A 72,089-nucleotide genomic window follows, 5' to 3' on the forward strand; every position below is an offset into this window, starting at 1 on the left:
ATCCTTCTGCATCTGCCTAGTGTATTCATCTCTTTGACTCTGTCTATTATTTTTATCATCCACACTTCCCTCCAGTACTAAATTGGTGATCCCTTGATGCCTCTGAACATGTCCTACCAACTGATCCCTTCTTCTTGTCAAATGTGCCACCAATTCCTCTTCTTCGTAATTCTATTTTGTACCTCCTCATTAGTTATGTGATCTACCCATCTAACCTTAAGCATTCTTCTGTAGCACAACATTTCAAAAGCTTCTTTTCTCTTCTTGTCTAAACTTTTTATTGTCCATGTTTCACTTTCATACATGGCTACACTCCATACAAATACTTTCAGAAAAATCTTTCTGGCACTTAAATCTGTACTCAATATTAATAAAGTCCTCTTTGTCAGAAATGCTTTTCTTGCCATAGCCAGTCTACATTTTATATCCTCTCTACTCTGAACATCGTCAGTCACTTTGCTCCCCAAATAATAAAACTCATTTACTACATTAAGTGTCATTTCATAATCTAATACCCTCAGCATCATCTGATTTAATTTGACTACATTCCATTATCCTTGTTTTGCTTTCTGTTGATGTTCATCTCATATGCTTCATCTTGATCTTATATCCTCCTGTGCACTATAAAATACACTACTGGCCATTAAAATTGCTACACCAAGAAGAAATGCAGATGATAAATGGATATTCAATGGACAAATATATTATGCTAGAACTGACATGTGATTACATTTTCATGCAATTTGGGTGCATAGACCCTGAGAAATCAGTGCCAAGAACAACCAACTATGGCCGTAATAACGACCTCGATACGCCTGGGCATTGAGTCAAACAGAGCTTGGATGGCACGTACAGGCACAGCTGCCCATGCAGCTTCAACATGATACCACAGTTCATCAAGAGTAGTGACTGGTGTATTGTGACGAGCCAGTTGCTTGGCCACCATTGACCATACATTTTCAGTTGGTGAGAGATCTGGAGAATGTGCTGGCCAAGACAGCAGTCGAACAGATAGGTCCGTACAGGACCTGCAACATGTGGTCATGCATTATCCTGCTGAAATGTAATGTTTCACAAGCATTGAATGAAGGGTAGAGCCACAGGTCATCTGAAATGTAACGTCCACTGTTCAAAGTGATACACCAGTACGGCGATGATGAATTCACACTTCCAATGTGCATTCAGTGCGATGTCACCAAACATGGATGCAACCATCATGATGCTATAAACAGAACCTGGATTCATCTGAAAAAATGACGTTTTGCCATTCGTGCACCCAGGTTTGTCGTTGGGTACACCATCACAGGCGCTCCTGTCTGTGATGCAGCATCAAGGCTAACCGCAGCAATGGCCTCCAACTGATAGTCCATGCTGCTGCATACGTCATCAAACTGTTTGTGCAGATGGTTGTTGTCTTACAAACGTCCCCATCTGTTGACTCACGGATCGAGACATGGCTGCACTATCCATTACAGCCATGTGGATAAGATGCCTGTCTTCTCGACTGCTAGTGATATGAGGCCACTGGAATCCAGCAGGGCATTCCGTATTACCCTCCTGAACCCACCAATTCTATATTCTGCTAACAGTCATTGGATCTTGACCAACGTGAGCAGCAATGTCTCGATACGATAAATCACAATCGCGATAGGCTACAATCCGACCTTTATCAAAGTTGGAAACATGATGGTATGCATTTCTCCTCCATACATGAGGCATCACAACAATTTCACCAGGCAACGCCAGTCAACTGCTGTTTGTGTATGAGAAATTGGTTGGAAACTTACCTCATGTCCGCACATTGTATGTGTCACCACTGGTGCCAACCTTGTGTGAATGCTCTGAAAAGCTAATTATTTGCATATCACAGCATCTTCTTCCAGTTGATTGAATTTCATGTCTGTTGCATGTGATCTTCATGATGTAGCAGTTTTAATGGCCAGTAGTGTACCTGTTGCAGAAACACATCTTCTTAAGTACATCCATTTCATTTCATTAAAAATATGCATTCAAACACAACAATGCTAATGCTTGCTTCATCTGTGGTCCTCAATTTACTGATAAGCTTGTCACAATGTTTATGGTGGATGAAATTTTGACTACCAGTATCTGATAAAGAGGGGAGAGATGGTTGAGGAAACAGGTTTATGGTCTCCAGCTTTGCCAGTTTCCTATCTGCAGGTACACATATTGTGCCTCCAAATAATTGTAACTTTGGTGAGTGTGCTGCAGACAAACAAGATTAAAAAATTAACATAAATCTTACAGATTTGCAGAACTTATTCTTCAGTTGTCTTATGAAATATAGGTTACAGAAACATGTTTTCTTAAATTGTTCCACTTTATATTAACCCTCCGGCAGGCACACCTACTGTTGTCACATGAGCAGGTGCATGTTGTAAAATTTATAACATGGTCATTTGTCAGTAAAAACAAACTTGTCTTAAGCAAAGTATAATATTTATTGAAGAAAGCAGTTTATATTCACTATCTTTGACATTTATAACAAAATCTTTTACTCTTAGTTCTTTAAATAACAAGTAAGCTAGTTTTTCTGACTTATGTTGATTTTCGTAACACCTTTCACAGACAATTTGTTTGTGAAGTAATTATGGCAATGTTGAGAAAAATGAAAAAGTATTCAATGGCCATCTCCTTGTAATTCTTGAAATGAAGTATCAGACACACATTTTAGCTACAATGTCAACTCCACCTTTTGTCATGTTGTACTCAATTAAGTTTTCAGGTCTGTGTCTTTCTTCATCCACTGTCATGTCATGCACAGCAGACAAATGTGTGATATCACAGTTTTTACAAGCAAAATATGAAACTAAGGTCTTACCCTACTGAAATCCAAACATTACACTTCCAATTTCTTTTGTTTTGTTTGGGAGAATTTCTGGAAGAATTTCACATCTGTTCTTCATCAGTGTACCAATGCAAGTGATAGTCTTCTGCAGCAGATATTCAGAAAGGAGATTGTACCAATTGTCAGTTGTAAGGTTCCTGTTAGAATTTTCTATAGACACCACATATCTTTTCACTACATCCTCAGGAGCATTAGATACCCAATATTGTTCTTTGGTTGCATGCCAGGATAAACCTGCACATTACTCCAATTAAAATGTTTTTCCAGGGAAAACATTTTTGTCCCATACTTAACTAGTTTGCTGGGTATGTACTGAATTCCTCTACAGCAGTCTCTGTAGGGGTGAAGCATTTCGTCTATTGTGGTGAACTCACTAGCCTGTAAGAACATTGACAGTTAGCAGCAAAAGGATCCAGTACTGTACGAATTGCAGCCAACTTCTCAGTATTCCTCATGTCATTCCTCATTCCCATATCAACAAACGACATACAGCTTAGAAAAAACAGAAACCTATTGTAACTCACTGCAGTCCTAAGCAGTAGCATTCCTGTTCCATCTGCTGTCCAGAGTTCCAGTACATTAGCATGATGGCATTTTCTTCTTCTTTTTCAAAAAAATCCTAAACACAACCATTATTTCATCACTTAATTACCTCTTTTGCGCTAAAATTGATGTCTGCCTTGTTGTTTATCTATGTAGGTATTTGTATAGTTTATGATTTCATTGATAATGTGAAGATCAATTACTTTCAAGAAAGCACTAACTTCATCGTTTATACCCATCACATTTCTCTTCGGATCTGGTTGAATTTGCACAATGTCTTTCCTGTTGCTTTCTGATGTATTAGCACACTCACTTTTACACCAACGTTAAACTTTGTCTTTTCAATAAACAGCCCTCATACATCTGCTGTCTCTTCAGGATCACAACCATCCTCACTTTTAACTTCAGATTCACTGCCATGGTCATATTCAGTATTTTGATCACTCAAATCTACTTTTCTTTCCTTCAAGCCTGAAAAGTCTGGGTAGACTTTATCATCACTTCCTTCGAACAGTTTGCAAATTTCTTCTTCTGATGTTGTTGTTGTTGTTGTGGTCTTCAGTCCTGAGACTGGTTTGATGCAGCTCTCCATGCTACTCTATCCTGTGCAAGCCTCTTCATCTCTCAGTACCTACTGCCACCTACATCCTTCTGAATCTGCTTAGTGTATTCATCTCTTGGTCTCCCTCTACGATTTTTACCCTCCACGCTGCCCTCCAATACTTAATTGGTGATCCCTTGATGCCTCAGAACATGTCCTACCAACCGATCCCTTCTTCTGGTCAAGTTGTGCCACAAACTTCTCTTCTCCCCAATCCTATTCAATACTTCCTCATTCGTTATGTGGTCTACCCATCTAATCCTCAGCATTCTTCTGTAGCACCACATTTCGAAAGCTTCTATTCTCTTCTTGTCCAAACTATTTATCGTCCATGTTTCACTTCCATACATGGCTACACTCCATACAAATACTTTCAGAAACGACTTCCCGACACTTAAATCTATACTCGATGTTAACAAATTTCTCTCCTTCAGAAACGATTTCCTTGCCATTGCCAGTCTACATTTTATATCCTCCCTACTTCGACCATCATCAGTTATTTTACTCCCCAAATAGCAAAACTCCTTTACTACTTTAAGTGCCTCATTTCCTAATCTAATTCCCTCAGCATCACCTGACTTAATTCGACTACATTCCATTATCCTCGTTTTGCTTTTGTTGATGTTTATCTTATATCATCCTTTCAAGAAACTGTCTGTTTCATTCAACTGCTCTTCCAAGTCCTTTGCTGTCTGACAGAATTACAATGTCATCGGTGAACCTCAAAGTTTTTATTTCTTCTCCATGGATTTTAATACCTACTCCGAATTTTTCTTTTCTTTCCTTCACTGCTTGCTCAATATACAGATTGAGTAACATCGCGGAGAGACTACAAACCTGTCTTACTCCCTTCCCAACCACAGCTTCCCTTTCATGTCCCTCGACTCTTGTAACTGCCATCTGGTTTCTGTACAAATTGTAAATAGCCTGCCGCTCCCTGTATTTTGCCCCTGCCACCTTTAGAGTTTGAAAGAGAGTATTCCAGTCAACATTGTCAAAAGCTTTCTCTAAGTCTACAAATGCTAGGAATGTAGGTTTGCCTTTCCTTAATCTTTCTTCTAAGATAAGTCGTAAGGTCAGTATTGCCTCACGTGTTCCAGTGTTTCTATGGAATCCAAACTGATCTTCCCCGAGGTCGGCTTCTACTAGTTTTTCCATTCGTCTGTAAAGAATTCGTGTTTGTATTTTGGAGCTGTGGCTTATTAAACTGATTGTTCGGTAATTTTCACATCTGTCAACACCTGCTTTCTTTGGAATTGGAATTATTATATTCTTCTTGAAGTCTGAGGGTATTTCGCCTGTTTCATACATCTTGCTCTCCAGATGGTAGAGTTTTGTCAGGACTGGCTCTCCCAAGGCCGTCAGTAGTTCCAATGGAATGTTGTCTACTCCCGGGGCCTTGTTTCGATTCATGTCTTTCAGAGCTCTGTCAAACTCATCACGCAGTATCGTATCTCCCATTTCATCTTCATCTACATCCTCTTCCATTTCCATAATATTGTCCTCAAGTACATTGCCCTTGTATAGACCCTCTATATACTCCTTCCACCTTTCTGCTTTCCCTTCTTTGCTTAGAACTGGGTTTCCATCTGAGCTCTTGATATTCATACAAGTCGTTCTCTTATCTCCAAAGGTCACTTTAATTTTCCTGTAGGCGGTATCTATCTTACCCCTAGTGAGATAAGTCTCTACGTCCTTACATTTGTCCACTAGCCATCCCTGCTTAGCCATTTTGCACTTCCTGTCGATCTCATTTTTGAGACGTTTGTATTCCTTTTTGCCAGCTTCATTTACTGCATTTTTATATTTTCTCCTTTCATCAATTAAATTCAATATTTCTTCTGTTACCCAAGGATTTCTACTAGTCCTCGTCTTTTTACCTACTTGATCCTCTGCTGCCTTCACTACTTCATCCCTCAGAGCTGCCCATTCTTCTTCTACTGTATTTCTTTCCCCCATTCCTGTCAATTGTTCCCATATGCTCTCCCTGCAACTCTCTACAACCTCTGGTTCTTTCAGTTTATCCAGGTCCCATCTCCTTAAATTCCCACCTTTTTGCAGTTTCTTCAGTTTTTATCTACAGTTCATAACCAATAGATTGTGGTCAGAGTCCACATCTGCCCCTGGAAATGTCTTACAATTTAAAACCTGGTTCCTAAATCTCTGTCTTACCATTATATAGTCTATCTGATACCTTTTAGTATCTCCAGGGTTCTTCTATGTATACAACCTTCTTTCATGGTTCTTAAACCAAGTGTTAGCTATGATTATGTTGTGCTCTGTGCAAAATTCTACCAGGCGGCTTCCTCTTTCATTTCTTAGCCCCAATCCATATTCACCTATTACGTTTCCTTCTCTCCCTTTTCCTACACTCGAATTCCAGTCACCCATGACTATTAAATTTTCATCTCCCTTCACTATCTGAATAATTTCTATTATTTCATCATACATTTCTTCAATTTCTTCGTCATCTGCAGAGGTAGTTGGCATATAAACTTGTACTACTGTAGTAGGTGTGGGCTTCGTATCTATCTTGTCCACAATAATGCGTTCACTATGCTGTTTGTAGTGGCTTACCCGCATTCCTATTTTCCTATTCATTATTAAACCTAGTCCTGCATTACCCCTATTTGATTTTGTGTTTATAACTCTGTAGTCACCTGACCCGAAGTTTTGTTCCTCCTGCAACCGAACTTCACTGATTCCCACTATATCTAACTTTAACCTATCCATTTCCCTTTTTAAATTTTCTAACCTACCTGCCCGATTAAGTGATCTGACATTCCACGCTCCGATCCGTAGAACGCCAGTTTTCTTTCTCCTGATAACGACATCATCTTGAGTAGTCCCCGCCCGAAGATCCGAATGGGGGACTATTTTACCTCCGGAATATTTTACCCAAGAGGACGCCATCATCATGTAATCATACAGTAAAGCTGCATGCCCTCGAAAAAAATTACGGCTGTAGTTTCCCCTTGCTTTCAGCCGTTCGCAGTACCAGCACAGCAAGGCCATGTTGGTTATTGTTACAAGGCCAGATCAGTCAATCACCCAGACTGTTGCCCTTGCAACTACTGAAAAGGCTGCTGCCCCTCTTCAGGAACCACACATTTGTCTGGCCTCTCAACAGATACCCCTCCGTTGTGGTTGCACCTATGGTACGGCTATCTGTACTGCTGAGGCACGCAAGCCTCCCCACCAACGGCAAGGTCCATGGTTCATGGGGGAAATACATTTAGATGTAGGTGTATCCAAAGTAACTTTTAACGTGTATCTATATATATAAAAAGAAAGAGCAAATATAGTTAACATTTTATTACACTTTCCTCTGGACATTGACAGCTGGAACAAAGTTAACAAAGTTTCCAACTGTCACACTAGCAGGCACACATTGTAGTTTTTACAACATTCAACATGGCATTGCACACAGTTCAGAAAATAAACTAAGGAAGATAACCAAATGAACTGAAGCCACTTTAACATTTTCGAGAAAACTGACAATGGAATACATGGCAGCAATGACACAATAGCTGAAGTTTAAAGCATTGATCAGGCATAAAAACTGCTGCTGTTGTATTTTTACAACAGTGGGCCCACTCATGGATTAAAGGAACCACGTTCAAAGCCAATACCACAAACCAATTTCTGTGGCACTTGACTTGATGGTAAAATTGTCGCAGTGCTGATGGTGGATGAAATTTTCATGGCCTATATCAGATCAGCAATGAGGAGGTAGGTTGTATGAAAACGTTCCATGCTTGGAAGTTGACTATCTTCAAGTATTTGTAATCTGTCACTATACATTTGGAACATGTATTAGTGTGATGCAAGTAACAAAAATAAACAAACAGCCATCTTAAAAAATGTGTGAACTAATTCTCCAGTAAACTAAAAAATAAATCTTACAGAAACTTGTTTTCTTAAGTAGCAAGTTTTCTTTGCTACTTAAGAAAACATGTTTCTAAAAGATAAAACATTGCCTTTTGATCACTGTAACCCATGTGATGAAAACTTTGAGAAATTCCTAAATAGTTTCCTTGGTGTCTTTAATGAAACATTTCCACCTAGACTCTGCAGCAATAAAATAACAAATAAAGTAAAGTGGATTACCCATGGCATAAAAATTTCCAGTGTAAAGAAAAGGCAACTGCACAGAGAACTAAAATATAAGAAAGATATCGATTTCATTAAATATGTTAGACACTATGAAACCACATTTAAAGGAGTTTTCGGGTCAGCAAAACAACTGCCAAATAACAGGCTAATTTTAAATCATAAAAATAAGACAAGGCTGTGTGGTCAGTCATTAAATCTGAGTTAGGTGTTAAAGCCTGTAACCAGGAAATTTCAAAAATTGACATTGAAGGAAATACTGCTCTAAATCCAACTCATATATCATAGTACTTTAATGAATTCTTTATAAATGTAACAAAGTCTGGTGTACATGTAAGAAATTACCACAACCAAGTAAGTCTCTTTGACCTAGGTGAAAACTCTGAAAACTTAACAAAATTCTTAGACGTTTCTGTGGAGGACGTAGAAAATGCTATTCCACCATTAATAAACAAAAAATATACAGGTTGGGATGGAATACCCACCAAAGTGGCACACAATAGAATTGCAAACCCACTAGCTCAAATAATAAATCAATTTTTTGAAGAGGGTTGTTTACCACAGGTACTGAAATATGCTGATGTCAAACCACTCTTCAAGAAGGGATCAAGAGAGGTCATGGGAAATTACTCTCCTACCGCGATTCTCTCAGTCCTATCTAAAATGTTTGAAAAACTTGCTGTTGCACATATTCAAAACTTCATTGCAAAATTTTCTGTTAATCTAAACAATCAATTTGGTTTTCAGCAGGGAAAATACCATAGATGTAGTAAACAGTTTGACTGAGAAAATAAGTATATCATTAGATGAGAGAAATAAGGTGGCAAGAATTTTCTGTGACCTCACAAAGGTGTTTCATTCCGTAAACCATGCACTGCTTGTTTACAAACTTGAAAAGTATGGCATTAGAAGCAATGCCCTACAGTTGCTTAAATTCTACCTATCTCACAGAAAGCAAAGAGTTAGCACTTCTTCAAATAGCACATATTATTTTTTTGACTGAAAAAACGTATCTCACAGTTTTCCACAAGGCTCCATATTACACCCAGTTCTATTTCTCTTATATATTAATGAAATACCATTAAACATCAGTTCCCCATCAGTCCTGTTTGCAGATGATACTTCCGTCTTAGTTGAAGATCAGGATTCGGAAAAAATACGCAAATCTGTGATCAGTACCTTCACTACCTTAGAAAGTTCGATTCAACTACATGGGTTGAATCTAAACATATCTATGACTCATATGATGCAGTTATAAACCAGTCTAAATGTGAGCAGATTGAGAATGTACACAACACCCAATGTTTAGAAGAAGTTGACTCAGTAAAATTCTTAGGTTTAAATGTAGATAAAAATTTGAGCTGGCAGGCACACATTGAATGCCAGGCAAACAAACTGAGCAGTTTTGCATTTGCAATGCAAATATTATCAACTGCAGCTGATATGAACACGCAAAAAATAGCATATACAAGCTACTTAGAATCAATTATTAGGTATGGTATTGGTTTTTGGGATAACTTGACAACCATGTGCCCAGCAAATCACAAAGAACCATGCTGGCCATTATTTAGAAACCTTAAAATATTAACTCTGCCATCCTTATAGACATATGAGATTATTGTATTTTTGTACACCAGACATGAATTATTTGAGGGAATCCAAATCCTCCATTCATATGATAGTAGAAACAAAGAAAATTTTATGCTCCCCACCCATCGCCTCAGACTGTATGCCCAGGGACCTCAATACATGGGAATGAAAACTTTGAAATAAAGTAAAAGGGAACAAGTTGATGCAGATGCATTTATGTTCGCTAAAAAGAAAGCTATATGAGGTAATGACACTGAAGTGTTATTACTCAGTGGACGAATTCATGCGGGACAGACTGGAAATCTGAGTTGGATACAATTTGTTACACATTCCAAGAAATGTCCTTATAATGTTGTTATTTATTATAGTGCTATTATTTATTAATGTAAAAATCATTGTACTTGTTTCATAAATTTTTGACATGACTCCTGTACATAAACCAAATGAATTGCAAACGTATGTCATGAGATGAATAAAACACAATTCAGTTCCAATTTTATTATAAAATTGCTTTTGTAGCCAACAACATTAGTGCATAATTCATCTCTATCCATCTCCTTGGTAGTGAGCTTGTCACAATGCTGATGGTGTACACAATTTTCACTGCCAGTATCTGACCAACAAGTGATGGGGAATTTCTGGAAACAGGTTCCTGATCTCTGGTCTTGCCAGTGTACTGTATGCAAGTACTGATATTTTGTCACTAAACATTTGAAACACATGTTGATGAGCTGCAAGCAAACAACAACATAAATCAGTAATCAGAAATCTTAAAATCTTTGAAATAATTTTCCAGAAAACTATGACATCTGTATTACAGAATTATATGTTTTGTTCAGTAATTCCACTTTATTAAGGAAACACCTTTGTAACCAATACTGTTGATGCACACTTCAGCAGTGGCACTTGAGCCACTAGTAAACTCATACAATACTAAGGTGAATGACAGTTTCACTGCTTGGATATGAACAGGAAGTGGAGGGAAGGTTGTGGAAACAAGCTGCTGATCTCCAGCTTTGCCAGTTTATTATCTGCAAGTAATCATAATCCATCACTGAATATTTGGTTCATCTGTTAATTTGCTGCATGAGAACAACAAAAATCAGTTGACAGAAACCATAAAAACTTTCATAAACTAATTCTTCATGTTTCCTTACATAGATCCATTTAATTAAAAATCTGCCTTCAAAGTCAACACCACTAATGTATGCTTCATCTGTGGCACTCAACTCAAGTGGTAAACTCATCACAGTGATAATGGTGCATTATATTTACATTGTTGATATCTGATTGCCAAGGGGAGGCAAAGTAGTTGAAACAAGCTGCTGAACACAAGTCTTGTCAGTTTACTATCTGCATGTATTTATTTTTTCTGTCCCTAAATGTTTGCTATTCCTGTTAGTGTGCTGCAAGCAAACAAAAAAATTAATGAATACAAACTTCAAAAACTTTTATCAACTAATTCTCCAGTAAGCTACAAAATATGTGTTAAAGAAATATCTGCTTTAGCAAGTAGTCACAAAGCCACCTCCATAATAGCCAACACAGCTAATATATGTTTCATCTGTGCCACTTGACTCAGTTATAAACTCATCACAATACTGATGGGTGATGAAATTTTCACTGCCAGTATCTGACAGACAAAGGGAAGGAAAGTTGTAGAAACAAATTGCTGATCTCCAATCTTGCCAGCTTAGGATCTGCAAGTATTGATATTCTATCACTAAAATTTGGAACACTTGTTACGTGATGCAAGCAACCAACAACAAAAATAATTTATCACGAACCAAATCTCCAGTCAACTATGGTAGGAAATATAAATGTCTTCGTAGCAAACACCACTAATGCATTTTCCAGCTATGATAGTTGACAAATTGTTAAACTCTTCAGAATACTGAAGGTGGATAAAAATTTGCTGCTTGTATCTGACGCTAGTGGAGAGGAGTTTGTGGGAATGATTGCTGATCTTCAGTCTTGCCAGTTTACTATCTACAGGTATTTCTATTCTAGCATTAAACATTTTGAACACCTATTAGCATGCTGAAATCAAACAATAAAGATCAATTAATAGTTACAGTAACCCTTACACAGTTGCACTTTGTACTGAATTGTATTTTTTATTGGTCCTGTTGTCTACATAGCAGCTTATGCATAAGACATTGGAAAAGTCAAGTTATAAATATATAGGCTGAAAGTCATTTCAAGGCATACATATTTCAGGTTACAATAATACACTTTACGCGTATTTATATAATACGTTTCATAAATTTAAATATTCTTCAATGGAGTAAAAGCAGTGATGCTGTAAATATGACTTTAAAGATTTTCCAAATGTACTGACCTCAGCAATAGCTTTCATGTTTTCAGGAAGTTTGTTATAAAGCTTAACTCCCATGTGAAAAGTACCTTTCTGGCACAGTGCTGTGCTGATTTGAGTCATATGTAAGTTTCTGTTTGTCTGGGAAAGTGATCATGTATATCACAGTTTTTTTGCAGTCTCCAGTGCTTGCCTATTACATTTCATTTCAAGAACAAAAGGGTTTCCATAATGTATACACATGGTAATGGAGGAATACCAGATTTCTTGAACAGGGGGTTTACAAGAGTCTCTAGGCTTGCACCCAAACAAGACTCTAATGGCCATTTTTGTAGTTTAAAAGTGCTATTAGCTGTTTTAGAGTTTCCCCAGAAGGTGACTCCATATCTAAGATGAGAATGAAAGTAGGAATTCAATATTGTTTTCTCACTATGGTATGATTTCAATGAACAAAGAAGGTAACATGTATTGCTCAGTTCTGCATTGAGATATTCAATATGTTTATTCCATCTGATGTTGCTCTGCTGCCAAAGTCCTGAGAATTTGGTTTCAGTATCGTTACCAACTGGTTCGTCATTGATAGAGACTGATGGGATGAACATGTACTTGTTAGGAACATTGTGGAATTTTAGAGCAATGGTTTTCTTACTGTTAATTACAAGCTGATTACTCTGTGCCCAGCTGCTAAGTTGTTTCATGACCGTGTTTACTGTCTGCTGTAACTGTTCATTGTCATCTCCTTTTAGTAGAATCATGGTGTCATCTGCAAATATGACTGTTTTGTGCATCAACATTTAAGCATAGATCATTTATGTACAGAAGTAACAGAAGGGGGTCCCATTACTGATCCTTGGGGTACACCACATTTAATTTGTTTATAGTCAGTTCAATATTTGTGTGCTTGATGCACACTGCCTGCTTACAATTAGTCAGGAAGGAACTGATCCACTTGTTGGACAGACCTCGAATACTGTATCGTTCAAGCTTTGATAGCATAATTTTATCGTCCACCATGTCAAAAGCTTTTGACAAGTCAATAAATACTCCTATTGTTTCCTGTTTTTTGTCCATCAGGTTTAGGATGGAATTGATGCACTCATAGACAGCAGTTGTCATTGACTTCTTATTTCTGAATCTATGTTATTCATTACATAGGATGCAGTTTTTATTTACAAATTTTGTAAGTTTCTCATACATAACTTTTTCCAGTATTTTAGAGATGCAGGAGGAAATTGTGATAGGTCTGTAGTTATTTACATTGTCTTTATCCCATTTTTATATAGAGGAATAACTTTTGATGTTTTCAACACATCGGGGAAAGTGCCTGCCTGAAGTGAGCAGTCACATAAGTGTGTGAGTACTTCAGTTAGGTTTGATGCACTCTTCTTTAACATACTTGCAGGTATACCATCAATACCTGCCGATTTGAAATTTTTTAGTCCTTTTATTGCTTTAGCAACGTCATCTTGTGAAACAGAACTGGTGTACATTGATCCTCTACATGCACTTATTTTATATTCATTTGCCTGGGTGCTCTTAAAGTCTGATTGTAACATATTATCAGCAACACCTGTGAAAAAGTTGTTAAATGTGTTGGCTACTTGTAAGGGGTTTGTTACTTTTTTTATTTTTATGTGATAGTGTTATATTTTTTCAAAATGTTGCTAGCTATGAGGGTTTTTTTTTTAACACACACTAAACAAAAGTAGCTGTAATGACATAGATGTGCAGCATATATATAATGTAGGTGTATTTACTGAATAAATCGCTCTTCACAAAGTTACATTACCATATCTGAGTGTATATTTTTGGATCAACAAAGTATTAGATTACTGTCTTTAAACACACACAATGTTTTGCATGACTTTCTGTGAAATTATTTATTTCTGGTATTCTTAGTTCTGTACCACAGATTTAAGTCATTACATATATTGCTAAACATTTCTTCTCTGAACACATGCAAAAGATATATGACTTTAGTCACTAACACTGGCTACAACAGGTGTGTTATTATAACTCTTTTCACATACATTACTCATGTGGTTTAAACAAACAGCTTTCAGATGTTGGGCACAATGTGATTTAACTTTCATTTCTGTACGCTGAGGACAAACTACACAGTGTGTGGACTTATAATTTCCTTTGTTTAGGAGGTGCGATGTTCTTGCCATCTTAAGAGTCCCACCACTTCAGCAGGTTTCTGTCTAACATATTAAACCATGAAGTGAGTGGCAACTCTCTTGCACACTATCAGGTTTACTAACACTTTTCTCACTTCACATAAAAACACTCTTCAGAAAATCCTCTCATTGGTGTTAACTGCACCTATGATGGAGGCATTAATGCCAGCAATGTCAATCATTTGAAAAACAAAGACAGTGGCCAGTGTCTGCATCTCCCTGGGGCTGATTAAGTAGAACACATTTGATTTATTGCGTATATTCCTGTTTTTGCCTCACTGTACATCATTAAAATTTCTAGTTTCTTTTCATCCACATCATCAGAATCAATGACATCATCATGATGCATTAGTGATAGAAGGATAAAGTTCTTTCCATTTTTTGGAACATAGGAAAATGTGGTACAATCCTTTCTGAATCCTAAAAGCTGCTCTTTAGATCACAACATCTTGTGCAAACCAATTCTTGAGGTAGCTCCCTCTTATTCTTTCTAAGATTTCCTACTACTGTCAGTTTCCTCTTCAGGAGTTCTTCCACTAGTGGGATGGAACAAAACCAGTTGTCAAGTGTCACATTTCTCCCTGTTCCTTCCCAACTTAGATCTCCATGCCCAAAGGATACCACATGTTTGCATCCTGCAAAATGAAACTCTTCAATCCATATTTTGCTGGCTTTCTTGGTACATGCAGTGTTTACCTCTAAATGCAATCTGTTTCTCATCCACTGTCATATACTCAGACACAGCATAATTGTTGTCACAGTTGGACAGAAATAATTAAAACAATTCTGTGAATGCAGTTAGGCATCCAAGCTCTCTATGCTGTGGCCTGTTTTGAATAAAAATTAACAGAAACCATAAAATTGTTATGAATTAATTCTTCAGTAAAATAACAACTATACAGGGTGAATCACTAAAAACTTGCACCACAGCTATTGCAGAAACTGAAAGTGCTATTGATGTGTGGTTTTCTTAGAATGGATTCATAGACAGGGGCTTATATGGTTAACCAATAAACAGATTGTAATAATACTTAGTGATTTTTTTGCAAACATACACTTTTAAAAAGGAACAATATGCATTGATATTAACTAACTAAAAGTATGTAAATTAGAGTATCAGTGGTGGTTGTTGCACAATTCTAGTGCGAGACATTTATGGGACATAATGTTTTATAAAGTTCCTACACTGACACTTGTACAATACCTGTTGGTAGCACATAATAAAGAACAACAGAAGTGCATACACTAGGTATGTGGATTCTGAGCAATAGTGAGAGAACTGGCCATGACAGGTTATGTTCAAAATGACCGTCAGCAGCAGCAACACACACTACCAGTCTGGTATGGAACAACTGCTGCACACTTGTTAGCATTTCAGAGGAGATGTCCAGATAGGTTGCAGTAATATGTGTTGTCATGATGGTGTATCATTGGGTCTAGTTGGTACATCCTTGGGAACAGTGTTTTTCACCTTACCCTTCACAAAATTGTCTACAGGCATCAAATCCAGGGAAAGGACTGTCCAAGATACAGGTCTTCTATGCCCAGTCAAATGATTTGGAAACAATTCATGAAGATATGCTCTAGTACTTTGTGCACTACAGGCAACATAGCCATTATTTTGCTGCCACAGGTTCTTCGTGGTCTGTTGAGGAACGTCATCTAACATCTATGGAATATGGTCTTGTTACAAGGCTGTGATACTTATCCACATTCAATGATCTGTCTATGAAACATGGGCCTATTCCACACCACACATTTACGCTCCACGAAGACTGATGTTCCACTTGATGAAGCCAACAGAGATTGGCAACAGACCAATAGTGCATGTTCCAATGGTTTACTTGGCCACAACTGGTAGATGTGGCTTCATCACTAAACAAGATACATGACACATCTGGCGTATCCTGTCTTAGTGATCATATACAGAAGTGAACATGATTATGTAAACCATTTCGATGCAGCACTTGGTGGAGAGGGAGGTGATAGGGCTGCAACCTATGTCAGAAGAGAATGTAAAGGACACTTGCCTGACACACACCACTTGCAGTTGCATGGGAGGTAGCATGCAGATGAAATTCAACAGCAGCGAGAGCATTAATTTCCCCCTCTTCTGTCGTCTTGCTTTCTTCTGTTGCATTGTGTAGGTGTTACACTACCTTTTATGTCTGCCTGGAGTGGCAAACATGAGTTGGAATTGATAGGAGGACATGACTGGGGTGTGATGCAAGATCTGATGACCAAGAAAAGATTAGTCTCAAAGTAAGGTGCCAGCGATCAGGAAGATTACTTATCTTTATTCTCCACACTGAAGCAGGCACGGTCTATTGCTCTCATAGCAAGTAGCTACGTAATTAAAGTTCACAATACAATTCACAAATCCACAGTGCAATCCAAATCGTAACTAAGTTCTAAGCCCAAGGCTGTCATATAAGATCCACACAATAACACTTCGACATTAACACAGCTAGTGAGCAAGAACGAGTGGCCCTGGCATCAGGTCTGTGCTCCCATTAATCTTGTGGCCATAGAGGCAGCTGCAGGCATGAACTACTGAATGGCGTGACGTCTTCAGCTGGAGATAACGCCATGAACCTCCAGTGGCCGTGAAACTAAGGCTGACCAATGTACTTGTGTGGCCAGGCTGAGCGATGGCTGAGCTCGCATGATTTGGTTAGGTCTGTGGACATAGCACTACCACTTTCATATAACTGGTTGAAGAGGTTGATAAATAATTTCTGAGGTGATTGATGTCTATTAGGATGTCTTGTCCCACACATTGTACAAGAACAAACTACGGTACATTCTTCCTGCACTGGTAAATCTCATCATCCACTTGCAACCTGCCTAGACTGTCACACACTATGTGACTAGCACCTTCTAATGCACTCAAGGAACATACAAGCACACTGTAAGCAAACATTACGCCATTGTACTTACCAAGTACAAAGGTGGCATGACACAAACAAGTGTTACTGTGGACACTTTAAAAAATAATTCATTAATGACTGACACTAGACACTAGAATCCTGCAACAAACACCACTGATATTATAATTTATCTTACTTTTAGTTTGTTAATGTCCATAGGCAATGTTCCACTTCAAAAAGTATATGTTTGCACAAAAAGTACACTTCCTAAGTGGTATTACAACATTTTTATTGGCTTCCAATATGAGGCCCAGACAACTCATCCATTTTGTGAAATCTGCACATCAATAGTACTTCTCACTTCCACAGCATATGCAATGCACATTTTAGTGATTTACCATGCATAATATAGAAACATGTTTCTTTCAGTAATTTCACTTTATTAAAAAACTGCCTTCAAAACCAGTGCCACTAAAGCATGCTGCTTCTGTGGCACTTGACTCGATGATAAGAATAAGGCACTTGGTGCTAGATAATGGTAAGCCAAATTAAGTATATTTCATGGGATAGACATTTTAAAGTTCAAAAAATTCCATAAATCAGGTGATGGACATAAGACACAAGTTTATTGTATTATAAGATACTACATACATTAAGGTATTCTCCTTATATGAAACAGAACATTTTTAACTATTGCACTTAACAAAAAACAGTGTTAAGCAGAGGTAATACAGGTAATGTTTTTGGCTTGTCATTGTATACTACTGAAGTTTCAGTGTCAACATTTGGCTTCACTGATCACAATTCCTGTCACTCTCAGCATAATTTAACACACTGCGATCAGTTAATTCTGGTTCATTAACCTGCTCTGTGGCTTGGTAGTGAGTCATGATAAATAATATCCATGATGGACTGCAAGTGTTTAGGGAAGCAGATACATGATGTCAGACTGTTTCTTATGCTGTATGGGAATAGGACTACAATATTTTGACGTTAAGGTCATAATCCAAGATGTTTGTGTTGGATGGCCATGCTTCTTGACATTAATTTCACAGAAGTCTCCATGAACAGTGTGCTTCAGGAATACTGAATCAGGATTTGTGGTCTAAAATTTGAATGGTATAGCTTCTCGCAAGTTTGTATGATGTCCATCTGTTGATTTATTTCTTTTTGTCATGTGCTGAGAAGGCACCTTGCTGAACTCTAGGAAATCATCTTGTTTCATAACTGTCACAACAAATTTAATTTCTACTCTGCTTTTCTTGACAATATCAACCCACTCAGTGGGCAAGAAATGTGGCTCACATGGTGCTTTTGGTATTTCTCCATGGATGCAAAATCCCTAATGGGAGTCATGTATGACCAAGTATCAAAAAACCGCCTGGAGAAATTTAAATATACAGCTACATATCTCATCACTGTTACATAATGTGACATCCTTAGCTCACATGTACGTGTTTCTGATGCCTCTACCCCAATCGCAATACCCATGATGTACATTCATAGTTTTCACTTGTAGAAAGCTGGACAAGCAGTAAGTTTTGGAACAGGTAGGGCTTGCTGCAAGTCAACCGAGATGACCACAATACTGGAATTGGTTTTGGCAAGGTGATATCTAATGGCATAGTAGCCTGCATTGCCTCTGCTTTCTGGCGATGCAGTTCTCTTTTCTTCTGCAGGTCATTGACTTTTTGTTGCTCATTGGGTAGGTTGCAAGATTTAATCTCACTATCAAGCTTATGACATACTTTACAAGTGTCATAAAGTGGCATCCTGAAGCCTATGTTGTATTCTGCGTATAGAATGTGCCTGTATTTACCTTCGGCGTAACAATGCAAATTTTGTTTTCCTCACAGTATAAATAACTGATTGCTTTCTTGCAGTCATAATAAACTCCTGGGATTCTTGTGCCTGATGTGGTGACTTTGGTAAGTGTGTATTCCATGTATATGTTCATAAACATCTTCTATCTCTTCAGGTCGATATGTCTGTTGATTTTTATGGTACCCCTTTGATATTTCTTTACAAACTCTTTACCACTACCAGCTTGCTGTATTTTGTTTTGCACTCATCCTCTTAATTTACGCTGTCCATGAACTGAGAGGAATGCCTTCTTCCAGATGTTGATCACTTTGCCTTGAACCTTAATAGAATACATAGTACTGATCTTTTGAGAGGACTGATCCTTTTTCCTTTTTTTTGGGTAAGAGTGTTTTGAAGGTGCTGTTGAGATACATGGAAAATTTATTAGTTTTGTGCATCAAAATTCCCTGAATCCCAGAAGACAAGGAATATTATGGAAGCTGCTTCTCCTATCTTCATCATGCATTTCTGGCAGCAGTCACATGGAGGTTCCATTTCTCTGGCAGTTATTTTTCTGTTGGTTGCATCACTTTGTATGCTCTTTACCCTTAAAAATAAAAATGATGTCAATGTTACAACTTCCTTGTGAAGAAATTGTGTTACTTGCAGTAACATCAATATAATATTATTCTCTGCTGGCTCTAAAAATGATGATGTTAATTACTGGTATTATCTAAGTAAAATTATATCATTTTCCTTATATTCCTTGATTCTGTTTAACAGCTATGTTGTAGTAGAAATTAGACTATACTGGCATTTACATTTAGCACTTTTACTTTACTCTGGTGGCTGGTGCTGCTATTGATGCCTTCCATCCTTAGCAGGGGAGATGGGTAACTAACTATAGGTGCGATGTGTCCCTCCTTATGGAAGACAAAAATAATGCAAAAATTACTAATAGCATGAACCTCTATATCTACACTGAACAATACTGCAAGTTAACAACTGTATAGTGGCAAGCGAGAATAACCTCTATAATAATAAAGAAATTTAACACCTATGTAATGACAACCACCAATAACCTCCATAGCAGGTACCTGGTGATGCGCATCACAAGTATGACAAGAATTTATGGTTATGGCCTCCATATGCATATCTTAGGAAGTATCCCATAATTCATGGTTTCAGTAATAATTTGTATTAAGAATGTTTTGCACTGTCACGATAAGCCACTTTGCCACATGATATAATGTGGCATGCAACTTAATTACAATTTGTGATGCTCACATCTGATGATGATGAATATCACATTTATCTGGATGATAATCCACGTCTGAAGCATTGTCAGAGCATGAAGATTTACTCTCAAAACCATCTGTTTCCCTATACGTTCCACAATCCCTTTTTTCATCTGATCAAGTCACACTGTCTTCCTCTCCAAGTTGCTATCTTGGTAGAGAGCGGTGGGAGGAGATGGACATCGAAAATTGAAAGGCGGAAATTGGCAGAGAAAGGGAGCAGGAGGAGATAAAGAGGGAAGATGAGTAGAGGATGAGGCAAGAAGGTGATTGAGAGAGGGAGAGACAATGGGGTCAGGAGGATATGCAGAGAGAGGGTAGCGGCAGTGGTGGGCACAGACAGGGTGGCGGCGGTGGCGGTGGTGGGTACAGAGAGGGTGGCGGCGGTGGCGGTGGTGGGTACAGAGAGGGTGGCGGCAGTGGCGGTGGTGGGCACAGAGAGGGTGGCGGCATTGGCGGTGGTAGGCACAGAGAGGGTGGCGGCAGTGGCGGTGGTGGGCACAGAGAGGGTGGCGGCTGTGGCGGTGGTGGGCACAGAGAGGGTGGCGGCGGTGGTGGGCACAGAGAGGGTGGCGGCGGTGGTGGGCACAGAGAGGGTGGCGGCGGTGGTGGGCAGAGAGACGGAGGCGGTGGATGGTGGTGGGCAGAGAGAGGGCGGCGGCGGATGGTGGTGGGCAGAGAGAGGGAGGCGGCGGATGGTGGTGGGCAGAGAGAGGGAGGCGGCGGATGGTGGTGGGCAGAGAGAGGGAGGCGGCGGATGGTGGTGGGCAGAGAGAGGGAGGCGGCGGATGTTGGTGGGCAGAGAGAGGGAGGCGGCGGATGGTGGTGGGCAGAGAGAGGGAGGCGGCGGATGGTGGTGGGCAGAGAGAGGGCGGCGGCGGATGGTGGTGGGCAGAGAGAGGGAGGCGGCGGATGGTGGTGGGCAGAGAGAGGGAGGCGGCGGATGGTGGTGGGCAGAGAGAGGGAGGCGGCGGATGGTGGTGGGCAGAGAGAGGGAGGCGGCGGATGGTGGTGGGCAGAGAGAGGGAGGCGGCGGATGGTGGTGGGCAGAGAGAGGGAGGCGGCGGATGGTGGTGGGCAGAGAGAGGGAGGCGGCGGATGGTGGTGGGCAGAGAGAGGGAGGCGGCGGATGGCGGTGGGCAGAGAGAGGGGGGCGGCGGATGGTGGTGGGCAGAGAGAGGGGGGCGGCGGATGGTGGTGGGCAGAGAGAGGGGGGCGGCGGATGGTGGTGGGCAGAGAGAGGGAGGCGGCGGATGGTGGTGGGCAGAGAGAGGGGGACGGCGGCGGCGGCGGCGGTGGGCAGAGAGAGGGGGACGGCGGCGGCGGCGGCGGTGGGCAGAGAGAGGGGGACGGCGGCGGCGGCGGCGGTGGGCAGAGAGAGGGGGACGGCGGCGGCGGCGGGGGTGGGCAGAGAGAGAGGGTGGCGGCGGGGGTGGGCAGAGAGGGAGGGTGGCGGCGGGGGTGGGCAGAGAGGGAGGGTGGCGGCGGCGGTGGGCAGAGAGGGAGGGTGGCGGCGGCGGTGGGCAGAGAGGGAGGGTGGCGGCGGCGGTGGGCAGAGAGGGAGGGTGGCGGCGGCGGTGGGCAGAGAGGGTGGGTGGCGGCGGCGGTGGGCTGAGAGGGAGGGTGGCGGCGGCGGTGGGCAGAGAGGGAGGGTGGTGGCGGCGGTGGGCAGAGACGGAGGGTGGCGGCGGCGGTGGGCAGAGAGGGAGGGTGGCGGCGGCGGTGGGCAGAGAGGGAGGGTGGCGGCGGCGGTGGGCAGAGAGGGAGGGTGGCGACGGGGGTGGGCAGAGAGAGGGTGGCGACGGGGGTGGGCAGAGAGAGGGTGGCGAAGGGGGTGGGCAGAGAGAGGGTGGCGACGGGGGTGGGCAGAGAGAGGGTGGCGACGGGGGTGGGCAGAGAGAGGGTGGCGACGGGGGTGGGCCTAGAGAGGTGTGGGAGGAGATGGACATAGAAAATTGAAAGGCGGAAATTGGCAGAGAAAGGGAGCAGGAGGAGATAAAGAGGGAAGATGAGTAGAGGATGAGGCAAGAAGGTGATTGAGAGAGGGAGAGACAATGGGGTCAGGAGGATATGCAGAGAGAGGGTAGCGGCAGTGGTGGGCACAGACAGGGTGGCGGCGGTGGCGGTGGTGGGTACAGAGAGGGTGGCGGCGGTGGCGGTGGTGGGTACAGAGAGGGTGGCGGCAGTGGCGGTGGTGGGCACAGAGAGGGTGGCGGCATTGGCGGTGGTAGGCACAGAGAGGGTGGCGGCAGTGGCGGTGGTGGGCACAGAGAGGGTGGCGGCTGTGGCGGTGGTGGGCACAGAGAGGGTGGCGGCGGTGGTGGGCACAGAGAGGGTGGCGGCGGTGGTGGGCACAGAGAGGGTGGCGGCGGTGGTGGGCAGAGAGACGGAGGCGGTGGATGGTGGTGGGCAGAGAGAGGGCGGCGGCGGATGGTGGTGGGCAGAGAGAGGGAGGCGGCGGATGGTGGTGGGCAGAGAGAGGGAGGCGGCGGATGGTGGTGGGCAGAGAGAGGGAGGCGGCGGATGGTGGTGGGCAGAGAGAGGGAGGCGGCGGATGTTGGTGGGCAGAGAGAGGGAGGCGGCGGATGGTGGTGGGCAGAGAGAGGGAGGCGGCGGATGGTGGTGGGCAGAGAGAGGGAGGCGGCGGATGGTGGTGGGCAGAGAGAGGGAGGTGGCGGATGGTGGTGGGCAGAGAGAGGGAGGCGGCGGATGGTGGTGGGCAGAGAGAGGGAGGCGGCGGATGGTGGTGGGCAGAGAGAGGGAGGCGGCGGATGGTGGTGGGCAGAGAGAGGGAGGCGGCGGATGGTGGTGGGCAGAGAGAGGGAGGCGGCGGATGGTGGTGGGCAGAGAGAGGGGGACGGCGGCGGCGGCGGCGGTGGGCAGAGAGAGGGGGACGGCGGCGGCGGCGGCGGTGGGCAGAGAGAGGGGGACGGCGGCGGCGGCGGCGGTGGGCAGAGAGAGGGGGACGGCGGCGGCGGCGGGGGTGGGCAGAGAGAGAGGGTGGCGGCGGGGGTGGGCAGAGAGAGAGGGTGGCGGCGGGGGTGGGCAGAGAGGGAGGGTGGCGGCGGCGGTGGGCAGAGAGGGTGGGTGTCGGCGGGGGTGGGCAGAGAGGGAGGGTGGTGGTGGGGGCGGGCAGAGAGGGAGGGTGGCGGCGGGGGTGGGCAGAGAGGGAGGGTGGCGGCGGGGGTGGGCAGAGAGGGAGGGTGGCGGCGGCGGTGGGCAGAGAGGGAGGGTGGCGGCGGCGGTGGGCAGAGAGGGAGGGTGGCGGCGGCGGTGGGCAGAGAGGGAGGGTGGCGGCGGCGGTGGGCAGAGAGGGTGGGTGGCGGCGGCGGTGGGCTGAGAGGGAGGGTGGCGGCGGCGGTGGGCAGAGAGGGAGGGTGGTGGCGGCGGTGGGCAGAGAGGGAGGGTGGCGGCGGCGGTGGGCAGAGAGGGAGGGTGGCGGCGGCGGTGGGCAGAGAGGGAGGGTGGCGGCGGCGGTGGGCAGAGAGGGAGGGTGGCGACGGGGGTGGGCAGAGAGAGGGTGGCGACGGGGGTGGGCAGAGAGAGGGTGGTGAAGGGGGTGGGCAGAGAGAGGGTGGCGACGGGGGTGGGCAGAGAGAGGGTGGCGACGGGGGTGGGCAGAGAGAGGGTGGCGACGGGGGTGGGCCTAGAGAGGGTGGCGACGGGGGTGGGCCTAGAGAGGGTGGCGACGGGGGTGGGCAGAGAGAGGGTGGCGACGGGGGTGGGCAGAGAGAGGGTGGCGACGGGGGTGGGCAGAGAGAGGGTGGCGACGGGGGTGGGCAGAGAGAGGGTGGCAACGGGGGTGGGCAGAGAGAGGGTGGCGACGGGGGTGGGCAGAGAGAGGGTGGCGACGGGGGTGGGCAGAGAGAGGGTGGCGACGGGGGTGGGCAGAGAGAGGGTGGCGACGGGGGTGGGCAGAGAGAGGGTGGCGACGGGGGTGGGCAGAGATAGGGTGGCGACGGGGGTGGGCAGAGATAGGGTGGCGACGGGGGTGGGCAGAGAGAGGGTGGCGACGGGGGTGGGCAGAGAGAGGGTGGCGACGGGGGTGGGCAGAGAGAGGGTGGCGACGGGGGTGGGCAGAGAGAGGGTGGCGATGGGGGTGGGCAGAGAGAGGGTGGCGACGGGGGTGGGCAGAGAGAGGGTGGCGACGGGGGTGGGCAGAGAGAGGGTGGCGACGGGGGTGGGCAGAGAGAGGGTGGCGACGGGGGTGGGCAGAGATAGGGTGGCGACGGGGGTGGGCAGAAATAGGGTGGCGACGGGGGTGGGCAGAGATAGGGTGGCGACGGGGGTGGGCAGAGATAGGGTGGCGACGGGGGTGGGCAGTGAGAGGGTGGCGACGGGGGTGGGCAGAGAGAGGGTGGCGACGGGGGTGGGCAGAGAGAGGGTGGCGACGGGGGTGGGCAGAGAGAGGGTGGCGACGGGGGTGGGCAGAGAGAGGGTGGTGACGGGGGTGGGCAGAGAGAGGGTGGCGACGGGGGTGGTCAGAGAGAGGGTGGCGACGGGGGTGGTTAGAGAGAGGGTGGCGACGGGGGTGGGCAGAGAGAGGGTGGCGATGGGGGTGGGCAGAGAGAGGGTGGCGGTGGGGGTGGGCGGAGAGAAGGTGGCGATGGTGGTGGGAAGAGAGAAGGGGAGGAGGATGTGATGAACAGAGAGACGGGGGGAAGGGTGGAAACTGGACAGTGACACTGGGAGGGGGAGATGGACAGGGACAGGGGAGAGAAGGCAATCAGAATGTATCCCATGCCCATGCTTTCCCTTTACTTTTTTTCCATTGAAGCAGTCTGAGCCACAGCAAAGTGTGGCTGGGTCCAGCTAGTACATCAGTAGCAATCTTAAATATATAAAGGACTAATTCTCTGGTAAACTTACTTAATATACAGTACAGAAGCATTTGTTTTCTTAAACAGTTACATTTTATCAAAAATACACCTCCCTAGTCAGCACCACTAATGCGTGCTATTTCTGTGGCACTTGACTCAGATCTAAGCTTGTCACAATCTTTATGGTGGATGAAACTATAACTGTCATTACATCATTATGTTATTGGCAACAGGGTAGGGGGAGGGGGCTGTGGAACACATCTCATCAGTTTACTATCTGCAAGTGCATGTATTCTGACACTAAAAATTTGAAAAACATGTTAGTGTGCTGAAAAAAAATCAAAGTCGAAAATAAATAAATAGAAATCTTAAATATTTAATTGACTAACTCTCCAGTAAACGTACCAGTTGGAATTATTGTTATCTGTATGTGTTTTTCAGGAATTATGAACAGCTCCTGTTGAAGGAGTAAAAATTAATCGAGAACCAGATAATATTTTGCTCCAGCAATGGGAGAGACATCCTGCCATTGTTCAAGAATATGCTTGTCCAGTTGTGCCTGATTTTGAAGCTGTTATGATATGTTGAGAGTTGCCCAGAAATAATTGGCTGAACTGTATACAACTATGGTATTTCAGATGCTACCTGCATCCCAACAGTTATGACTCATTCGCCCATGATAGTGTTGAGTCCCTGTTAATGTCATAATTCCAGATCGGTTAGTACTTAGAACTTCAGCTGCTGAATAATTAGGAATGATAGTGTCTGTTAATTTAATATCAAGTGCAGTCACAGACTTCTATCTCCCTTCTTGCTACTGAGCATGTTCGTTTGTTACAAACTGCATATCTCTGCAATTTAATTTGCACTCTTGTGAACTGCCTTAGAATTCCACACCCAGGTAGATCCGGCTTTGAAATCTGATAGTCCAAGCAGTCTAGCTTTTGTGCATGCCTTCCAACTTTTATCAACATCATACACAGCAATGGAATCAACCTTCGGCTTCTGAAAGGTGGATCTGGCGTACTCCAATATGATCTTGAGTTTAACATGTTCTCTTCCATGTTGTTCATAATATCTCAGATAATGAGGTAAACAGTTCCTGTCCTTGACCCTTTGGAAGTGATGCATAACTGTTTTCAATGACCAGCCTTTTAGTTTTTGTTACAATTATCTTCTTGACAAAACTGAAAAGAACACAGTTTTAAACTCCATCATTTGTAAAATGCTCATAAATTAGTTTGACATTAGTAATATTCATGGAAGGCATTTACACCAGTTCTTCATTCTCCAGGACTTCAGTTACAATGGCATCTTCACAGTTCATGAAGAAACTGAAGACATTCAGTCTGGTGTAAAACCTCTAACACCTTCTCTGTATCAGTTGTCATTGTGAATGATACAAAAACAAATACAAAATGTCCACTTACAGTTTACTACATCACTTACACAAAAATACTAGTGTGTCAGGATGTACTTCTCTTGCACTGTTGCTGAATGCATGGATTATCTACATCCCAAGTAAATTGAATACTATGGTGATGGAGTATGGAAATTTCAATGCCAATATTTCATCCTCAAGGGGAGGACAAGTTTGGGAGACAAGTTTCTGATCTCCAGTCCTAACAATTTACCATCTGAAATTAGTTGTGTTCTGTCCCTATAGTTTTGAAACACAATGTACAAGTTCTGCATGGGGAATGAGATTAAAAATAAATGAATAGCAATCTAAAAACCCTTACAAGAACTAATCCTCTAGTAAATTTACAAAATATATGTTACAGAAAAATGTGTTTTCTTAAGTAGTCCCACTATACTTAAAAATATGCCTTTTTGCCAACACCATCAATGCATGATTTTTCAGTAGCACTGTACTAGGAAGTAAGCTTGTTACAAATCTAATAGTGGATGAAATTTTCACTGCCAGTACTTGAATGGCAAGGGGAGGAGAGGTGGTGGGGAATATCTGCCAATCTCTTTTTATCAGTTTAATATCTGAAAGTACTAATACTCTGTCCCTGAAATTTTGGAACTTGCTGCACATGTCGTGAGGCAACAAGATGAAAAATAAATATAGTAGTAGTAGTACTAGTAGTAGTAGTAGGCTTCAATGAGACTTCAAGCTCCCATGCTGATCTCACATGATTCCTCCAAGATGCTCCTGTCTTCTGCTGCCTCTTGACAGTAAAAAAAATGGTAATTGTAATATCTTTGAATGTTGTTCAGTTTCAGGTGCAGCAGACTCAGTGTCTTCAGCTTAATGTTCAACAGATAACCATGTTACTGGCACATCAAGCACCTCCACAATTGGTTGCTGCTCCCAAGTTTTGAGGCATATGACATTAAAGGCATATTTTAAAAAAAATCAATTTTCGTCTTTTGAAAATTGAATGTAACTGGGTAAATAAAAAGTCTATTCATCACATAGTAGCAACAGAACACTCAAATATGAAGGGTAAGGAAGCTGCTTCTTCAGACAGAAGGCTTGAAGAGGAATGATTGGAGATGAAAAAAATACTGGTGAAGTTTAGGAAATGGTAGAGTTTGGAAAATTTGCCCAAAACACCCAGTCAGGGAAGACTTACCAGATAGTGTGAGAAGGAAAGACTGATTGCTGGATACTGCACTAGATGATATTTGAAAACCTGAGAGCGTAGCAGCAGAAGATAGTGTAGTATGCAAGATAGAGAAGAAAGCTAAGTGTACTGTAGGAAAAAGCGGTGGGTAGGAAAATTAAATACCTTAGAAAATAAAAGACATAGTGGAGTAAAACAGAGTGAAGAAAGAAACAGTTAATGAGAAGGAAAGATGAGATTAAAGAAATTAATGCAAATTAAGATCAGATAGGTGGCAAGAATCAAGGGCATATTGTGATGCCAGTTCCCATCTTTCGAGTTCTGAGAAGCTAGTGTCTTGATGTGGAACACAGATGGCACATTTGGTGAAACAGGCATCAAGGTCATGACTGTCCGGTTGTAGAGCATGCTGCATAACAGAATACTGTGTATTGCCAGAACACCCTCCAAACATGAATATTGATGGTAGTCATGCCAAGGCAGGGAGGCAGAATAGTGTTTATGTAACAGGTCATTTCACAGGTGGTGTTGTAATGCCAAGTCTCACACGTGGAGTTCTGAGAAGCTATTGTGGGGGGGGGGGGGGGGAAGTATTCAGATGGTACAGGTGGTGAAACAGGCTCTGAGATCACAACTGTCTTCTTCTAGAGCATGCTCTGTGGCAGGATATTGTTCGTTGCAAGTGCACACCCTTTGTCAGAACCATAGTGTGTGTGTGTGTGTGTGTGTGTGTGTGTGTGTGTGTGTGTGTAAGTATACTCTAACTTCTGCACCATTTCAGTGCAGTAATGTGTTCATTGTAAATAAGTATTACAGTAGTTGTATTACATGTTTCTTACCTTATAAATAAATAAAAAACTTTTTTATTTTAAATTCAGTGTAATAGTATTTGTAAAATGACTCTTAGTGTTCATTAAAAAATGACGATCATTCCACTTGGGACCTGTGGAATGGTACATTAGCTTATTTGTTTTAGTTTAAATATTTGTCATGTATTGTTGTTTTTCTGACATGTTCCACATCCTGGAGGACCTCCTCACTACGGATCAATTGGAATGAAAGTAAATCTAATCTAATCTAAACATAGGATCTGACCAAGATACCTGTCTCGAGCTGGTTTTGGCAGATTTACAGAAGAGTGATAGTGATGATGAATCAATTGTAGGAAATGAGGATGACAGTGATGCTGATGGAGGTATGATAGAGGAAGATATACAGGTTGGAATGAAGTGGATATGAGTGACTGCGAAGATGATAATAATAGTATTCAGGTAACAAGTGCATCTACTTTTGTGTCTAGAAGTGGACAGATAACATATAACACAGTACCACCTGATGTGTACAAGCAGATTTCAAGGAATGTAATACACAAAACTGTGCATATTCCACGTCACCTTAGACCACAATTACAGACAAGGGCAGATTGTTTCAGACTTTACCACAAATCACATGCAGAGTGTAATAGTAATGTATACCAATAATCATACAAGAGATGATAAAATTCTGTAACCAACTCTTAAATGCTGGATTGAACTTGATTCTGCAAAGCTGTAGGCATTTTTTGGTCTACTAATAATGCTGGCTTGCATAAGGCTCATGGGAAGCATTTAAGTGAATTTTGGTCAGAAGACTATGGCTTACCTATTCTTCGAGCCACGATGAGCTTTTCAAGATTCTGTGATATTTTAACATGGATCTGGTTTGATGATAAACTCATAGGGGAAGAAAGAAAATCTGCTTCTGGGTCAAAAGCTCAACCTATAAGGGCTATGTTTGCAATGTTCGTTGATACACGCATTTTCTCTTATGTCCCTGGACCTTGTATTACAGTTGATGAGCATCTGTAAACTTTCAAGGGATGTTATCCATTCATGGTGTACATTCCTTCAAAACCTGGAAAGGGTGGGATGAAAGTGTGGGCTGCTGTAGATTGTGAGACCAATTATGCCATAAATGTACAAGTGTGTGTGGGGAAATCTGCTGAAGGAAGGGAAATAAATCAAAGGAAATGAGTGGTACATGATTTACTTGATCAACTGAAAGGAAGTGGTAGTTATATTAGCACTGATAACTTTTCTGCAAGTCTTGATTTGACAGTAAAACTTCTTGCTAATAAATTGATGCTTCAGGCCAACTGAAAAGAGATACCAAAGGAGATGCTGCCATCAAAACAGAGGCATCCATTATTGACCACTGTTGAGTATGCAGAGAATACCGTTTTAGTTTTGTATGTTCCTACAGTTCCTACACAAAATAAATCAGTCATTTTGCTGTCTACTCTACACCAAAAACTTAATGTAAGTGAGCATGAGCACAAAAAACCTGAAATAATAATGTTTTACAACTCAACAAAGTCAGGAGTTGATACAGTAGATAAGATGGCTAGATGCTACATTTTTTGATATATTAGATTTAGCTTCTCTCAATGTTTATGTTCTGTATTGTAAATTTTTACATGATATGAGAAGTAAAAATGTAAGAAGAGAATTCCTCTCAGAACTAGGAAAAGAACTAGTCCAACCTCACACAGAATGATGATTCCTGTCACCCCAGTGCAGAACACAATGCATTTGTTCAGCAATAATATCTTCAGGCTTCAAGGATCTTCTAAAGGAAAACCAACATGATAACCAGGAAGCCAATGTTCCAAATCTGAAAAGAAAATGGTGTGATTCCTGCCCCAGGTCAAAGGACAAGAAAGTGAATCAACAATGTTTTGATGGGTGTCACAAGGTTGTCTGTAAATGACATGCTTCATAAGTGTGATGTGTAATGATTGATTGTCGTATGACATGGAGAATGAGTAGCAGTGTATTTCTAACAAATATCCATGTAAGTGCTATTACACAGAATATTAATAAATTACTGTATTTTTACTCAGTGTGTGAGTTATGAATATTTTGTGTTAAAATTATTTTTTTTGGGAACTACACAAACTAAACAAAATATGTTTTCATGATTCAAACAAATGTAGTAAATAATTACAACTTATATGCAACTTCCCCCCATGAACCATGGACCTTGCCTTTGGTGGGGAGGCTTGCGTGCCTCAGTGATACAGATAGCCGTACCGTAGGTGCAACCACAAAAGAGGGGTATCTGTTGAGAGGCCAGACAAACGTGTGGTTCCTGAAGAAGGGCAGCAGCCTTTTCAGTAGTTACAAGGGCAACAGTCTGGATGATTGACTGATCTGGCCTTGTAAAAATAACCAAAACGGTCTTGCTGTGCTGGTACTGCAAACGGCAGAAAGCAAGGGGAAACTACGGCTGTAATTTTTCCCAAGGGCATACAGTTTTACTGTATGATTAAATGATGATGGCGTCCTTTTGGGTAAAATATTCCAGAGGTAAAATAGTCCCCCATTCGGATCTCCGGGCGGGGACTACTCAAGAGGATGTCGTTATCAGGAGAAAGAAAACTGGCGTTCTACGGATTGGAGCGTGGAATGTCAGATCACTTAATCGGGCAGGTAGGTTAGAAAATTTAAAAAGGGAAATGGATAGGTTAAAGTTAGATATAGTGGGAATTAGTGAAATTTGGTGGCAGGAGGAACAAGACTTCTGGTCAGGTGACTACAGGGTTATAAACACAAAATCAAATAGGGGTAGTGCAGGAGTAGGTTTAATAATGAATAGGAAAATAGGAATGCGGGTAAGCTACTACAAACAGCATAGTGAACGCTTTATTGTGGCCAAGATAGATACGAAGCCCACACCTACTACAGTAGTACAAGTTTATATGCCAACTAGCTCTGGAGATGATGAAGAAATTGAAAAAATGTATGATGAAATAAAAGAAATTATTCAGATACTGAAGGGTGACGAAAATTTAATAGACATGGGTGACTGGAACTCGGTAGTAGGAAAAGGAAGAGAAGGAAACGTAGTAGGTGAAGGCTAAGTAATGAAAGAGGAAGCCGCCGGTAGAATTTTGCACAGAGCACAACTTAATCATAGCTAACACTTGGTTTAAGAACCATGAAAGAAGGTTGTATACATGGAAGAACCCTGGAGATACTAAAAGGTATCAGATAGATTATATAATGGTTAAGACAGAGATTTAGAGACCAGGTTTTAAATTGTAAGACATTTCCAGGGGCAGATGTGGACGCTATTGGTTATTGGTTATTGGTTATGAACTGTAGATAAAAACTGAAGAAACTGCAAAAAGGTGGGAATTTAAGGAGATGGGACCTGGATAAAATGAGAGAACCAGAGGTTGTACAGAGTTTCAGGGAGAGCATAAGGGAACAATTGACAGGAATGGGGGAAAGAAATACAGTACAAGAAGAATGGGTAGCTTAGACGGATGAAGTAGTGAAGGCAGCAGAGGATCAAGTAGGTAAAAAGATGGGGGCTAGTAGAAATCCTTGGGTAACAGAAGAAATATTTAATTTAATTGATGAAAGGAGAAAATATAAAAATGCAGTAAATGAAGCAGGCAAAAAGGAATACAAACGTCTCAAAGATGAGATCGACAGGAAGTGCAAAATGGCTAAGCAGGGATGGCTAGTGGACAAATGTAAGGATGTAGAGACTTATCTCACTAGGGGTAAGATAGATACCGCCTACAGGAAAATTAAAGTGACCTTTGGAGATAAGAGAACGACTTGTATGAATATCAAGAGCTCAGATGGAAACCCAGTTCTAAGCAAAGAAGGGAAAGCAGAAAGGTGGAAGGAGTATATAGAGGGTCTATATAAGGGCGATGTACTTGAGGACATTATTATGGAAATGGAGGAGGATGTAGATGAAGATGAAATGGGAGATACGATACTGCGTGAAGAGTTTGACAGAGCACTAAAAGACCTGAGTCAAAACAAGGCCCCCGGAGTAGACAACATTCCATTGGAACTACTGACGGCCTTGGGAGAGCCAGTCCTGACAAAACTCTACCATCTGGAGAGCAAGATGTATGAAACAGGCGAAATACCCTCAGACTTCAAGAAGAATATAATAATTCCAATCCCAATGAAAGCAGGTTTTGACAGATGTGAAAATTACCGAACAATCAGTTTAATAAGCCACAGCTGCAAAATATTAACACAAATTCTTTATAGACGAATGGAAAAACTAGTAGAAGCCGACCTCGGGGAATATCAGTTTGGATTCCGTAGAAATACTGGAACACATGAGGCAATACTGACCTTACGACGTATGTTAGAAGAAAGATTAAGGAAAGGCAAACCTACATTTCTAGCATTTGTAGACTTGGAGAAAGCTTTTGACAATGTTGACCGGAATACTCTCTTTCAAATTCTAAAGGTGGCAGGGGTAAAATACAGGGAGCGGCAGGCTATTTACAATTTGTACAGAAACCAGACGGCAGTTACAAGAGTCGAGGAAAATGAAAGGGAAGCAGTTGTCGGGAAGGAAGTAAGACAGGGTTGTAGCCTCTCCCCGATGTTGTTCAATCTGTATATTTAGCAAGCAGTAAAGGAAACAAAAGACAAATTCGGAGTAGGTATTAAAATCGATGGAGAAGAAATAAAAACTTTGAGGTTCGCCGATGACATTGTAAGTCCTTCAGAGACAGCAAAGGACTTGGAAGAGCAGTTGAATGGAATGGATAGCGTCTTGAAAGGAGGATATAAGATGAACATCAACAAAAGCAAAGAGAGGATAATGGAATGTAGTAGAATTAAGTCGGGTGATGCTGAGGGAATTAGATTAGGAAATGAGACACTTAAAGTAGTAAAGGAGTTTTGCTATTTGGGTAGCAAAACAACTGATGTTGGTCGAAGTAGAGAGGATATAAAATGTAGACTGGCAATGGCAAGGAAAGCATTTCTGAAGAAGAGAAATTTGTTAACATTGAGTATAGATTTAAGTGTCAGGAAGTCATTTCTGATAGGATTTGTATGGAGTGTAACCATGTATGAAAGTGAAACATGGACGAAAAATAGTTTGGACAAGAAGAGAATAGAAGATTTTTAAATATGGTGCTACAGAAGAATGCTGAAGATTAGATGGGTAGATCACATAACTAATGAGGAAGTATTGAATAGGATTGGGGAGAAGAGAAGTTTGTGACACAACTTGACCAGAAGAAGGGATCGGTTGGTAGGACATGTTCTGAGGCATCAAGGGATCACCAATCCAGTATTAGAGGGCAGCGTGGAGGGTAAAAATCTCATGTGATACATGAAATGTACTTTATAATAAGGTGAAGTAGTCATACTGTCAGTGTTTTTCAAGTCATGAGAGAAAAGTCTGTCCTTGATATGGTGCACAGTGACTCAAGTATGGTAAACCAGTTCTCTTCAGACAGTCTGTTCACAAGGCAGCCAGGGCAGACATCATTCTGCTGCATGGTTTCTGCATAGCTTTCAGTAAGTGAATGTTATGTCAGCAATGCCTTACAGCCAATACCAATGAAAGTATGCATTGGCTGTAGCCCACAGAGAGAAGAAAAAACGTTTTGTACTATTAAATGTGGCTCAAAAGATGACTACATTTTAGTCAGACACAGTTGAATCTGTATCCCTCATCAACAAAGACAACTATGAAAAAATTAGAAACCATCACCCTATTTTTGTTTTGTCTGCATATAACACATATGAAATACCAGTATTTGACATGTGGAGTTTGTCAGCAACTTTTCATGATGTTATAAACAGCACTTATGTACAAGTACTAGGTTCTGGAAACAGTACAAACATTATTGGTTGAGATTTGTTTGGTTTGTTTAACTTGTTCATAAATGACAGTGTGTTGCAAATAGTTGTTTCAGTGCCTTAGCTAATGTTTCTCACTTGCACAATAAGTACAGTGAATTTTCTGAACAATGATTAGAAAAGCCTGAAGACTTAAGTGCATGTTAATGTTAAACACAAATGCACAACCATGATTTCATCGCGTTTAGCCTGTCCCATATGCTATAAGTGAGCAGGTTGGTCAGGAACTTCAATGATGGAAAGACAGTGGGCTGACACAACCAATTTCTGCTAACCAGTTGGCATCCCCTTGGTCATATAACAAAAAAATCATCAGGAGTTTGATATTTTTGTGTTTATTTCAATACAACCCACAAACTGTCATTAATTCATTTGCTCTCTGAGAATGAGAGGAAGTAATGGAGGGATTGGGACTGGGCAGATTCTATCCCAAGATTGAGTTATGTGAAGCACACTTACACTTACTGCTGGAAGAGCATTCCAAGGTGTATTTTGTGGTCAACTTTCACCTGGGTTTGTTCAAGTTTCAGAAATGCTTCAACTCCTGCTATTTTTCAATGGTTCCTGGAAAAATTAACAGCAAAAGTCTCTTCATGTAAAACTATGTGGATGATGTTGTTGTACAAGGTGTACACCTAATGAACATTGGCAAATTTAGAATGTTTGTTTAAAGTTCTTACTGCAGCTGTCTTCAAGTGTAAGAAGGAAAAGTGCTGTTTCTTCCACAGAGAACTTTAATATTAGAACATCTCATAAATGTGCAGCATATTCATCCTGTTTATTAAGATTTGCCTGTGATTAAAGATCTTCTGGTATTCTGTAACATCAAGGAGATACAGGTCATTGTGGGTAATTTCACATATTACATTAAGTATATTGCAAATGCTGTGCACACTACTGCTTCACTGAACTGGCTGTGCCAGAAAGGTGTTCTTTTTATGTGATCCCAAGAATGTTAGGATGCATCTGAGATGTTAAAAGACACACTGTTAACCCTTTAACTGTTCTGGATGTGTTAATGTGCATGCCTTTGTACCTGTCTCTTTGTGCTCTGAATGCGTTTATGCACGCCACCAGTCCTTCTACCTGGTACTCTGAACGCGTCTACGTGTAGACACGTTCAGAGTACCAGGTAGAAGGACTGGTGGCACACAAAAAAATGGTTCAAATGGCTCTGAGCACTATGGGACTTAACAGCTGTGGTAATCAGTCCCCTAGAACTTAGAACTACTTAAACCTAACTAACCTAAGGACATCACACACATCCATGCCTGAGGCAGGATTCGAACCTGCGACCGTAGCAGTTGCACGGTTCCGGACTGCACGCCTAGAACCGCGAGACCACCGTGGCCGGCCGGTGGCACACATTACCACTTTCAGAGCACATAGAGACATGTACAAAGGTGCACGCATCAACATGTTCAGAGCAGTTAAAAGGTTAAGTTGTCACTGTCTGATGCATTTTGATCCAGCTAATCCTGTTGCGTTAGCTGTGGATTTATCTTATAACTTAACTGAAGCTGTGTTCTCTCATAGAACTGGTTCATATAATAAGCCCATTGCTTTTGCCTCAAAAGCTCTCAGGAGAAAGCACTGAAATTACAGTCAACTTGAAAAAGATGTGGTCGTCATTATACACAGTGTCATTAAGTTGCACCAGTATTTGTACAGTTGGAGGATCTAGTTGATTACATATCCTCAGCCTTTAATCATGTTGCTTAATTCTTCCAGGCATGTCCCACTGTGGACAGTACATAAATTGCTCTGTTGTAGTATAATTATCAGCATGAATTGTGGTACAGGCTGTGATGACCTCAACTCACAGGAAAAATAATTATCAAAATCTGAACTGTGAAGTCATCCAAAATTCTAGTTGGAAAACCACACTCTTTCTTATACTTTTCAACTGGTCACGATCCCACTTTGTTTATGAACTGAAAACTCTAATATTCACGAGAAACTGCTCTGAAATTAACATGAACCAACAAAATTGTGTATATATTCTCTGAAACTTCAAAGGAATTAGAAAAAGTGACAAAATTTCGTTTATCACACAGAATAATGTTAACAATCGCATGAACACTGGGGGGTTTCACCATACATCTACCCACTTTTGAGTATAACCAGTGTCTCTTAATACTACGACTCATAGCAATACAATATCAATAAACTTTTATTACTGGGTAAAGAGTCAATACGTGATTTGACAGCTGACATTTATAATTCCCGCTCACGTCAGGAAAAGCACCAATGCCGGAATAGCAGCTTTTACATTATTGGTCAGAACGCAAGCAATAATGGCAGTCGCCGTAATTTTCGCGTGAAGCCATATTTCGCGACAAAATACTCTTATTAGTTATGAAACTTCCTGGCAGATTAAAACTGTGTGCCCGACCGAGACTCGAACTCAGGACCGAGTTCGAGTCTCGGTCGAGCACACAGTTTTAATCTGCCAGGAAGTTTCATATCAGCGCACACTCCACTGCAGAGTGAAAATCTCATTCTGGTAACATCCCCCAGGCTGTGGCTAAACCATGTCTCCGCAATATCCTTTCTTTCAGGAGTGCTAGTTCTGCAGGGTTTGCAGGAGAGCTTCTGTAAAGTTTGGAAGGTGGGAGACGAGATACTGGCAGAAGTAAAGCTGTGAGTACCGGGCGTGAGTTGTGCTTCGGTAGCTCAGTTGGTAGAGCACTTGCCCGCGAAAGGCAAAGGTCCCGAGTTAGAGTCTCGGTCGGGCACACAGTTTTAATCTGCCAGGAAGTTTCATATCAGCGCACACTCCGCTGCAGAGTGAAAATCTCATTCTCTTATTAGTTACTGTCATATATCTAGTCTCATAACAATACATAAAACTACATAAAAATAACTACAATAATTTTGACATGCAAGGAGAATTAGTCCTAATGAGAGGAAGAAGTTTGTATTTACTGGTGTTTCAACAATGACTACCAGGCAACTTTTAATTCACTGATTGTAATTTTATTATCGTTAGCAGAAAGCAAACAAACTAAACAAAGAATTTAATTAAACAGAGTCTGTAATTCTTATACAATAGAGAAAGAAAGTTTCTAGGTCAGGGGATAGCGTTCAGCGAAACCCTTAACTTTTTGTTGCATACGAAGCGTTGTGTTAGGCAGCACGATGTCGGCGGGGTACGATGATGAGAGCAGGATACAGATAATTCCGCTGGTTAATCTTCTCCAGCGAAACGCAAATAAAGTTCCGGCACAGCTGTATCATTAACCCTGTGGTGATTAACAAACCACAAGACGCCAGTATACGAACGTTGTTGACATGTCCTCTCTTTCAAAGTGCATGATGTAGACATTGCTCGTTTTTACACTTTATGCACTGTCCGTGACGCTATCGTCCATAATTACATGGTTTGTCACATTCATATAGTCTTAACCACAAATAAACAGTTCATACAACTGTTCATGTATGTGAAGCACACCGTAAACAATGTCCACTCTGTTCTCGCATTTCAAACTTCGACAACGTCACTGAAAGCCATTTATATTGCACAGTTAATTAATCTTCACTTTCATGGCTTGATAGAATGAGATATACAACAGTTCCACCACCCAAAACCAATACCAGCAAAGTTCATTCGAATAAAGGCACAGTTCGTGTCGGCCACAACAAAGTAATGTTAGCGGCACTTTCACAGTCCGGTTTATTTGCTCTTAAAGTTCGCTGGTGATGGCATTACATACCGCAGTGGTAAAGAGAATTAACAATCTGATAGTTTGGTATCACTGTCCATACAATTACGTATGCTTTTCCTGGAACAGAGTACTATTTTTCCCGCGCACGCTTCACAGACACGCCATCCACCATCCCCTCTACTACACAACAACCTTTCAACTCTCGATATCACTATCGCTGTCCCCTGTCTATAAATGTTATATCATTATCGTAAATTACATAAACCTTTATAAATGTTATTGACTGCATTTTTCACAATTAATAATATTCCAAAAGAGAACTTTAGAAACTTTACCACAGGTGCAAAGCAAGAAACATATTTATCCATTGGCAAACGAAATAATCACAATTACATCTTTACATTTAAAAACCACAGTAGAATGTTACATAATCACAATTAGAAATGCCCATATGAACAAAAGAAAAAGAATAGAAATCCAAAGAAAGTCACGAAAAAAAATTTTATATGCGTAATTAGCAATGCCTTCACAAGGCACACTGCACAACAGTTGAATGTTGACTTGTTGTCTTTGCTATTGGTTGGTACTGACACAGCATTTGATTCGTTTGAGGAATTATGTTATCAAATATGTTATAACGACTCATGTTTTGAAAATCATCAAAATTTTCCTCTCTGTTTTTGATGTATTGCTGGAGCAACTGCTTTCACCCCAGCTCTTTGGGTAATTCTGCTATATGTGCACCATGGGTATCCCCCCTCCCCACCCCTATCTACCCATCACATGTTGCTACTTCTTGCACACCCATGCTCTATCCACATGGTCAGGTATTTGGCTGTTGCATATGGAGAGTGACAATGCACAAGTTGTTCCTCGCTCCATCCAGTGGTAAGTTCTATCTTTCTAGCACCAAGGTAGCATACTTTGCACAAAGCAACTTGCTCAATGTCATTGTATTCTGCAGAGTGTGTAGGCTCGAATTCAACAAATGACCTCTGATTATAATGTGCATGTACAGCACCAGTCTGTGCCACTCTAAGACCTTTTTAGTAGCCATGCCCATCGGGACAATGGCAACGCATCCATACTGATTTTGTGGTGCTGTTCTAGAAGTTACGATGGTTGTTGATGCTTACAGGTAGATGAATACAGTAAACTTCCTTTGAAGTTCCCCTATCATTCACCACTACTATGAGTACTCAGTCAGCTTTGTCTTCTATTTTTTGTCTTGAAGGTCTTCCTGAGGATCTTGCTTCAGATGATGGATCACAATTCACATCCACCGATTTTCAAATTTTTTGAGTTAGCAGTGGTATACACCAGGTAACTACTATATCTTTTAACCCGTGATCTAATGGCAAAGCTGAACAGTTCATTCAAACATTCACTAGTGACTTGACGAAACTCTATTCCTCACACACAGGGATGCAAGCCTCAATGATTTTCTTCCTTCCCACTGCTCATTGCAACATGACAGCAAGCTGTTCGCGGATTTGTTACACAGTCACTGTCAATGTACCATGTTGCATATGCTGCATCTACCACAGAAATAGTTTGTCCCACTGACTCAGATGAAGTTTCTACTATAAGACAAATTTTAGCCAAATTTTTTGGCAAGAAACGGAATTGGCAGCATGGTAGAATCACTAAAGTTTAGCGTCATTCATTTTACATCATTAAAGGTTCCTCTGGGCTATATCACATCATAAAAACTGGTTGTGGCACTTTCATGTCAATGACTCTGCTGCAGAATATTTACTCACAGAACCAGCATGCAGCTGGGGTCCACAACAGCAATCATCTTCACCTCTCCTCCTGTTGTGGACAGTGACAGCCAGAGTGGTGGCAATGGAGATCATGGAGATCAGTGCCGAACTGTCATTGCCAACAGTACTGCAGCCTCAGGCAATATCCATGGAGGACACCCTTGACAACCATAATAATGTTCCAAGAGTTTCACTTGCAAACAACCCATTCACAGCGTGTGCCACTAGACTCGGGCATGCAACTTGCAGTTGTTTTTTTTTATTTTTTGGCTCAGGTTCCCAGTCACTCTCAAGGTGTGCACTGGGATGTGGACAGGGAGCCTCCATTGACCACAGTTACACTCCAGTCTCCTCATCTATGTCCAAATTCAGGCCTCCCCCCGACCACTGCCAGACAATACAGCACTATGCAGCAATGGTACAGAGGTTTGGTGTGAAGGAATATGATGTCATCCAAAGAAAGAGGTGCCATGGTAAAGTTGGTACCTCACATCAGAACAACAAGTAACAACAGTGCCATTGCCTCATGCTACAATGAATGAGAAACATTGAAGCAGACATGCTCTCAAGAGGTTCCACATGTTGTCACTGCTGGAAGCACACTTTCCACCAGAGTCCAGTGGTGCGCAGCCCACTCTACAATCATTGCTTAGGTGGAGCATTATCTCACTCCAGATCCAGCACCACAAGTGGTATTAGAAGCCAGAAATGGATATGAAAGTTGAAAGTCAGTTGATAATGCAACAATACTATCATATTGTATTCCATCAAGTGACACGTCATAGTGTACAAACTTTAATAAAGTGATCTAATATTTTGTGTGTGTTCTAGTATATGCTCAACCTCCTCCAGAAGTAAAACTACACTTGCTAGGACTCACAACAGTTCCAAACTCGCTTCTTTTATGTCTGGCACAATACAAAGTACTTATATCATGCACCTAAAGTTATAGGACATCCATCACACGTGTCATGAGGCTAATAAGAACAAAAATATTTAAAAAGTAATCTTAATAGAATGCAAGGACAAATTCTCCAGAAAATTTACCAAATACTCATTACAGAGTAACATTTTCAAAGAATGTTTCATTTTATTAAAAACTGCCTCACAGCCAGTGTCACTAATGCACAGTTTTTTAGTGACTAACTCTGAGGTAAGCTGGTTACAAAGCTGGTGGTGGTTGAAATTTTCACAGATAAATTTGTCTGCCAAATGGGAGAAGAGGTTGTGGAAAAAAATAACTGATCTCAAGTTTACTACCTGCTAGCTCAAAGTACTAATATTCTGTCACTAAAATTTTGGAACACACTTCACATGTGATGCATAGTAAACATGATCAAAAATAAATAGTGATCTTAATCTCTTAAAACAAAAAATTCTCCAAAGAATCTACCAGATTTATTTTGAAGACCATCATGCTTTTTTAAGCAGTTCCACTCTTTTGAAAACCACTTTCATAGCCAACACAACTAGAAGAAAATAAATACTGACCATTGTTCATTAATTTATTCGACTACCAGTTCTGGTGCTTCTTTTACACCATCTTCAGGCTCCCATACCTGTAGCTAGATAAGTAATCTAAACATTTGGGCTATTATAGGGATCAATAATCTCAATGGGTTTCTGTAGACTTATAAATCTTCTCTGTAGACATGGATTCTCCACATCTCTAGTAAAAGAGTTATTATAACCTTAATATTTTAAAATAAGTAACTCTCTACACATGTATCCAATACATAGTGCAGAAAAACAGGTTTTCTTAAGTTGTTACACATTACTAAACAACCATATCTTGAGCTAACATACCTGAAGTGTGCTACTTCAATGGAGTTCAACTTTGAAATAATCTAGCACAAAATCAGTGGCGGCTGAAATTTTCTCTGACAGTGTTTTTTTGTCATGTGAGGAGTGGCTGAGGAGAAAAATTGCTGATATTGTCTTACCAGTTTACTATATCAAAGTACTCATGTTCTCTTGCTGAAGGTTTTGAACACTTTGTAAATGTGGTGCAAGACAAACAAGAACAAAAATAAATAAATAGTAATCTTAATATCTTTCAAGAACCAATTTACCAAATACATGTTACAGAAAGGTGTGTTTTCTTACATAATTTGGAACAAATATATAACTTTATGACATCTGTTGAGTAGTAGTTGACAATGCAGTTGTTTCAAATGAACCTTTTGATACCATTTATATTCTGGCATTGTTTCTTTGAAATTTGCAACCTTGTGTTCTAAAAGGAAATTTAGGCTATTATGATTTTTGGTGACTATCTGTCAAACTGCTTTGATATCCGTGAAACGTAATGTACTAGTGAAAACTAACATCTTTGTTAACTTCATTTACTTAGAAACATGTCAGTGTTGTGAGTTTGTGAAGAGTGGATACGGTGGAGATAAGTCTGGGTCTTGCCCCCATTGTAACTACGTACTATATAATTATGAAAGCTTAACAATGTACAGAAAGTGTTTATATTCAAGAGTGTTTTGATTCTGATTACCATGAAATACATTCAAGTGCTTCTAAAAAAGTGTTTCATTTAAAAATTCATCCAGTGGCATTTTCACATATGTGAACAGAAACTAATTATTTTTATAATTTTTCATGAATACATTATGTCAAACCACTGATTACAGAGAGAAAGCTTTTGTTCAGAAACACGTGAAACCTTGAATTTTAGCAAAGAACATACAATGTTTCATTCCAGAATGATGAGCTGAGCCATTAAAAAAGACAACAAGAAATTTCAATACAAACATCATTATTTAACTTCTATTTTCTACAATGATGAACATAGTGCTGCCTATCTGCAACCTTTGTTCCAACAACTTGAACATCACACATTTTTATGTCTATTATCAAACAAGGGAAAATCCAGTTTGGAATAATGACAGTATTATGAAAATTATAACTTGCTACTCACCATATAGAGGAGATGCTGGGTCACAGACAGGCACAACAACCCCTTCTAAAGTAGACAACACTCACGCACATTCATGCATAGACAGCTCACATACAAATGACCACTGTCTACGGCCACTGAAATTGGACTGTGAGCAACTGCACATGATGGGAGAAGAAATCTGGGAGTTACAGGTAATGAGGATGCTGGGGTGAGGAGGGGGATGGATAGCAGGATAGGGATAGATGACAGTAAAGTTCTGCTTATGGGAGGAGGTGGGGACATGGTAGGGAAGGGCAGCTTTGTGTGGTTTGGAGATTAGATGCTGGCAAAGAGGGGGGGTGGGTCGCAAGGGCTGTGGGAAAGGAGAGTAGTAAAGAGGGGGAGAAGGCTGTGTGCATTGGTGGAACAGAAGGCTGTGTAGTGCTGAAAAGGGAGCAGGAAAGGGAGTAAATGGTTGAAGAACAGGACCTAATCAAGGTTGGGAATGATGGAGTTATGGGGACGTAGAATATATTGCAGACAGAGTTTTCACCTGCGCAATTCAGAAAAAAAGTGGTGTTGCTAGGAAGAATCCAGATGACACAGCCTGTGAAGAAGTTATTGAACAAAGAATGTTATGCTGGACAGCATCCTCAGCAACTGGGTGGTCCAGCTCTGTCTTGTCCACAGTTTGTTGTGGCCATTCATGTGACACGTGCCTTATTGATTGTCATGTCTATGTAGAATGCAGCACAGTGGTAGCATCTTAGCTTGTATATCAACGACTGCTATCACCAGTAGCCCTGCCTTTGATGGGTTGGATGATTTCGTGGCTGGACTGGAGTATATGGTGGTGGTGGTGGTGGTGGTGGTGGTGGTGGTGGTGGTGGTCAGATGTATGAGACAAATCTTGTATCTAGGTGTATTACAGGGATATGAGCCATCAGACATGGTGTTGGGAGCAGGGGTGGAGTATGTAGGAACAGACGAAGATATAGGGTAAAAGTTTGGTTGGTGGCAGAATACCACTGTGTACGTCAAGTGGGGGGGGGGGGGGGGGGCAGCAAGAGTAGCAGGTAGGATCAGGGTGTGATGAGGTAGGTGAAACTGTTCCAGCGTAATGAGAAGCAGCCGCATGAAGAAGAAGAAAGCAACAGCAGAGAAGGCTGTGAGACGATGTCAGCCAGTAGTGTGGCGACTAGGACCAAACCACGACAGGACTGGCCTCTATCCAAAAGGAATATAAGTGCTGCTCCTGCCAGCCTCAGGTCAAGAGTGGAAGACTGCACTAGCAGAGGCACTAGCGGACCCAGACTAGAAACCACACGCTACAGGAGAGGCACTAGAAGAGCCATTATTAATGATTCATATGAACTTGTGTGAATTACTTGTATGAACATTGTATATAGCAAAGGACGTTAATTATTTGCAAGTCGCCATTTGCTGGAGACCAAAGTTAAGAATTGTCAATCTACTTCATTGTAATAAAAGCCATTAATGTGTTTTGGTTGAATTGTTGTGTAGCTATCCGAGAAAGCAGCATACTTTAGGTACCCTATTTGAGACAATTGTCAGGACTCCACAGAAACACTCGTGGAGAATGTGATTCAGTTGGTTCAGTCCAGGGTGGTGTGAGTCACAAGGGGAATGCTCCTTTGTGAGTAGATGGTGGGACTATGGGAGGTCGTGGGAGCCTGGAGAGAGAAGACATGGAAGACTTGCTTTTGTACAAGGTTGGGAGGGCAATTTTAGTCTGTGAAAGCCTCAGTGAGACCTTTGGTATATTTGGAGAGGGACTGCTCATCACAGGCGCAACACCCAGAGGTAGCTAGGCTATATGGAAGGGACTTCTTGATGTGGAATGCGTGACAACTGTTGAAGTGGAGGTATTGCTGGTGGTTGGTAGCTTTGATATGGATGAAGATACTGATGTAGCCATCCTTCAGGAGTAGGTTAGCATCAAGATAGGTGCCATATCAAATTGAGTGGAACCAGGTGGAGTAGGTGTTGATATTATAGAGGAATGTGAATAGGGTGTCCTCACCCTCTACCCCGATCATGAAGATGTCATCAATGAATCTGAATCAGATGACGTTTTTGGAATTCTGGATGTGTAGGAAGGATTCCTTTAGATGACCCATGACTGTGTTGACATGCAGGTGATCATTGGCATACCACTGATTTGTTTGTAGGGGATGCCTTCAAAGGTATCACCTACAAACATATCACCTTGTATGCCAGTCATCTGATATAGGTCACTAAAGTTACAAAAATGCAAGCTAATTTTTGGAAAATGAAAATGAATTCTGCGCAGTTGGATCTATGTCAGATACACCATGTAGTGGAAGACCCAAGAAGTATGACAATGATAATGATCTCACTGAATGCTTGAATGCACCTTTTCTTCATTTACCAGCAACATAGAAAAAGAAGTGGTAGAGGGAAATAAACATTCTAATCTCCATGTACCATTGGCTGTAGGATGAATGTTATTGTTCATTTTGACTCAACCACTTCAAGGAATTAAGTGATCAAAATATGAATGTGTGGTGTTAGTCATGCAAACTGTTACTTGCAGTTTGTCATAAGCTTATGTTGTACATCTTAACTCTTGGTCTCAAAATGTTTAATCTGGATAAAAAAAACCTCGTTATTATGAAGGCATTAACCAACACCCTCCTCACATCATTTTAGGGACCAGTGATCTTATCTTCAAGCTGTATTTCCTTGATGGGTCTGTGACAGGGGACTGTACCTTCAGATGTTATCTCACTGGTTGTTACATGAACTCAACAATACTGGCCTGGTGAATGACATTATTATGTGACTGGATGGTGCCTCTGGACATGACTGGACTCTGGGTCAAGACTGTTTGGACAAGAAGTTTACATTATGGATTAGACCTGAAGGGTCTCTTATATGGATGGGTACACAGAAGCCTGGACTGAACAATGTGCAAAGACGGGCTGTGATCGTTCTTAAATGGAAGACTTCCAAAACTTGGATGACTTCTTTTGAAAAACTGAAAGCAGAGGTTACTTGTACCCTTAGAATGATCATTCCCAAATCCAGTGTTGCGCAACTTTGTAATAAGGATGACAGTCAGCATACAGGGAGAAATGTAACATGCTGGAAATATGGAAGAAAATTCATTAGTGTGTTATTCAATTCTTGCATTTATCTTTTTCTATTAATATAATTCCTGCTATAGCTAAATTTGTCTCATGTTCCCATCTGCATTTCTTTTTGCTTCTTGTTTTTACACAATAAAATTAAACCTACCTGATTTCAACTTCTGTCCCACTCCATACTAACTCAAAGTAAACACATTCTGTCCCTGAAGTTTCTGAACACCCTGTACAAGTGCCAAAAGTCTCATGAGATCAAAAATAAATTTATAGTAATCACAGTATCTTACAAGTTTTAATTCTACCAAAAAATTAACGAAGTATGTACTACAAAACAACAAGTTTTATTAAGTAGTTCCACTGTATTAAAAATTACCTTCATAGCCAATGTCACTACTGCGTGCTGCTTCAGAGGCATTCAACTCGGAGGAAGCTTTTTACAATGCTAGTGATGGATGATATTTTAACTGCCAGTATTTGGCTGTTAAGTGGAGGGGGAGTTGTGGACTAACTTGCAGACCATCTGTCTAACAAGTTCACATGATCAAAATACTCCTTAACCACAGGAGTGTTCACTGAGGCCTGGAAAGATGAAGTAATTAAGCCATTACCTAAAAAGGACATTTGCCACAGTGGCTTCTGATTATTGACCTATTTACATTCTTGCTACACTGACCAAGGCCTTAGAATATATAGTCCATGGCCAGCTAACAAAGAACATAACTTCAAAGAATCTGCTTGATGAATAGCACTCAGGTTCTGTAAATATCACAGTACAACATCTGGCTTAATAAAGGTAACAGATAACCAGAAGGTTGCCATGGAAACAAAAGGCAATTATCATGTGCATCTTAAACTTCAGGAAAGCCATTGGCACTTTCAACATTTTAGTTGCCAAACTTAGCACCCTAAATAACTCTCCTAATGTAGTGCAACCATTTTGCTCATACAAGATGGTCACCAGGAAAGCATCATGTCTGGTAGCATAAAGTCACAATGGAGGCAGACAGTATCATGAGTCTTCCAGTCTCTCATCAGTTTTGTCCCACTGCATGTACCACATGTATGCTGATGACCTCCAACCATACCTAACAAGGGGCGGCCCCAACACTCGTATCACAGATTTACTTCAGACTTTGCATATCTTCAGTAGGCCATTAAAACAACATAATGTCCAAGTGGAAACATGCACTACTCTGGAAATTATGAGAAAATTGAAAGAGAAATTTTATCCATCTATTAGTCATGTATATATTTGTACATAGGTGCTGAATGCTAGAGTTGATGGTGGTCAAATTAGATGAACATTTATGAGGCAACGGTTCGACTCCTGCTCAAAATTAGTATTTAATCTATATTTTTTTCACCACTGGTCATATTATTTAATGGGTATGTCATATGGGAGATAATATGATTTTTAAAAAAATGTCAATTTGCTTGAGGTTTTAGTGAATTTCATGTTACTTAACTAATCTCCGTTTTTAATTAAATTTAATTATTGAAACAAACATATTTATTACTATTGACAAGTAACTGAAGAAATGCATAGTGTTTTCCTGAAAATGTATGCCTGTCATGATTTGCAAAATCCTTTGTATACATAATTTGATAAGGTACCCAGAACAACTTTTCAACTTCACACTTTGAGCTACAGACACAGAGGCAGGCCCCATTTGGCAGTTAATCTGCATAGCGGTGAGATGCTGCTAATGTAGCAAGAATGAATAGTACAGGTGTAAATTTTTTGAGTGTCACAGAACTTACACTTGTCCTGCAAAAATGAAGGTTTGAGCAGGAGTCAAACAGCTGCCTCATACGTGTTCGTCCGACAACGCTCTAACGCTTGCTGCTTGACCACCATGAATTCTAATGTCCAGCACATATGAACTGATACATCAGTTACATAGTAGAAGTGTAAAACTTCACATATGATTTTCTCAGTATTGCCAGAGTAGTGCACCTTACTACTTACACATTATGTTGTTCTAATAGCCTATCAAAGGTGTACAAAGTTTGTAGTTAATCCGCAATCCCAATGTCATGGCCTCCCCTTATGAGCGCAAAACCAGTAAATCTGAAGACAGTTAATGAGAATCATAGTACTGATATGTGGGCTGTATAAAAACGTCACATGATGTAGGGTTAAAGCTGAACGTATCCAAGACCTGGGCAGTATGGGAAGATTATCCTATGATCATCAGCACAAAATATTTTGAACCTATAACATATATAACCTTACATGGGACATATATCAGCTTTCAACCACTCTATTTTAGCAAAGAGTCTAGGATTAACAATGGATGAAAATCTAAATTGGCCTGAGCATGTAACTGCAATGTGCAAGAAGTCATCAGCATCCCTCCATGCATTACAAAAATATAAAAAGACACTCTCTCTTAACCTGAAAAGAAACTTGCAGAAACATATAGACGTCCAATTATATATTACAGTTATGTTACGCTGCAAGCCCTATCTCAGGAAAGCTCATGACATCTAGAACTGGATATGAATGCCTGTGTTCATCACATCTGTGCTGTTCGACAGTTTGATCACATTTCAGCATTACAGGCACAGCTATCCTGGCTGTATGCTAACAAGTATAGAGATTCCCATACACTCTGTCTTCTCTACTCCTTATCAATAAACACTGTCGCTCATTTATCTCCTTAGTCTTATTACACTTATTCAAAAAAACATGGCAGAAACACCTGTCCCATCAAAGCACAATACTTTCTGTCTGACTCCATTTTTCAGCCACTTTCTTGAAGTCCTTCACACCAGCAGGAATTTTTATTTGGAATAACCTTCTACATTATATTAGAGAACTGAATAAAATCTCTGGATTCCTAAGACAGTTAATGTCATATCTACTAAAGCAACAATAATGACTACCATTGTCCCTGTATGCGCTTGTTATCCTTGTACATCCTTCTTTCCAAAAAGATCTACCCATTTTCACAGTATTCTTACCTAGTCTAGTCTCCTTAAATTTCCCTTCCACAGAACTCAGTACGTCAGAAAACGTATATTTGTATACCTATTAATTCCTTTTATATCTGCCACTACCACTGTTCACTATTGCAGTTTTGTTGTCGTCACCACCACCACCACCACCACCACCACCACCTCTGTTATCATCGTGGCAGAAGCAGAAACATCAGGAGTGGTAGAAGTACTGCCAGTATTCACTTTATTAGTTGATTGTATTATTTACTCATATTGGTACTTCAGACATGCAGATCATCTCAATACTATTTGCCATACTAAAATTATTTCTTTGCAAACTATGATATAGAAGAGGTACTGTATATGTGAAACCCTGATCTAATGCAGAAGATAACCTCATGCCCCAAGTAAAACTGGGCTATATAAATAAATAATTTTCTATCAAAACATTTTGGAACACCCATCATGAGGTGCAAGGTAAACAGCATTAAAAGAAAACAACCAGTCTTCCTAATATACCTCATGAGAACTAATCCTCCAAAAAATGTAACAAATATATTTTACAGTAAAACATGTTTCCGTAAGTAATTTCATTTTATTAAAAATCGCTCAGCCATGGTCAGCTCGTGCTGATGCCGTTTTTCTTTTTTGGCATTTTGTCACTATCAAGTGGCATCTTATTGTTCCCTCAGTTACTACCTGAATGAGTTCCTCACTTGCCTCTGTCAGTGGCAGCAGCAGTGTTTATTGATACTAGTACTGCTGTACCTTCTTTGGTGTGGCTGCTATATTTGCGTGTTGTGGTGTGTGTGAGGCAGTTCGTCAGCTATGACAGAGCAGCAATGAAGTCTCCGTGGTGTGAGGTCAGGCCAGGGCTGCTGCCTTCAGCCGCATTTCTTTTAGAATCTGTGGCTTTCACTAAGTGTAAATTTCTGACTGTAAGGTTTCTCTTTCATTATCTTTAATGCTTAAAATGGTCTTCAGCCACACAGTGTAAATGCTTATCTTAAGGTTTGTTCTTAATTATTTTGGATAATTGTTTGGGCCTTCAGCCGTGAAAATATTCCAAGTTTTCCCTTGACAGTTTTCTGTTGTACTGTGTAAAAACTTGTCTTTAAGGGTTGCCTTTTATTATGTTGTAACATTATTGGGCTTTCAGCCGAGGAATTAACTCAAATTTTCCTCAATATGGCTTTTAGCTGAGATTTGTAAATACTTGCCTTTTAAAGAATTTCCTTTGCTGATCTGAAATATCTTTTGGGCCTTTAGCCGAGAAGATATTTTAATTTTCCGTAAGTAAGGCCTTCAGTCATTCCTCTAAATCCTTGTGTTTTAAAAGTGAATTATTTAAACTTTATTACTGAGAAGTTACTTGGGCCCTCAGCTGTGAATTGATCCTTGTTGTTTTAAAGAGAAAACCTTGCATTGGTTTTGAAATTAATAAAGTTGTGTGTTCTTGTGTAATTAACAGTACCGGTAACTGATCTTGGCCCCTTTCCACAACCTGATCCGCTCTGTCTGCGAAACCAGATTTCAGTCGTATTCATAGCCGGATACGGTAATATATGCTTCTGGGGATATGTCTGCATAAAACATAGTGTCACATATACGTTATAATCACAGAGATTGGCTTACAGTAGGTAAGCTTCACACAACAGTGTGAAGCCAAATTTCTGGAGGCTTCTATTCATCACTGTGACTGTGTCTGCAGAGTTTCAGTTACTTATCCCAGTGTTGTGGTATAATGAAACAGTTAGTGTATACTAGCATATAAAGCTGATGTGTAGAAGGTTGGAGGCTCAAAACTCATCAATTGTTGTGAAGTTCATTTTAGTTCTAAATCTAATCAAAGGAGTTCAATTATCAGTTCCATTCAGTTATTTGGTTTAAATCCATTTCCTTTATTTCTAATTCTTTGGTGTATCATTTTCATCATCATATTGTATTTCTTATTTGACTTATTTTTCTTCTATTATTCTTTTTTTTTCATTTGGTGTTGCCAGTGTCACCTATAACCTGCAACAAAGTGCCAAAGAGGACAGCTTATCAGTTGTTAATATGGCAGCTCATGTAGCCAGTGTGAAGATAGTTTCAGGTAATCTTGATGGCAAAAACGTGCTTTTAGCACTGAAGCTGAATTTTTTTCTGCCTTGAATTTGTTTGTGCAAGTTACCTTCAATCACCATGAACAAGAGATCATTTTTAGTTCTGCCTCAGATTGCTGACCACTGTTTCCTTGCACACACTGCACAGTATGAGGTTGTGGTTAGTTTAGAACATGAATTTAAACTCAGAGCTACAAAACAAATCATCTGGTGCTGTTACATTATCGGTAACTTAAACAAGCTGTAGACAGGACATGGCGTTTCCGACATACCTCTTGGTGGCCACTTCCGACATTGCTCAACATTACACATTAACAGCATTTGTGAAATGATAAGCTGTGTTTGTGTGTCACCTATAATCAAGTGGTAGCCAGAAGCATATGTATCAACACTGCAATGGCAAGTGACAGATGTCAATTATCACATGATCTTAATAGGACTGTAAGTGATTCCACATTCTTAAGAAGTTGCCTCCATAGCTAACATCACTAATGCACGCTTCTTCTGTGGCACTCAACTCAGAGGTAATCTAGATACAACAGTGATGGTGGATAAAATTGTCAGTGCCAATATTTGGCCAGCAAGTGGAGGAGTAGTAGTGGATTTAACTTGCTGATCACACGTTTTACAAATCTAGTGTCTCAAAGTACTCATATTCCACCCCAAAAGTTTTAGAACACACGATACTTGTGGGAAAAGGCAAACATGTTCAAAAATAATAAAAAATATAATTATCTTAATATCATACAAGAACTTCACATCATACAAGAACTCCAAAAAATTCACCGGTTATATATTACTGCAGAATATGTTTTTGTAAATATGTTCCATTTTATTAATAACATGGTTCCAAAGCAAACATTGCTAATGCATGCTTGTGTCATCGCATTCACTTCAGAGATAAGCAGGTTACAATCCTGTTGGTGGATGTTGTTTTCACTGTCAGTATTTGGATGGTATGAGGGGGAAGAGGTGTTGAAATAAAGTTGACAATCACTAGTATTTCTAGTTTACTATCTCACAGTACTCAACTTATGTCCCTGAATTTTTACAACACTTTGTAGATGTGGTTCAAAGGGAAAAAAATACGAAAAACAAATAAATAGTAAGCCTAACAACTTTCAAGAATCAGTAGTATTGAAGCTATCATGAAACATTTTGTTAGAACCCACTAATTGGAATCTGCTAGTGTGGAGTCATGTGGGTCACAATATATGCTATAAGATTGTGACGTAAGGATAGCCAGGTGCAGCAGTAACCTGAGTAAATGTGAAGCAAGAGGGGCAACATCACCATACCATGGCAAATCTGTTTTTGTGTGTGATGTGACTAGGTGCTTGGCATTAGTGAAACAAAGGTGAGTGGAGCATAGGGCCATGTGGGCTCCAAGCCACCAAGGAAAGCTGTGTGCTGCTGACATCATTGGGTGTGGTCTCCAAAGGTTGCTGGTGATAAATGGACTAATCTATTATTAATTATGGACCAAGTAGGAAAATGAAACAATTATAAATGAAGTCATCATATCATGTATTAACAGAACGGAAATGGCCTAGCAAACTAACTAAAGGTATCTGAAATAGGAGATCGATATTATTAAACGCCATAATTAGCCATTGCTGCAGTGTTATGATACTATACCATAAGGTCTATATGTGACAGAGACTCTTATAATGAACAAGAAAGGTATAATGGAGAAACTTTAGGCAAGAGAGATTTTGAGAAAATCCCGCGTCCTGGCAAGGAAACGGAGTACACAAGGCTTACCGACGAACTTCATAAACAAGTGAAGAAGATAAGTGACACGAAGTAGGAAAGAAGCATTGCCTTTTGTGGCCTCGTGACACGAATGAGAACAGGAAGAGTACCGAAATTCTACTTTCCTGAAAAGAAAACCAAAGGGGCACCGTTCTCCGAAGTCGAAAAAGATCAACAACCGGAAATTTCTCATTAAGGTACCGAGGAGAGCGACCCGCTTGAGGAAAGTTACGTACATACGAAAGTTTCCAGGAAAAGTCGAAGCTGAAGACAGGAAAAGTATACACGCAACAGAAAAAAAAAACGAACAGAAAATATCCCAAGAGCATTGGGCGTCAATTAAAGCTAAGAAAAACAGAAAAGGAAGAAAATAAACGGATGGCGCAATATTGTCGCTGTTTGACAGAACAAATTTATTTCGATAACCGGTTATCGGCCTCCAAGGCCATCTTCTGACCGTAACTGACTCTCGTCGTCCAAGAGGGTACAATATTGCTGAATAATATCGAAAAAGACGCCACACGCCGAAAGTAAATACAAACACCTTGAAGGTATTAATGTCAGTTGAAGGGTAAATGTCATCTTTGACAGTGCAGTGGTAACGTAGTTGAAAATGGTAAGCAGTAAATAATGACAAGAACAGTATGAACACTACATCTCGAAAGCCAGTTAACGAGCTGAATTAATGCTGTAGAACATGCACAACACTGTGCTCTTCATTAATAATTATTAAGTTGGTCTACCAAGAAGCGACGGAAAAATAAATGAAAACGAAAAATATATTAATCACCACCATAGTATAGGAAGTTCTTTATCTCTATTGGTGCAATATTCGTACTGGACATTCAGTCACATTCCATAAACTGTATGACAAATGCTTACAGTCATTACCAAATTTTCCAGACGCATAGCACCAGGCAACATCAAGAAATCGAAAATACAAACGTGTAATCAGAGGAACGGAGTATGCGTTGAGTTATACGTATATCAAATAATATGCTGTGTGCAAAGGAGCCTCTAGAAGAGTAACGAGTGTGACTCGTATTAGACACGTGAGTTCAGTGACAGTTCCTTTTCTATAATTGCCACTATTTGAGGGAAAAAAAAGAGCAGCTCAAAATGCGTGAACACTCAAATTTTCGTCTCCAATACTTACACATTTGCCTAATGTGGCACAAATTCGATGATAAACATTATGAAAGTATTAAGCTACTTTAAGAAAATTATTTGTATTTAAATAACTACATACGTACTTCAATCGATTGATGCAGAAACCGTGTTTCATTCTGCATTATTTTGTAGTAAATCCATTTAACAGGAAAGGGAAGAGCTCCCTCTTCATACAGACATATGGTCAACGACAGGAGAGCGTGAAGGTTCATGACAAAATTAGTTTATATCAACCCTTTCTTAAGTATAGTCAGATTGGTCCCCTTGATTAATAGTGTCTTCCACACAGCCACAGCCGACTGCTGCACAATATCTGAACCCATTAAGTACCAGTGTCCTATTTTGAGGACAGAGCACATTTATTTATAAATACACAATAAATTATTGATTTGCAACTATTACTGTTCCACGTCATTTGTTGATGCTTTTTATAACAAATGTATGCTTACAGGAAATTAAAAGCAATAAATCCTACCATTAATTGATTATTGAATACCAAGGCACACTTTTCGTTATTACAGGTATTTACTTTATTGACAATTTAGTAATATTTGAAATGTATGGCAAAGATTTTTTTGTAATTATTTATAGTCAACAATGTGTATTTTAAACTACTTGTATTATTAGCTCAACTGGAGTTATATTCATTGTTTTCCATTGATATAAAATTTGGTGTACTCGAAATAGGACACTGGGACTTGGTGTTATCATTTCAGTTATTTTTATTGCTGCACATTCGAATATGAAACTCTGCTACTGCAGATGTATTTTCTTTTTAGCACGCGGTAATTTTATCAGATTTTGTTGTTGAGGTAAGGAACGACCCCTCTTTTATAAATATATATTACAGGATATGAAGTTACTTCGAAATTTACAATGTATTATGTAAGTATACTTATGAATACGTTACCCAGTAGTAAATAATACAGTTCCAGATGGACAAAGGTATTTACACATACCATTTTCTGTAGTTTGTGATAATGTATTATTCTTTCATTTCACTTTATTTTATTACATTTTATTTCATTTCATTTTATGTAGATTATAATGACCTTCAGACGAGATAGATACCTCACTAACCAAGAAATAGAAGAAATAATAAACAGTGACGCATTCTATAAAGTGGTGTCAGATGATCAGGACCATACTGATATCACCGTATGTCCTCCTGAAGTAGACTGTATGACCAACGAAGAAGAAGGTCCAGATGATGTTACTGGAACCGTGGAAGTCTCAGATGTGCCAGGGGCTATAGAATAGCATTATGTTGCATCAGAGAATAAAGAAGAAACTGTACGTAAAACTTCACTGCCAAGTACATCAAGTTTCCAGAAGTAAATCGAAGAACGGCCCTCGTAAATGTCTGGCTCTTCTACAGACTACTACGTGGGAAAAATGCACTGGATTTACTGGATTTAAGACGTGCTGTTACAGTTACATACCTGAAATTGGACACTGGAAGACCGAATATTGGATGTCCAATGGAATAACCATCAAGTCAGTTGAGAGAGATACTAGACATCAGGTTTGATGGAATTAGTCATATGATTGACAAAAGAAACATCCAAAGAAGATGTGTAGGAGCTAAATGCAATGGGAAACCAAAACCATATTGTATTAAATGCCGTATAACACTGTGTGTGAAGTGTTGTGTAACATTTCACAAGAAATAAATCGTTAAGACTTGAATACAGTTTAGTATGCTATATGATACTGTTAGATCCCAGTGTCCTATTTTGAGGACAGCCATTATATCAGCATGTATAAATATTCTTTGGCTTTTTTGAACTTATTGTGGTTCATACACTATGTAAATTATAATTCAGAAATAAAAACTTAAATTTTTTAAAAAAATAATTTGGGGCTTAATGGGTTAACAGTCAAAGGATAAAGTGTTCCTTTTCTGTGAGCTGTGTTGCGTAGTTTGCACAGTCTAAATTTAGAACAGAGCCCCACGGATCTGTACCAGAGATGCTGAATAGAGTATTGCAATAGCGCCGCTAGCGAGACATGACTTATGCTACAGAAATGATGTCGTGGTACTTACTTCACGGAGACTAACTTCCCGACGAAAATTGTACGGAGCACCACGTTCCGTTAACGATTCGCTTTGCGACGGAACTTACGACTGTGTTTATTTCCCTGGTAACGCTTACTTCTGGATGTCCATTGTTGAGAATGATGATCATTTTTTCTTATTTATCAACGCTCTATACATGCCTTCAGATGAAACACATCAACCACATATTTTGCGCTCCACGGAAAGATGTGCCAGAACTGAAATGTTTGCTGCTGACTACGGACCGTTATTATTATCCTTCTTCGTTGATCCATTATAGATCGTGGGACGACGGCTGGCATGAACTTCTCGATGCAATAATTTACCAACAGGCGTATGATTTGTAGAAGTTTATTTTCTTTTATGAACTTCCATGTGCTACCAGTTTGGGCATTACACTGATGCCATCTTCAGGCCCCACTCGTAATAGTCGTAGAATCACTATACATGGAAGGAGCCATAGAACTGGGTCAGTGAATCAATTGCCCTGAAACAGCTCTTAGTGGCCACTTGTTGCAGGACGATTGATTCACGGACCCAGTGACATGGCTCCTTCCGTGTATAGCCATTTTACGACTATGACGAGTGGGGCCTGAAGATAGCATCAATGTAATGCCGGAACTGATAGCACATGGAAGTTCATAAAAGAAAATAAGCTTCTACAAATCATACGGCTGTTGGTAAATTATGGCATCAAGAAGTTGTTATTATCGGACGACAGAAGTAACTTCCTACACAATTGATGGAATCGAGAGTTCACTGACATGGATTCAAAATGTGCTTTGGAATAAACAGGCATACAAAGTCAGAGATTGGAAAACCAAACTAATAAATAACTTTCGGAAATACCGGAAGCCATTCCAAACTAATTCGGAAGTTTATTGCCTATGGGCACTATAAACCGTCAGTAACAAAGAAATGAGCTTAACGAAGAAGCGCCGGCCGCTGTGGCGGAGCGGTTCTAGGCGCTTCAGTGCGGAACCACGCGACCGCTACAGTCGCAGGTTCGAATCCTGCCTCGGGCATGGATGTATGTGATGTCCTTAGGTTAGTTAGGTTTAAGTAGTTCTAAGTTCCAGGGGACTGATGACCTCCGAAGTTAAGTCGCATAGTGCTCAGAGCCATGTGAAAGGTCCCCATGTGAAGACAGTATTTCACTAAGAATTCGACTGGCGATCGCATTACGATTTTTACTCACTGGAGATTCGTACAAGTCATTTAATTACATGTTCAAAGTATCATATTCTGCTATTTCCCTCATAGTGCTTGAAGTATGTGAAGCTGTTTCATCAGTGCTGAAGAGTTACACAACATTCAATACTCACTTCATTCCAATAATTTTTTATTTTCAGTTTTAAGCAAGTTATAATGGAAATTAAATAACTGCAAAGTATTTTACGTATTTTTTAAATCGCAAAAATTGATGGAGCTCTTCTGATGTACCTGGTACTTCAACTAATTCTTCATTCTCACAAGTATTACTGTCAACGTATATAATTTCGCTGTTAACTTCTGGACAGCTTATTTCTGCACTGTTTTCCGATACGATAACCGGTAATGATATGATGCTAAGAGTTTGCTTCTCATGCATCAGTCTTACATTGTTTTCCACGTTGTCCCCTTTTGTCCACAAGTGCCACCCCAGTCCCAGTCCTTTTCACTTCGATAACAGTACGGATTTGCCTTGTTGTTATTCCCAAAGTCTTTATCAGAAATGTTTTTCACACACGAATCTTCTGCTCATCTTTCACCAAGTAGAAAACGCAGTTGAGCTTTCTAGGTTCTTGGCAGTGATGCGAAGTTATTTGAGAACGAGCGTTTCAATGCATGTATTTAGAAAATCCCATTGTCTCTCCAACGGTCCCAGTGGCCAGTAATTCTTTGTACAAGAGGGGGTACATTTATTAGTACATGGAGCACCCATTTTTCGAACCTTGACAATTTTATCCGTACGTGATGTACAACTTTTCCCACTGTTTCCTAACGTTTCGGTTTTACTTTGCCCCAGTTGGTAACATTTCGAATTCTCTTTTTAGGCTTCTTAATGGGAGATTTTTCCTTGTGGACGACTGATTTTTCACTTGAATTAGACGATTCATAGCTGCTTGATGGATGCTAATTGTCATTTGAGACAGAGGACAAATCTGAACTGCTATCGCAAGAGTTCGGCCAAGGGTATGTTACTGGCACCTTTTTCAAAACTGATTTTGTCGTGCTTGCCCTTTCAACCACATACACATTTGAAGCTTCCGACAATTGTGTTATCTTGGATTTATGTTTTGATAATGATGGCTGTGGCTGCACCTCGCTCACTTCCTTGTCTGTTATTTCACGGTGTGGGTTTTATAGTTGTGCTATAATGCTCACCCGTGCTTGTGGTTCACTTATCATGGAACACTTTACTTCCCTTGTCCCTTTGTTATCCTCCGCTAGCTCTCGAAGACCAAGTCGCATAATATTTGTTCGTTCGCTCATTTTTACCCCTATAAAAGAGAAATGAAATTGACCTAAATGTATTAAAAAGCCATTTTGTTCACATCAACAATGACACGAAGAACAGTTATGACAAAAAAGTTATTTAAAAGTTGAGGAAACAAAGACGATATGAACAATTACGACGCCGAAGTTATTGAAACATCGGGAAAATAATGACACAATGCACACTTACGTCGTCATTGCACCAAGGATTTTAGTTGAAATGATTCTCAGTCCGCAGTACTCACAACTTGTATCGTTATTTCACTGGATACGTTACTACACTGACCAAACTGAAACACACAACTGACAATTACGACAATGTTCTTCCCAACCCAAGTCACAACAACCGATGTTTCCACAAAGACGCAACTACACTCTAGCGGCACTATGTACTCGTGTAACTACAGTTCTGAGGATCTTTCACTGGATGCGCTACCTTTTTCTGAGATGACTGGTGCAATAACCTCGATTTGGTGAATTTTACAGTTGTGTCATTGTTCTTCCGGAACAGCGATATATTTTACTAACGGACGAGGTATTTCCATCGACCACAACTATAATGAAACCGTATGCTGGGCTGTTACCAAGGTCGGAGGAAAGAATATTTAATCACCGGCTTTACCGCGTACGACGTATTCGAAAACGCATTCTGAATAACGTCCTCCGTATTTTGAGTGTTTAGGAAGGCATTGTTACTTAAAGCTGAGAATGCTGAAATAGTTACAAAAGCTTGTGCGTATTTCCATATTTTTTTTAAGGAAAGTGCAACGTCCAGAATTATTTATTCGCCTCCAAGTAGTTGGGTTACAGAAGACGTAGATGATAGTGTTATTACTCTTGGAGAGTGGAGAGAAGCTACTCGCAACTACACAGGTTTAAAGAATTTATCAAAGGTACGTCGAAGACCTTCCTGTGATGCACAGACTGTGCGAGAGAAATTAAAAAAATATTTTATGACACCACATGGAAAGGTTGAGTGGCAAGAGAGATATACCAGTAGTGTCATCCTGCGTCAATATATCTTGAGTATGTTTACACTACAGTGTATATTCATTTACGTAAATGAATAGAATTATATAGATAAACTCAAACTTTTTAGTTACTTTCTTACTACAAACTTGTTTTTGTAGTCTACTGTAGTAAAATGTACTTCAAACTACTGTTTACATCTATCGATTACATATTTATTCGAAAAAATTTGGTAGAAGGTACTATATGTAGCCTATTCATTACAACAATTTAAAAAAAAATTGAGTTTTTCTCAGAACAGAACAAAATTCCGTATTTTGCGAATATACTTATTGATACGTTTGTTGGCATGGATTGGTATACCACAATACTCAGTTAAGAAATATGAGTAATTAATGAAATCTAATTACTTACGATTGAGCTGTCCATTCCTGCACGTGGTTCGTCACATCTAACATGAATTTGTATGACGTATATGGGAACCATTTTTTCCGTATTAGGCCTACCCACTGAGCCGCTCTTTTTATTCATCAGAGGCCTGTGTTCGCGTTGAAACGCACTTCTCAGAATTTTAATCTTCTTCCTCACAGCGTTCGCACCGTTTTCATCTTTTGAATCGAGATTTCGTACAAGAACTCTTTTCACTACATTATTTTTGTAATGACTTTCTCGTACGGTCCACAGAACTTCGGCTTGTCTGTAGTCCTCCATAAACGCTGAATACTTTTCGCTCGACCACTCCATATTTTCGAATTTACCGCTGCCGTACAGAAAATGTCGCACACGAACCCACTCAGCTTGGGAGCTAGCTAGTTACGGCACATTGTGGCAGCTTGCGACATGACGCACGGTGTTGTCTATGCCGCATGAGTCATGCGACAATGTGCGTAGCGTGCGGCACTGTTGCATGCCACAATGTTGCAAGATGCTGTCCCAGCGTAAACAAGGCTTTACATCTTCAACAACCTATGGCACAATTGGCCGTCGACCTCCCTCAATAGCAGTTTCCAAATCGCCAGTCATTTCAAACTTCCGAATCGTGTTTTTAAACCCCGATGCGGAGAGAACCTCTGCGTATTAGTTTAATACGTCGATGCCAGCGAAGAGCAGCAGCACTATTGCTGTTGTTTTATTGATGTTGTTTTACGAGCAAAGCCCTACTCATCTTCTCCAGACCCTTGGTGACTGACTGCGTCTGCAATGTCCGCTGATACTTGACTATATTTCAACACTATGTCGCCGTAAGAGTACCGCCGCCTAAAAGGAAGTCACGACACACTACTAACAACGCAAATCCAGCAACACAGCATGACATCATTCCTAAGAAGTTGGGTACCCATACGGTAAATAGTTTTCCGTCTACACTGGCGCAAGTAGTGAAAGTTGAGTTATAACCTCCGTGTACTATTCAATACAGGAATGACATGCACTACTCATCCCTGCGCCTTAGTGTGACACGGAAAGGTATCACAAATCCACCCATACAATCCCTACAATCCTCGTAGCACGATTCTGACGTTGTAACACTGTTATCCTGTTGGAAGATGCCAAAGATGCAAATACCATCGAAGTGAACATCAAGCATGGAGGAATGCAGTTGGTCCGCAATAATGTTCTCGTAGACTGCATGGTACGTTAGATTACGTCGTAATTCCCATCGGACATCTGGTGACTGTCGCTCACAGCATAAAACTATCACCAGCCGTCAGCGACCATTCGTGTGTGGAATAGCCGTTCGCCTGGATGACAGCTTATGTGCACATGATCATCGACCTCGTGTAGGAAGAACCGTGATTCGTTAGACTAGGCAACAGCTTACCAAAGTTACGTGCTAATCATCTCCAATTTTCGTGAAGTACATGCATTCTCACGAGTCCCACCTAGTGTCGCCTGTTTTGGAACTGTACAGAACTTAGCTCGTCTTTTACATACAGATGGAAATTACTTGTAGAGAAAACTGGAAGAAGTTTGAAACGGTTGTTCTCTATTTGCAGTGCTCACTACAATACAGTGGAAGTCATAAAAGAAAACTTGGAAACAGTTATGAGCACCGTAAAAGACATGCAATATCTATTCAAGGAAAACCTTTATACTAGAACTGCAGCAAGCTTGCTGCTTCGAACTAAATGTGATTTTAACTTTTTGCCCCACGTCAACTTTTGGCACACGATACCCGAGGAAGTAAACTTACGAACAGTGTCTACGGCCTCCAACATTGACGTTGGACGAAGGGCTCGCCCAATAAGGAACTGCGAATGAGGTTTCAGTGACGGAACGAACTACAGCTGTAGAAGCTTTTGGCATTAAAAATTGCATCGATATAGGCATTTATATCGACCGACGATAAAGGAGGAGAGTAAAATAAATAAGTACAGGGTGAACTAGCGCATGACGCTGGATTATCGATTCAAGTAGTAGTTCGTCGATCAATGTCTGAATGTAAAGACTGGTTGACACAAGAATTGCCATGACGATATCGGCCATGAAGCAATTTGCCAGAATGTTCCAAACTGTTGAAACAAAATTTATGCTTGAACCTTCCGATGACGCTCTGGTTGTAGCACTGAAGAATCTGACAGAATTTTGCGACGAGTTTGGTAAGGATCAGGTTCTGAAAGAAATAAAGTGGAATCGTAAGCATCTACGTGCAACTGATAGGAGTGTGGAAATTGCTGGCAGATGGACAGCCCAAGAAATCTTTCAATTTGTAACTAAATCGGACTTCAGGAAATCATTACCCTGTACACTCACTTATAATCCAAAACTTCTTGACTATTGATGTCTCAGGCACATCATACGGAAGGAGTTTTTCAGAACTGAGAGTTATAAGGAATTATCTTCGCTCTAAGATGAATCACCAACGAATAGCCTATCTGTCCATTTAATCAACTGAGAGAAAAGTTTCAGATGAAATAGATTTTAACAACATTACTGGGAACTGCAGTAGAGTAAAGGCGCAAAAAATATGCTATGTTAATAAAAAGTACTATCTCGCACTAAAGTTACGAAATTTACTGATATAATAATTGTACGAGTTTTGTTTCTTGATGTATAAAAGGGAAGCTAATTTTGTTATTCTATCTATTGTTTTCTTTTTTTTTTTTTTTGACTGTACCTATTGGTTGCTGTGCTAAATTCTGACTCGTGTTTTAAGTTTATTAGCTCCATCCTCACTGAATATGTGCATGGCAATTACTAGAGCGAGTAGTACATAGATTATAAATATTTGATTTGTCAGCTTTTACATCTACAATAGTTTCTAAGAGGACGGGGGCTTCATTTCTCATTTAGTTTCGGCGTCCTTGGCCTCCGACTTGGTTACTCCGCCACTGCCTTACTGACTATGTCGTTCGATCAATAGGGGAACACGTACGAGTCGTCTGCTGCGGAGTCCCAACTTCAACAATGTGCTCTGATAGGTGTGTTCCGAAACACTTGTAATCCCACCACACTGCTCACTGTCGGCAGATCTGCCGCAGGTCGCCGCTTACCCTGCTTCACAAAGCTCCCGAACCACCGACCTCCACGCTTTGTGATGAAGCGTGGGCGTCCAACACCCAGGCAACTGCTTGTGATCTCACGCCAGCAGCGCGCAAACAACCGAACAGCTCCATCCTCTTCAGACTCCCAGACAGCCTTTTATGACTTGTTTCCCCATTTGCGGTCCGTATCGTCACTGAAACGTTTCCACATTCTTCTCTCCCCCCACTAGTGTCAGTTTCATACAGCCTCATGTCCCGACAACGTCACCATGCAACATTCAGTCTCGCGGTGGATAGTGATAGCAGTGTTTTGGATCACCAGCGTATTGTGAACTGACTGGACTCCAGACTTCGTTGAGGTCGATTGTTACAACACGCAACAGAAGCCCTCAGGGTTTCATTATACACTAGCTGTACCCGGCCGCTTGCTGTGGCCCTGCCTTGCGAAATGGAAAAGAACAAAGAGAAAGCACACAATGTTAGTAATCTTGGGAGCTGGATATACGCCCTATTCTCCTCCTCCCTATCTCTGTCCATCATCTCCTCCTCCCACGCCTGTGTCCACTTCCTCTCCCCCCTCTCCGACCTTGATCCTTGTTTCAAATTCGGATTTTTAAGTATTTCTGATCAAAAGTCAATTAGCCAACTTTGTGTTCTTCCTCGCAGACGGATTTCAAAGAAAACAAACCAATGCATTCTTGAGTGTACAATCTATCTGTAAAAACACAAGGTGAAGAAAAATTCGTGCACTCGCACTTTGCAGCGTGATTCCTCACATAATAGCAATACAAAAAAGTTTTTCCCAAAATTTGGTACTGTGCATATTTCCGGCAGTAAATGGACGTTAAAGATGGGCAACACTGTAATCACATGTACGGCAACTACCTCAGTCAACAGACAAGAGTAATGGTGTGGAGTTGGTTCAGAGATTAGCGTTTTGGATTAGCATGCAAGATGTCGAAGATTCGATTCTGGGTCGAGGCGTATTTGCTTTTATTTGCCACCTTCATTGTCATTTAGTACTTTAGCCTACACCATTTGTTAAGCCTCACGTATTCGACATTTCAGTAGCACAGTGTTTTTTAACAGTGAACGTAACAAAAAACGTTGTCAGACATACCAGAAAGAGACAGCTGAAACAAATGACCTGTCGTGGAATAGAATAAGTACAAAAACAATATCAATCAATGCGATGCTTAAGATTACTGGACAGTAAAATAATTCAGTATCTACGAATCATTACTACTACATGCAGCATGTCTGCTCCGATGTAACACATTAGCAACAAGTGGAAATAATGATTTCCATATTAATGACCACATGACGTTTAAAAAAAGAATACGTTGTCCTAAGAGCATATAATGCAGCTCTGGGCTCTCCGCAACATGGCTGCATCCACAGACGCAAGAGCTACTCCAACACGCACTATCAGTTCTTCCACGAGTGTCGGCGGAGTAGAATACACGTGGTCCTTCAAGTGTCTTCACAGGAAGAAATCCAGGGGATTTAGGTCAGGTTGACTCTGGGGTCATACAACTGGACCTCCCCTCTAAGCCATTTCCCTGAAAATGTTCTGTCTAAATACCGTTGCACGTTAATTCCAAACGTGTCGAGGTGCACCATCATGTTTGAACAATAACCTTTGCCGATCATGAAGTGAAACATCTTCCACTGCGTCAGGCAAATAGTTTGAGAGGAATGCGTGACACCTTCGTACAGTGCACCAGTCAGGCAACAAGTAGCTATCGGAACTCCTCTCTCACAATATTCCGGCCCAAACACTGATGCCAAAGTAATGTGGTATGCGCGGTGTCAGGTGACGTGTGAGTTAACTTTCTAACATTCTGCGTGGTGTCTGTCTGTTCTAAGCCGTGTCTCCCTAACACTTTCGCGCAACGACGCTCTGATCGTGTTTTTTAGGGGACTGACTAGTGTCAACCTGGGACCTGTTGCTGGTAAGGAGACGCCAGACCACACATGACCTGTAGACTTCAGAAGAGTTCAGTGAGACTAGCGATGATATAATCAAATACTTAATGATTTCAGCATCAGCTCCACTGCACTCCCTGTAAAAGAATCTTAATACTAACTAAATTTAGTGGAAGGGGTTCAAGGCTTTCCTATTTTTAGTTAGCTGGTCGAAAAAGCAGTTAAGTTTGCCATTGAAAATTTTATTCTACTTACAAAACATTGTTTATAAATTGCACTATTGATAAAAGGAAATATTTTAATACAGGATGATAAAAACCAACTGCGTTCAACAAAAATGTGAACGAATATTCCCTGAATGGGTTTCCAAGTTCTATAATGGATCTAAGGACGACCTATGCCATATCACATCTATAATCTAGATTTAAGTTAAGTTTCATAAAAGGTAAAACTATCAAAATGGTCTACATTGACCCTCATTTATCTTTAATTACTTATCTAACTTGTCGTAAATTACAGCGGCTGATGTGGCTTCTCAATTATATAACAGAAAAATCATCACACTTCAGAATTTAACTTCAAGTAGCAAATGTGAACACCATGAGATTTAATTGACGATCGACACTAGTATTGCGTAATAAGGGGATGTAACAGATGAGACTTCTGCAGTTCTGAGTGAAGCCTTATGCGTTCAAAAATGTGGCATCGCGTGCATTCATTACCTTGTTGGTGTTTACGCAGCGTCAGGGGGCGGCGGGCGGCACAGCTCCACGCAGCCCGCCGTCTCGGAAGCAACTCCTAACGTCTCCTTACTACAATTTACCAAAGTTGGTTTAAAAAAAAAGCTATCTGTCTGTGTTTTCAACTGACCGATCAGGGTCTCAATGTTAACCTTAAGCTCTGCCTACAAAAACTCAGTCTATCCAATGAGAAACGTTATACTTTTCGTGGTGGGGCAATATTTTTAACGTTTGCAACGTAATAGAGACGCGAAAAAGTCTCACGCTAAAACTTGCAGCTGGTGTGGCCCTTTTAGTGTTATCGTAAGATCTATACTGTTCTTCTGGAGGGCTCTATGTTTTAACATGGGCTGGGGGGTGGTCCTGGCGGTCAGCCCCAAATGTGGCTGTCTGTCCCTTATCGTAGGGCCTTCTAGCTTAATACGGTTCTGCTTTTGGCTTCTGTTCTCGTTTCTTCCCTCGGAACTGCGTCTGTTTCACGGTGGGGAGGTATGACATGCATTTAGGCGTTCTTGTGTTAGTCTGTGGTATTCCATTTGCTCACTCGTTGATCGTATTACTATGGTTAATTGAATGTCAGGATTTATTCGGAGCTATGTGACATACTGCCGGATTTGCTTATCATGTCAGGATTTTCATGGAAGGTGTTGGATTTGTCTGACACCTTACAACTTCACAACAATTGCATCCACAGACTCCAGGATGCAGCTATTGCATAGGATTTCAGCCTACGCTCGTGCAGCACGTCAACGACCGTGCGTTTCGGGACACGCCGCTGCCTTGATACGCAGCGTGGACTTCACTGACTTCTTTGTGTATGACTTCCAGAATAGCTTCCTTACTAGCTGCAGTCGCGCCATGGTGGAAGGAGAGAACCTGTGCCGGCCGGAGTGGCCGAACGGTTCTAGGCGCTTCAGTCTGGAAACGCGCAACCGCTACTTTCGCAGGTTCGAATCCTGCCTCGGGCATGGCTGTTTGTGTCGTCCTTAGGTTTAAGTAGTCCTAAGTTCTATGGGACTGATGACCTCAGATGTTAGGTCCCATAGTGCTCAGAGCCATCAGAGAACCTGTCTCCCGAAGACGGAACTCCCGACAATGAAACATTTTGATTTTGATTTTGATTTGGATGACATCGACCATGACATCCAGCAGCATGTCGGAGGGCAACATCAGCTTGTTTATCAGATGCATCCAGGACCAGAAGCATATCGACATATTCAAGGTCTGTGTATGTCAAGAGTCTGCCCCATTGATTTAGAAAAACACAAGAAAATACGATGTGTGTAGTAATGCATATGCAGCCTGTCATGCACGTGTCACTGAGCTAGCAACTAGTCCCCACCTGGTGAACAGCGCTTGCAGTCTAAACACGTCATTAGTAACTTTGGGCTGTTCCCCCTAACGCACGTCACCTCTCCTAAAGCTTTTGTTCTGCACACTGCTTATTGTGAAATGGTCTTTTTCGGATTGCACTGTTCTCCTAGCGGTGATGGACGTGACGTTTCCACATTTCCATCGATGATGATAGTAGTAGTAGTAGTAGTAGTAGTAATAGTAGTAATAAAAATAATAATAATAACGCATGGAGATATATACCGAACAATTTGTGATTATCAGACTCAATGATGAAAGGCATGATCAGTGGTTCATGGTGACAATACAAACAGAAACGGAGTTTCGAAATTATCTGAAAAAAATGTTCGCAGGCATACTGGCGTCGTAAGACCCTAACGAAATGTAATGGACCTGAACGTGAAAAGAATAATAGTTGGTATTAATCGATGGGACCACTGAGGTAGGGTATACAGGAAACGGTTTTGGAAGTCAGTAGATGCAGTGGTGCGAAACAATTCGCGCCCAAGGCGTGCAAAAGGCTTTTTTAGAAGCTGACCAACGGAAACGATTGAAGTTCCATTTCTGTGTTCATAGTATGTAATACCAAATGTTTTGCAGAAGACCCACTGTAATCGCTGTATGACGATTGAGAACCGTACCACTGAGACTACCTCTATCAAATAAAAACAAGTACGTCTCGACCCAGAATCGAACTCTCGACCACCTGCGTGCTAATCCGCGCTATTCGCTGCACAACACTATTCCTATATGCTGACAAAGGTACTTACCGTACATGTGATTACAAGTTTCCAGATTGCCAGTTTTAACGTACTTTTACTGTCAGAAATAGGCGCAGGACAAAATTTTGTACATTTTTGTATTCTGGTATGGGAGGAATCGCGCTGCGAGGACTGATTGCGCGAATTTTTCTTCATCATGTATCTGTAATGAGAAACAGTATATATGGGCGAAATTATTTGTCCAATGGTTTAAATCAAGGGCGCTCAATATTTCGTCTCGCGGGTGCCACAGTGTACAGCTTCGCTGCACGTTCCCCCCCCCCCCCCCCCCCCCCCCCCCCCCCCGCAGCCACACTACGCTGTCTGAGCGAGGAGGGGAAGAGGAGGAAACTGCGAACGCGTCGCATTCATATGGCAATACAGTCGCACCGCATACGAGTTAGTTTTATATTTCAAGTTTCTCAACAATATAGATAAAAAACAAAACAAATTTTCAGTATTACTTAATTATTTTTTGGCCCGCAGACGACATGACTTTAATCAGTTACAAACTTTCGGCATATAGACAGACGCAGACGATTTCACAGTGTTTCGTAGTCAAGTTGCCACGTAATCGTGACTTATTTAGTTTCATAATCGAAAAACAGTTTTTCATATAAATATGTCGATCGAAATATTATGGCACTTTACCAACTTTATTATGGAGACGTGGAAACTACCTGAAGAAAGCAATCTACGCGTCCTTGATAATGTTAAAGTGAAATGATTTATCGTTAACACGGTAATTACCTTGCAGATCAAATGTGCAGAGGCACTTTCGACTGAAACGGCGAACTAACTCGAAAACAGTGTTAAGATTGACAATGTGCTCAAATGTTCAGGAAACTGTGCATCGAACTCTCTCAAGGCCACAGTGAATTGTTCAAACCTCGCGTTTTCCTTGACGTCAGTGAGCGTACGGGCCTCTATTGCGTTTTTGACAATCTGTACCTTGTACAACGTCTTTTTTTTTAAAGGCATCCCCAGCAAATCGGTAAGTTGTTGCTCACCTTGCAATCAAGTCCACTTAAAATCCGAGGTCTGCAATCCAATCCGGATGTTCTAATTTTCGTTCCTGCACTCCTTCTTCCTTCATAAATTGAACAGTAACGAGTTTTAAACAGAAAAATCGTTACAGTCTTGCCGCCTGACTTAACCAACATACTTTGCAGTAATATATGAAGTCTCCATTCTCTCGTTCAGTTCCATCGAAAACAGTTGCACCTGACACTGAAATGAAATTTTACTGTTCACACTGCCAATATCTTCACGTGCTGTGTTCCTGCAAATTTAGCACAAAGTTGGGGGGTTTGGTTGTTTGGGGAAGGTGACCAGACAGCGAGGTCATCGGTCTCATCGGATTAGGGAAGGACGGGGAAGGAAGTCGGCCGTGCCCTTTCAAAGGTACCATCCCGGCATTTGCCTGGAGCGATTTAGGGAAATCACAGAAAACCTAATTCAGGATGGCCGGACGCGGGATTGAACCGTCGTCCTCCCGAATGCGAGTCCAGTGTGCTAGCCACTGCGCCACCTCGCTCGGTGATTAGCACAAAGTGCTTCTTGATGCACTCAACAGTGAATCCCATATGTCTAGCGTTGTGATTCTTTGCTTTTTCATTGTGAACTAAACCTTTAAATATTTTTTCTATGATATCGTTTTCTAGCAAAACCTGCAGTACCCGTCGCTTACGTGACTGCATAATATACACTGAGAATTGTCATGCCACTCTTCTGTCATCCCCTTTCATTTTCAAAGGCTTGTAACGATAGATCGCAAGGCTGCCTCTTTTTGTGCAAACATCCACCAGATCTGCGAAGATCCTTCACACTACGAACAAATAGCGAAGGGTAAACAGCGCTGACACCCCGATTCTACCGAACTGAAGAGAACTGTATCGGCCGGAAAACGTCACACCTCTGTACTGAGTACTTCCGGGAAGTTGCCTCCCACGATCGACCAGCGTGAAGTTTTCCACTCTGTGGCCGACCCTGGTTTCAACGGCCACTGTCACGGTTAAAACTGGCTACTACAAAGGAAACAAAAACACACAATTTTACAGAATTTTTTTTCTTGCCATCCGTTTTAACAGAAAACTTGTACATTTTTGTTTTCAAAAATTTGTAGTCAATGTGGGTCTGAATCTTTAACAGAGTATAGTTTAAAACGTGAAGAAAATTGGTCAACAACTTTTCGAAAATTTTGGTAACAACGCTTCCCGTTTACATGTTACATATTCATTAATACATAAAGATATGTTTCAAAAATATGCAAAGTCATGAAAAAATATCAATTATTTTTCGAGTTTCGCGAGCACAAACGTAATCAGGTTGAATTTTTTTATCTAACGATGTCACTTGGGATGAAGCTTCCCAGTTTTCTGATAACATAGCATACTTTGTGTAGTAATTGTTGTTTCTGTTAACTAGACCAGTGTACAGATAGTGACTACTTGGTAATGCTTCCTTCATATTAGTTTTTAAGAAGTGATCAAGCACAGACATTACGACTCGAAAACTGAAGCGTGTTTCTCCCAGCAATGTCACTAGCGAATGAACTATCGCAACTTCAGTTGTCCCAGTCTCTCTTTCAGCAGTAGCCCTTCTGATTACCTTGATGCATTAATACTCCTGGTGATTTCAACTTCCCAGAGAAATGACCTAGCCACTGCCTAGGCGTTGTTTCTAGAATGCGGTCCAGAAGTGTTGGGGTGTTTTACTTCCCTCGGTTTGGGACTTATACGACGATAATGCCGTTGATGTAGGAACCCGTCGGCAAATATATTTGTTCCAGAAAGCGGAAGATAATATGAAATTTTGTTTTTGTTCAGAAATGGCTCTGAGCACTATGGGACTCAACTGCTGAGGTCGTAAGTCCCCTAGAACTTAGAACTACTTAAACCTAACTAACCTAAGGACAACACACACATCCATGCCCGAGGCAGGATTCGAACCTGCGACCGTAGCAGTCGCGCGGTTCCAGACTGTAACGCTACAACCGCTCGGCCACAAGCAGCCGGCTTTGTTTTTGTACCCCAAAGTTCGTTGACCTAGTGATATGCTCGACATAGTTAGAAATCTACAGCAAAACATAATTAATGTTAATCTGTACATGTACATTTTTTATATATGTTGTCACTAGATTGGGTACCTGTGTCACTACAGGGTGTTACGAGGCTATTGTTCAAATATGGGAGGAACATCTAAGCAAATTTACTTAATTAAGATACTTTTGGTTCCTGACGGCAAGTTCTGAAAATACGGACGATTTACACAGAAGGTTGTATAGTATGCCAATTACAGCAGTTGCATTAACAACAACCGCTCGACTGCTCCTGTATGCGAGCAGTACCTTGTCGGACTATTGCAGCGTGTGTTCGAAGATTCCTGGCATGTCCGCAATGGTACCAGCAGCGATGAAAATTCTAGCGACGAGGTCTTCTTCCGTTTTCGCAATGGTTTCATACGGCAGCTGCTCCATATGCCCAGAGGAAGAAATCCAGAGACGCGAGGTCAGGTGACCTCTGCGACCAAGCCACAAGGCCACCTTTGTCGATCCATGGATTCCCTAAGGTGGCTTTCAGATAATTTCTCCCAGCAATGCTAAATAGGTTGGTGCCCATCGCGGTGAAAGTACAGTCTCTGTCTAATATTCTGAGGTATACACTGCAGCAGTTCTAGTAACACATGTTCCACGGAGATGCGATATCTTCATCACTTGAGGCATAATGGAAGAATGTATGATCCAATCAACCTATCACTGAGTATGCCAACCCACAGATTATCACCGAATCACTGTTGATGTGTAGGAGGTCGACTACCTCGTGGATTCAAATGCGCTCAAAAATACGAACTGGGGATATTCAAACCGTCGTCAAGAGTAAACATAACCTCGTTGGTGAACAGGACTTCGGCCGGAAATAAACGACGCAGGGAAGTCTGTTGCAAAAACCACTGTGCGAATCACACGCGTTGGAGAAAATCTTCAGGTGCTAGGCAGTGAAGATTGAAAGGATGAAGTTGCATGCCATGTAATACATTCCACACAAGGCCGTGTGTGTGTCGCCAAAACTGTAAGCAGTATGTCGTGTATTTGTAGATGGAGTGTCCTCAACACGTCGCAGAATCTCGTCATCCATTTCGATATTTCGCACTGTTTGATTCCGACTTGTATCGTGGATACTTAGGCAAAAAGTCCCGTTTCGTGTTGCAAGCGGTGCAACTGTCCGCATTTATTTGGTCTCATGGAACACGCCGGTTGGGAAAGCACTGTCGAGTGTCTCTCATTGCAGCTCGTCCATTTCCATCCACTGACCCGTATGCCAGACACATGTCAGCCATTTCAGCGTACGTAAAGCGCTCCGTGTCCACCGTTTTTCTAATGAATGCGACTGTATCAGGGTGTTTACAAGAAATTCACCGCTGTTGTCACAAGTCGGTGGTGCTCGCGAATGAATCGGCGTGTTTTAAAGCAGACCTGTACATAGAGCTGTTTTGAATGTCAGTACACGTTCCCATTCAGCGACACCGGCAAAACAGTTTACGTCAGCACAACTAATAAACTGTTTCCTAACATTACATGTTGACTTCAGTGAGGATACGTTTCTTATCGATGTTACTGACATGCTCTACTTATAGT

The 72,089-nt window shown here is 41.2% G+C and overlaps 1 protein-coding gene across 1 annotated transcript; it reads right to left on the reverse strand.

Annotated features, from left to right (window-relative positions):
- Positions 1–20,478: 20,478 nt before the first annotated feature.
- LOC124617633 (proline-rich extensin-like protein EPR1) lies at positions 20,479–39,726 on the reverse strand. Its single transcript, XM_047145284.1, has 2 exons — positions 39,689–39,726; positions 20,479–23,857 (listed from the first exon to the last, which is right to left on the reverse strand). Exons 1-2 carry the CDS (start codon positions 39,724–39,726, stop codon positions 20,479–20,481), a joined length of 3,417 nt encoding a protein of 1,138 aa, XP_047001240.1.
- Between the last annotated feature and the right edge of the window lie 32,363 nt (positions 39,727–72,089).

The sequence above is a fragment of the Schistocerca americana genome, chromosome 1 (assembly GCF_021461395.2).
Source record: "Schistocerca americana isolate TAMUIC-IGC-003095 chromosome 1, iqSchAmer2.1, whole genome shotgun sequence".
Taxonomy (NCBI): Eukaryota; Metazoa; Arthropoda; class Insecta; order Orthoptera; family Acrididae; genus Schistocerca; species Schistocerca americana.

What these genes read in the sequence shown, in the direction of transcription:
- LOC124617633 (XM_047145284.1), bottom strand. Translation starts at nt 39,726, where the DNA reads ATGATTGCTGTTGTGGACCCCAGCTGCATGCTGGTTCT. An exon ending in CCCAGCTGCATGCTGGTTCT is followed by an intron (nt 23,858 to 39,688) that starts GTGAGTAAATAT and finishes CACCCTCTCTAG; the next exon opens with GCCCACCCCCGTCGCCACCC.